Genomic DNA, 72,089 nt, shown 5'->3' with positions numbered 1-72,089 from the left:
CTTGTTTGCCACCTTCCGTTGCTTTTAGAGCACAGCACGTAGCTTAATCTCCACCCATCACATGGTGGGGAGCCCTCCATCTCGAATCTGAAGCTGGTGCAGCAACAAAGCAGGGACTACCCAGGGACTAGGATTTGGCATCAGCAGCAAAAGTTGCATCGAATCTCCACAGGTGGCCATCGCAGCTGTTCAAGGGGCAGCATCTAACGTCCAGCATTGGTGGTGGAGGGCACGGTGGGACAAACCTTGGCATCTGCGCCCTGTGACTGCCACAGTGGTATCCACCAGGCTGGTTCTGCAGCATCATCTGGGCCTTGTTCTTGGCTTCCTGCCCCCAGCCATGCTTTCTGAGCCCTTCAGAAATACTATAATTTGCCCAGTACCTTTTGCAGTTTAAATTATCCAGTGTTCATTTCTGTGCCTTGCTTGCACCTAAACACCTGACTGATGCAGTGATTTTCTGGGACCAGCACAGAGCGGAGCGGTGATTTTGATGGATGCATTTGAACTCCCACGGGTTTACCTAGTTATTCCGTAGAAATAATGATGTTTCTAGTAGCTGACATCCAACATATATCAACAGGAAGAGAACCGAAGTTTACTTAGAACATGGCTTGTTCACTTTTGCATAAAGTTACTTTGCTCAGCCCTCACTTTCCTGAACATCTGGTCTCTAGATTTTTATATTTGTAAATTATCTGCTGTGATCTTTCCACTCTCGCTTGAAACTTGACTAGAGTTCAGCTGACACGCATTTAGTGAGGGCTTCACCTGAGCCACACAATTGGGGCAGTGGGGATATAAGTACAGAAGTAAAAGACACAGTCCCTACTCTGAGGACCCTTAAGATTTGGTTGTGAAGATAAGACATATACACGTGTCAAGATAAAAACCCAGTTCCCCGAATACCTGTTCTGTGAGCAACACAACAAAACCAACTCATTATATTACATAACCAGAGAGATGGAACGTGTAGATTCTCAACATTCTAACATATCCTTATATTAGAAGCCAGCTCAAAGCTTAACAGCTACACTTAAGATAGACATGTTTTGACAATTTGCTTTGTCAATTAAGTTATAGTTCATCGTCAGCCCATTGTCTTTCACACATAAACGATTATAGAGTAAAATTTTTGTCTTGCCCCTTGTTCATACTTGCAGGTCAATAAACTTGTCATTGATGAAATCCACAAAGGGGCAAGGCAGACAGGCCAGCGGGAGAACCACTTGGGGTTTCCATTTTGAGGTCAAGTGCATCGGAGGTCTCGCTCTAGTACAGACCCTAGAATAGTCATTATCTGACTGAATAGCCTGGTTCCCCTGAAATCTCACCTTAATGGCTTCCCGGAAAAACTAAAAACAGGAAAAAGATGAGAGCCACAGGCTGAATTCCAAGTGCATTAATCAAGCTCTTAAAGAGAAGCTTGTGCAAGTTTGGCCCTGGATGGTGCCATTGACACACTTTTTTTGTTGTTGTTCTTAACACCAAATTTAAAATAAAAGTTTACAAAAAACACGAGTGGAAATAGGTTATATGAGGCTTGCATTTAGAGGTGCCATCTGTTCAGTTTTTCACCCTCACAGAGTGTTAAGATCGCCTGTGCACAGATACCTTTTGTCAGCATTTTCCATCGCTTGGAGTTACCAACCAGTTCATTTTTTATTCTTTGGCCTAAATCAGCTGAAATTCTGTGAGTGCAGATGTCTTGAGTTTCATGTGTATTTTTAATCACCTCCTTGTCTGAGGGCATTTCCTTTCAAAAGTCTATTAGGAGAAGGGACAGAATTTGGAACTGACCTACTTATGGTTTTCCAAGAAATTCTGGGGAGAAGAGGAAAAGTGCAGAGGATTAAATTCCCCTGTAGAATGGTTGGTATCTATCTTTACGAAGAACTTCAGCAAGACTTAAATGAGTTTTAAAGGCCCCCATAAAATAACTAAGGAAAGTCATTGGGGGAAGGAAGAACACAATATTTCTATTTCAACTGCTAGCGATCTTTATAAACCATAATTAAGCTCTGATGGGGTATAAAATATCCCGACTTTTATAAATGACTCTGTCAACTAGGCAATATGCAGTGTTTAAATCCCCACAAGATTCATATTCATTTTCAATTGCACTTTAGTGAAAGGAAGAATATAAATACTCAATTTGAATCGTGTTTCACTGGAAGAAGAAAATAATCTATGACTTCTGTACCAAGGCACATAGCTCTGGTTTCTTGTAGTCTGGCTCTTCCTCTTGGATTTGCAAAGAAAAACCACATGGTGTTGCTAAGATGGCGTCACCATCATTATTGCTTTTAAACCAGCTGCTGTTTCCTCTGCTTTTTCCCACCGTCAAGCAGGTGTGTAGGTTTTAAAATTAATAAAATTATTTTTCCTTTGGCCAATGCATTAGTTATTTAAAAGTTTTTGAAATACATTATTACAAATATCATTATATCTTAAAAATATTAACACTCTACCTGCTTATTTTCAAAGCTGAAAAGAAAGAATATGGAGCAAACTCCAGTAAAACAAAAACAAAACAAACCCAAATCACATAGACACCTGGACGGACAGCATGAAGGGCTAAAATGATCACAATAAGTGGACAAAAAAAGTTTATCCATTAACAAAAAATGGGCAAAATCAACACAATTTTAAAAATGATATCCCTTTTGAAAATAGCATGCATGCTTGAGGAGACATGACAACAATCTTATCCATGAACATGACCAGGAAAAACTTATGGTGCCAACATGCCTGAATCTCTTTCACAAGAAAAAGGAAGCCTGTACAGTGAAAGGAAACTGAATGCAAGGGGTGGGACGAGTGAGCCTCCATTGGAGGCTATGTTGTCTACGGCTGTGCTTAATTTCCAGCCGAAAAGAGATGCAGACAGAACCAACACAGATGTAAGTTGAATGCTGCGGGGGGCTCCATGGGCCTCATGCTCTGACCTGAAGGTTCAGGCCCAGGAATGGGGAGATTGGTCAAGCCAGGTGAGCTGGGAGACACTTTGTTAAGATATTTTACTTCCCTTGGTTCCTGAATCCATCCTCACTCCAGGATTATCTTTTTTATGATGACTTGGCTTCCCGTGGGAATTCTCCTTAGCATCACCTCCACACCTTTCATCATCAAGACTTCCATTTGTTTTTTTTCCATTCCCTGTGCTGAGTATCTACGTGCATAATCCCCCCACAGTCCTTAGAGAGAGCTACTATAATCATCTCGATTTTATAGATGAGAAAACTGGCACAGAAAAGTGAAGTAATTTGCCCCAACTCACATTGACTAAGTAGCAGAGCTGGGTCCTGAACCCAGACACAAGTCTTTGTTCTTTTTTTTTTTTAGGTTCTGGTTTTTCAGTGCCTTTTTGTTTGTTTGTTTTTTAATTTATTTTTATTTTTATTTTATTTATTTATTTTTTATACAGCAGGTAATCTTATTAGTCATCCATTTTATACACATCACTGTATACGTGTCAATCCCAATCTCCCAATTCATCACACCACCACCACCACCACCACCCCTCCACCGCTTTCCCCCCTTGGTGTCCATACATTTGTGCTCTACATCTGTGTCTCTATTTCTGCCTTGCAAACCAGTTCATCTGTACCATTTTTCTAGATTCCACATATATGCGTTAATATACGATATATGTTTTTCTCTTTCTGACTTACTTCACTCTGTATAGCAGTCTCTAGATCCATCCACGTCTCTACAAATGACCCAATTTCGTTCCTTTTAATGGCTGAGTAACATTCCATTGTATATATGTACCACATCTTCTTTATCCATTCGTCTGTCAGTGGGCATTTAGGTTGCTTCCATGTCCTGGCTATTGTAAGTAGTGCTGCACTGAACATTGGGGTGCATGTGTCTTTTTGAATTATGGTTTTCTCTGGGTATATTCCCCCAAACACTTTGCTCTTAACCACTATTCAATTTGTACTGGTTGTCTTGGCTGCTTGTAAGAATATTTCACAAGGAGAGCAACTGTCGTCATGATTATTAGCAATCACCTTTGTCTCTTGTGAATCTAGTTGACTTGGGTCAGTCTCCAAGAGACAAATGAACTCTAGTTTATTGTTCTACAATAAACTATTTGTTGTATTTGGTTGCTTGCAAGTATATTTAACAAAATAGGCATTCAAAAAATGTTAGCCATTAACATCATGATTATTAGCACTACTGGTTTCTTATGAGTTTGGTAGCTTAACACAGTCCTTCAGAGAATAATCATCTCCGGTTTATTGTTCTAGAAAGCATCCAGTTTCTAGAGCAACAAGGCTGAGGACCAGGTTTGGTTTGAGTTTCTATCACAGAGCTATCTTGGGAAGTCTCTGCCTGAGCACACCTATTACACTTCTTTTTTATTTTATTTTATTTTATTTATTTATTTTTTTTGTGGTGCACAGGCCTCTCACTGCTGTGGCCTCTCTCGTTGTGGAGCACAGGCTCTGGACAAGCAGGCTCAGTGGCCATGGCTCACGGGCCTAGCCACTCCACGGCATGTGGGATCTTCCCGGACCGGGGCACAAAGCACAAACCCGTGTCCCCTGCATCGGCAGATGGACTCTCAACCACTGCGCCACCAGGGAAGCCCCTACACTTCTTCATCTCAGTGTTTTTGAATGACAACAATCTGTAATCAAGATAGCTAAAATAAAGTCAAGCAAGATCAGAAATTACATAAAAAAGTGAAATAATTATACCAAAATGAAATACGTATTTTAGTTGGACAGTAAATCTAGTCCTGACCTTCCTGATAGCCAAGGTGAAAAGGAAAATCCAGCAAGAAACATACCTTTCATTGTCTGGTAAAAAGTAGTTTACCACTTCTTCAGGAGGGGCAAACTTCTTGGTACTAAATCTTAGTCAGAGTTTACTATATATATCCTCATCAAATAACATTTAATAGGGTAATGAATCTCATCAAAAAGTAGGTTATGCAAGATGCAGACGTTATTTTTATTGATGCTTCTAATCCAACCTATGATAGAAAGGTAGACACAGTGTTTAATTGGAGTAATTTTTAGCAGAGGTTGTGTCTACATTATGGTCTGGTTCTTCGACGTGACATCAGATTGGAGCAAAAGGGACTGAAAAGAAAAACCTTAGGCATCTCCATCAAGCATCTGTAGTCTCAATCATGCCTTGATGGGCAATACAGAGCAGTCAATTAAAAAATGAGCTGTCTGGTGAGAGGTGATTGAAAAGAGCTCTATGCTGATTGGGAAGAAATTTATGTCTTGTGGCTGCCAAGTTGGGATTAGACAGCAAGATTGATTTTTGTTATGTTTACTAAGAAGCCCAACATGCATTTTTGTCCTAGCAGAGGACAACTTCAATTATACTTGTAATAAATATCTGTGGGGCAAAGACATAGTAAGAGACTATCTCAATACTGCATATGGCTATCAACATATTAGTACAAATTCATCTACAGTTTGTCTCTATGACTTTAAATAATTTTTCCTACTTACCAATGTAAAGAAATATATATTTAATAATAAATCGGTCTGTATTTCTATCTATACCTCTATATATCCACCTATATATATGTATATGTGTGTGTATATATGTGGATGTGAACATATACATGTGTATATGTGTGTATACACGTGAGTGTGAACATATGTGTGTATACATATTTGTGTGTGTATGTGTTTTGATTCCATAGATTTTTGAGTTTCTCTGCTAAAGAAGTTTGAAAACTATTGTTTCAAAAAATTTTTTCTGCCTACCTTTTTATTGTCTAAGTTTGAAAATTCTAGCTTAACCATATGTTGTTTCCCAACTTATTATGCTAAATTTAAAATATTTATTTATTTATGATGCTAACATGGACATCCTCATCCATAATTCTCTGTGTACATCTCAATTGTTTCTTCCAGATAAAAGCAAAGCAGTGGAATGGCTCATTCAAAGGGTGGAGGCGGTTTTAAAACTTTTGGTATAGATTTTCCAGAAAAACTATGTACCAATACCTCCCTCCCGTAACAGGCTTGCATGTCGTTATGATTTATGAACAGTAACAGTCATGTTGGTTCCCATTTTCTGGGCAGCTGCCCCACAGTTTAAAGAAATGTCTCATGTAGTCCTCCCAACCACCTTGCAAGGTTGGTCATCTGTTCCCCCTACAAACGAGGACCTGGAACTCAAAGAGACACAGTTGTCCAGAACTACAAAACAAGGAACAAGGTGTGCTGGAATTGGAGGTCCTTTCTCTGGTTCTCTCTTGCCTTATGCCAGGATGCTTCCCACACTCAGACTATAGCCCGCTTCTTACTCAGGAGGGGAAGTAACCACTCTCACTCTGTTTCCTTTATACCTGTTTGGGTCCCATTTCCAGAGTGCTACCTGAGCCTATCAGGGGCTCCGTGCCCCACTCCCTTATATTTAAAATGGTATTTTGAACCCATTACAAGGCCTTCTTGACTTTGACTGACAGGTGATGTCATTTTAAGGTGAAAAGTATTGTATTGGGCCTTTCTTTAGTTTATGAATATAAGACCAGGGCTCCACAATCCTGGTTCAGCCACAAGCCGGCACAGGTCCTCTGGGTTATCTTTGCATCCTGTTGTTAGAGGACCCAGCCACTGAGAGATCAGGAGATGATGGGTGAAGCAGCGGCAATTCTATCAATTAAAATAAAATACTAACTCTCTTTTGGTCTCATATCCAGCAATAATTCACTTAGTGGAATTAGTTTGTTTTTGCTTAGAGGAATACCCCTGACTCATAGATGTCTCCGCGAGCCAGATTTCATGGTCCGTGTCAGAAATCTCTCTAAATCCTCATAAGTTGTGTTTCATTCTGTACGATGCATGTTTGAATGCTCCTGGGGCTTATCCATAAAACTCCCTCAGATGGCTGACGTTTCTCTATCTTCCCACCCCCGAGTTTGGAGAATACAGATCACTTTAAATGCTGGGCTCAATCCAACACTTTAGATCTAGAGTACAGAACTCAGACTAACAAGAGCTATCTTGGTGGGGACACCATGCCCGCTAGCCCGCCACCTTCTTCCTGGTTGGCTTCATGGTCACCCATCTTCTAAGCTGACCATCTCTTGACCCTTTGAAGAACTGCAGCCGCTGATGCTCCTCTCAGCCTCCGCAACTCAGCAGGAAATAACTCCCCTTCCTTTGAACCCATCACTGATCAGCTCAGATTTCCCCCCTTCCCTGACTTCTCTTCATTGCCTTTTTACCCTCTTGTCAGAAAGCAGTTTGCCTGGCCACCAATGATTCGGCCCGGTCCCAACTCATGCCTTCAGTGCGAACACTGTAGGCTTCTGAACAGTAATGCTTGAGGACCAGCCAGCCCCTTCAGAAAGAGAATCTCCCATGCATGAGAATCTCACATTAATGTGACCACTTCAGTGTCCCCTGTCCTCATAGCACTTGCATTTTATAAGTCATACATTCTAGGAAGTTCCTGAAAGAAACCACAAGCCAGGCAAATAGCAACCTTAAAATTAATTTTAAAATCTTCTTTTCCCCTATACCATACACAAAAATAAATCCAAATGGGTGAGAGATTTACAGGTAAAACATGAAACCATATATGTACTGGAATAAAACACAGGTGAATTTCATTATAAAACTTGGACATGGAGAAACGTTTTCCAACTATGACTCCAAATCCAGATGCAACAAATAAAACATTGAGTTAAAAAAAATTCGTGTGTGAAAAAAAGATCATAAGTCAAAACACAAATGTTAAACTGGAATAAAATACATGTAACATATATCATAGACAAAAGGTTAATAACCCTTATATATAAAGAACTCTTAAAACTTATGGGAGAAAAAGAAAAAAAACTAACAGTAAAATGAGCGAAAGAGATAAACAGAAAATTCAGAAAAATATATAGATGTATATACATACACACAATGTATTCGAATGTATGTATACAAATGACCCTTGTACAGTGAAATGTTTAACTTCACTTATGATAAGAGAAATGCAAATTAAACTGCACAGAGATATAATTTCTCCTGAATCTGACAGGCAAAATGTCAAAAATTTGATAGCATCCTCTTGATGAGGCTTTGAGGAAATGGACTCTCATAACTTGCTAAGAGGCAACTTCTAATGATGTATGCATTTACCTGTAGGTCCAGAAATCCAACTTCTAGGAAATTATTCTGAAGATATACCTGTAGGAATACAAAAATTATGCAGAAAATTATGCGTTGAAGTTGTGATTTACAATAGCAAATTGTTGGAAGTTGTCTAAATGCCAATACTTAGGAGAATGGTTGAATAAGCAATGATAGAGCCACACAGGGGAGCAGTATGCAGATGTTTTAAAAAAAGATTTCTGTAAACTGATAGATATAATTTTCCAAATATATTAAGTGAGAATAAAGCAAGGTGAAAAAGAATGTATATAATGTGCTACTTATACATAAGGCAAAAGGAAAAATAAGATTTCTGCCATAAGCCAGAAGTGAATCAAATTGGCTATTTATAAGAGGTAGGTGGGAATATAGTTGAAGAGATAGAGAGGAAGTAAGATTTTGATAAGTTTATAGTTCTGACTTCTGAATCATGTTTATATTCCAATACAGAGTTAAATTAGAAAAGATGGAGACGATCCTAAGTTTGAATACAAATGGAAATAAACTGATCTAACTGTATATGAAATTGATAACATAACCACACAGAATAAATAAAAAGAATTAATCTAAATAAGTGTTGAGCATCTTCCTCTGACTGGAGACCCTCAGCGGGATATAGGCTAAGGACATAAAGGAATTTCAAGGAATTCAACTTGACTCAGTAGGTTTGTTGTTTGATAGTGGTATTGTTAGAGTGATTCTGAAATATTGTATCGTAAGATTGAGAAAATAAATATACTGATATTGTTGGGAATCAGGGTCCTCCCTGTGGATAAAGGGAGACAAAGAATATGGAATGGAGAGAAAGACTCATATGATTTTGGATTAGACTTGGAAACATCAAATGAGTGTGTGTGTGTGTGTGTGTGTGTGTGTTGTGTGTCCTGTTCATACACCTCTTATGAGGTATGGGGGAAGAAAGCAACATTAGGTTCAGCTAGCCTTCTGGGGAACGGGATCCCAATTAGGAATTGAAGAAAATCGGATGAGAAAACAGATTATTCCCTCTCCTGAGTAAAGAGCAAGTTACAGTTTGTGAAAATTAGACATGGAGAGACACAGAGACACAGGAAATGAGACCCTGTGTTTAGCACATCATGCCAGGTAGCTCAGCCAAGTGGAAAGAGCATAGGCTCTAGAGACCCAGAGAAAGGTCCTCCAATTACAGCTTCAGGTCCTCGTTTTTATGGGGAAAAGATGACCAAGCTGGCAAGGTGGTTGGAAGGACTATAAGAGAGATATCTACAAACTGTGGGGCATAGTGCAGGTGCCCAGGAAACGGGAACCAGCTTTACTGTTACTATTCCTAAATCACAACGTCATGCAAGCCCACTGCCAAAAGGAGACATTGGTACATAGTTTTCTGGAAAATCTATACCAAAAATTCTAAAACTCTTTTCATCTTTTGAATCGGCCATTCCACTTCTCTGAATTTATCTGGAGGAAACAATCGAGATATCCAAAGAGAGTTACTAATGAGGAGGTCCATTTTAACATAATAAAGTAATACCTTTAAAATTGACCACAATTAAAGTATGGTTAAATTTCTTAAACCTAGGCAATGAAATCTAGGCAGACATATAAATAAAATATATGAAATAAGCTGTATAACAATAGTTTTCAAACTTATTTTAGCAGGGGAACCTAAAGACTCATATAAACTCCAAGTATATATGCATGGATGAATAGATAGAATTTTTTGTTAAAAAAATATATAATTATTTTGGTAATTAGAGGAATTAAAATAATTGCAGACAAACTGTAGATACTATCTCTATCATTCCCTTTACATTTATTAGTTAGCATTTTTTGGTAAAGAAAATCTTTCCCTTCTCCTTCTCTTCCCAGCACCCAAAGGTTTTTGTTTCTCTTTTTGTTTTGAGTATCACTATGGAGCCATGGATTCTTTGTGCTGTGATCCATAACTGCCATTAGTCTTTCTGCTGCTCAAATTGTTGTACATTTGGCAATGGGAACTCCTTTAGCTGGCGCCTGCATTTTTTTTGACACGTCCCCATCAGTCATCTTTGAGCCCTTCCTCCCTTTCTGGTTCAAGATGTTCCAGGCTCACTCTGTGTGTTTTCCTCCCCCAGCACATTTTTCTAAAGAGCCCTGGTTCCTGTAATGGAGATCTTGGTATTTAGAAGCCAAGATCTGGGTACTAGCAGTGCTCATTGTTCCTGGAGTATCACTGCTTCTAGATTCTTTCAATGGACACACCCTCAAATGTTTTATTATCTACTTTCTTATTTAAAAAGAATTTTTTATTTCTGCATAGCATCAAAGATACCAAAATGTAAGGATTTACAGCTTTACTTTTTATTCTCCCATTCAGCCTCTTTCTTGTGCTGATCAGAGTAAGGGGTAAAGAAATAAACTGAAAAATAAAGGTAGGGAGACAAAATTAATTTGTTTAAGGGCATAACGCTGCTTCTCTCTGGAACATGGGACTAGGAGATGTGAGAGAAGCAAGCTGGAGTTTCAAAGAGACAGAAGAGATATTAGGGAAGCAGCTACAAAGCTACGTGAGGGTGCTTCAGAAGGTAGATGCCTACAAAAGGTTTTAAGAAGTTTTATTGTTTCTTATGTGATGAAGTTCTCATTTTCTACCTCATCAACAGACTTCAGTGAAGACATTACTTTTCTAGACCTTTGGATTAGACTCGTGTTTCTCTTAATAGTGACACCAAGCAGAAATGGTTCTTAGTGCAAGAAGGTCCAGGATTATTTGGATTATAATTATTAAGGGAAAATTTCACATAAGGAGCTAAATATCACCAATTCCAATTTTCACAGAGGTGGAATGAAAAAAAGAAATATGCTCTGGAATTATTTTGTAATTCATTCCACCACCTTGTAGTAATGTAATGTTGACCAAAGTACTTAACTCTTCTCAGTCTCATTCCATCCAGAAAAATTGTGGAAGACCTGGAAATGGGCAGAGTTGACTGGTATCCCTTCAATGGAATGTTGGGCATTATTTAAACCAGTGTCTCACCCTGGGGTGATTTTGTCCCCCAAATGATATTTGGCAATTTCTGCAGACATTTTTGGTTGTCACAACTTGGGGGTTGCTACTGGAATCTAGTGGATAGAGAGCAGAGATGCTGTGAAACATCCTATCACGCACAAGACAGCCCTTCACTGTGAAAAATTGTTTGGCCCAAAATGAGATTAAGAAAACCTGGTCTAGACAGATCTTCCAGGGGCTTATCTGATTCTTAGGGGTCTACATCTTTGTTTTTTTGCTACTCTATAAATTGCAGGAATCTTAGAGTGATGCAAATGATTCTTGCCCATGCAGAAGTAAATGAACTCTATCCCTGTGGAGATGCAAGTGGTTATTACCGTGTAGCTATTGACCAGTTTTGCATTTATGAGCAAAATCATTTCAGCATTCTTGATCAATTTTATTCAAAGGCTTTTTGTTGTACCTATTACATCTTGCTGGTGCTCTCATTAACGAATGAATTAAATAAAACCACTGACAAGTATATTTGCACAACAGTCATGATTTTATCCACTTGAAAAAAATTATGCTTTACTTCTCCTATCAGTAAAAGAAAAAAAAAATAGCCTCTCAAGTTTACAATTGGAGTAAACAGGTCCATATGTGTGACACTGCCATTGTGGCAATTAGTTGGGCTCAGGCACTGTCATTTTCTTTACTTCCTTTCTCAGGAAAATTGTGAAACAGGCTATTCATCTTTAAAACCCCAAGACTATGTATGCATATGGCTGATTCACTTCATTGTACAGCAGAAACTAACACAAAATTGTAAAGCAATTATACTCCAATTAAAAAAAACCCCCAAGACTCTCTTTTCTTCACCTTTGCCCTTTCCCCAGAAATGTTCTCTTTCCCCTTATAAAGATTCCTATAAATGCCAGATCTCTACCCTGCCCTCTAATAAAACCTATTCTCATTAAGAGATCTAATAACAATCATTTACAAGTTAGAATAAATTTAATTCAATATGTCACCCTCTTCCAGACACCCTTGATAAAAGAAGTGAGATATTAACATACAATTTGGGGGGAGTACTTTTACAGGAAGAAGGAGTTTTCTGGTAACCCAGATATTATACTACAAAAAATCACCAATCCTATCTTTGAGCCAACACAGGGCCTTAGTTTTCTCTGGTAACCATTGAGATCAGCAGGGAACAGTGACAAGTAAATGTATCTGAATATAAAGGATACATGAAACCTAAATTAAAAGGGCTTAGCAGAGCAAAGCATGCACATTATATTTTTAAAGATCACATCCAATGACAGGATAAAGATGAATGGGATGGGAAGGGATTTAGCTTTTAGGAATTTTGTGAACTTTTGAAAACATTTGAAAATGCAATATTTTCTAAAGGATTTCTTAATCATTCCTGTCTTGTCCATCATGAAAAAAAAATGTGATGTTTGCATTTTTCTGGATTTCTGAGTCTCTGCCATTTGGACTTATTTAGCAAACTCTCTCCTGAGATGTAATACAATGTGAATAAAACCCAGCTCTATCCATAGCAAATACAAATCGTATTCATTTATCCTTTGGAGTACAAACTTCAACCGTAACTAAATACAATATGCTGGCTCTTTTTGTGCTTTTTATGAACTTTTGAAGCAGGTTTGTGATGAATAGATTTTATAGGATTATGAAGTTTTAGTTTGCTTTTAAATATTTCAGAAAGAAATCATAAATATGACCTCATATGTTAATAAATCAATTATGGAATGCTGTTTTATACATATGTTTAAAATATGACCCTATCCAAAACTCCTTAAACAAATACTAAGAAATAACTTTAAACTCTTATTCAGGAGGCTCTGGTTTTCAAAACACTGTGTATGGAATTCTGCTGCTGCATATAAAAGAAAAGAAAAAACAGTTTCTTCAACCCAAATTTATATTGTTTCTAATATATTAAATATTAAAGCCATGTTGAGGGTGTGACATTTGCTCTCCATTGGGCTGTTTCTCTCCTTATTTTCTCATTTCAAGTTGAAGCTAAGAAGTTAAGGGCAAGAGCAAGAACAAGCCTGCCAAGTGGATTGAGACATTGACACAGACCTCTTAGGAGTCCATGTACTCAGCTTATATTATTTTTTTACATTTGTGTTACCATTTGATGCAAAAGGTCAAGAACCATGGTTAGAAGTTCAATAATCATGATATGCCTCTATGATTAGGACTTATTTCTATAAGGTCGCTTTCTGCTTCGTAGCCGTTGAACCTTTAGAACTGTTGTTTATCCATTTGTCTATGGTATGGTCAAAATGGCTCCAGGACATCTCTATATGCAGAAAACAAACAAAGATTGCCTTATTCTCTAGAAATGTATTTTAGGTACATATAATTTAATATTTCTTTATTTATCATTGATCCTTGGGCCTCACCATTCAATACTTAATGGCCTAATCAACCAGGAAAGTGGTTCAGCAAAGTCATCTCTAAAAGTGGAAATGTTACCATGTTCAGTTAGGAGCAGAAAACATTACCTTCCCCCAAGTGCTACTTTGGAATCATTGCTGATGAACATGAATTATGCTAGCAAGTACAGAAAAAAAAGATTAAAAGTCCAAGATGTGAATAATCATTTTCAGCTTAAAATTCTGTGTTAAGGTTTTTATAATTCTAAGACTGGTTTTGGATTTTTAATACCTCAACTTCAGAGTACTGAATGCTTAAACCAGAGGTTTCATATGTGTCTGCCTTCAGAAACAGCCAGGTTGTATAAGTGATGAGAGCAGCTTGCAGTAGAAGGATAAGAAGCAATCGAGAGTAGATGGCCTGTGGCAGATGGGAGAATGCATCTTCCACCACTTGAGACACACAAGTGTGATTTTGTTTTTTGATGCTACTTTGCCAGGTAAATAAAATACCCCTGTTGCCATATTGAGACCATCATTTCCCAATTTGCTGCCACAGACCCAGGATTGCTGCTAAATATTCAGCTGGAGAATACCCAGCCTTCTTCAAACCCTTTTCTAGTGTTTATTCTGTTGTTTTTGCTGTTTGTTTGCATTAATAGAGTTGGAATTCTCCTTACACTAAGCTGAAACTTCTGCTTCTTCATGTTAGTTCACCATAACCAGAGAAAATTTAAACCTTAGCCTACAAGAATCAAAAGAAACTGAAATGTCCATTCATCTAATTCTGACTGTTGTATAAATTTCCTCTCCACTGTTTCCAGTGCTCATTCTTGGATGAAATCCTTAGTATATTTTTCAGAAGAGTCTTTATATTATTTATCATTATACATTAGATTTCTCTTCTCTAAAATAAAGCTTCCAGACCCTTTTGCTTTGCCTGGTATGACCTGCATTCTGTCCCTTGGTTTGCTTTTTGAGAATGAGCATCCCAGACATTGTCTGTTGCCTCTTTGGGGTCAGATGAGGCAGGATGTTGTTAGCGCTAGATGAGTATAAAATTCAACACTCCAAGGGACATCTAGGTACGTTTCTTCTCATTCTCATTTCTTTTGGGTCAACAATTTTACAAATTTATCACAATTTCAGTCTAGAATACTGTTTACAATGTACCCCATAAAATTTATATGACCCATACAGAGAAAACTATTAACCAGTTTTTTGAAGAGATTTGTTCGAAAAAACTTAAATGAAGTTATAGACAGTTAATTAGAATGGGAAGATTGAATGTCATAAGTTGGAAGATGTCAATTCTTTCCAGATTAAATGAGCTTGAATATGATGCCAACAAAAATCTTAAAAGCACTCTAAAGTTCATGTGGTACAATAGATGTGAATAACAAACAATAAAAAAGATTTATGAGGAGGAACGAGCCCTGGTGGTGTGCTGTCAAAACTGGCTTTCAGAGGGAAAAACAAAAACAAAAACAAAAAACCATGGTGTCCAGTGTTTGCCAATTTCTATGGTGTGAATACATCCATTATGGGTCAATTTCAAGCTACCAACATGACATGGCTGAACATGGCATTGGAAAGACATGCACAGAATTGGCTAGTATGAGCTGGTAAAAGCTAGCTTCTGCATATCACTGACGGAAACAAGTAAAACAGTATTGTAAAACAATGTTTAAAATATGGTAAAACAACAATTTTAAAACGTACTATTATTTTTTTAAAAAGGAGAGAAAGAAAAAGAAAGGGAGACAGGAAAAGAAAAATCAGAGTGACATAATGAATATCCCAGCAATGGATTATATTCTTTATAAAAATATAATGATAGGAGTTTACCTCAAATTAATGGAAGCATTGTAACAAATGATGCTGGAACAATCAGTTGGCTATTTGGATGGGGGAGGAAGACACATGGGAAATAATTTAGAACTTCCTCTCACATTGTACATTAAAATCCATATAAGTTTGTGAATGAATGAAAATCAGAAGAAGAAACAAAGGTTATGTGTGACTCAGGCTTCTAGTGGAGGGTAGACTTTTATGATAAAAGAGACAGAAAAAATGTAAGTAAATCGATCAATATATTTAACTACATAAAAGTAAAAGCATTCGTGTAAAAAAATAACCTCCACAAATTAAAAATCAAACAAAAGAACTTCTGCTTCTGGATAAGATAGAGGAATGTAGACTAGATTTACTCTCACTTGAAATAAATAAAGAGACAAAATGTATATAAAAACAATTTTCAAGGCCCTGTGCATTAAGCAAAAGCAGACAGTGATCCTTGAGAGACATGAGGCAAATGAAATGGGCCCTATGAGTGCCCCAGATTGCTGCCTTGAGAGAGTTTCTAGGCAGCAGTGCAGAGAGAATAAGCTCAGGCAGAGTCCCATAGACTCTGTGAGCTGGGGAATGCACTATAGCAGTATTAAGAGGAAAATTCATAGTACAAATACTATATCAGACAGGAATAAAGGTCTCAAATCAATGACCTCACTTCCTATCTTAAGAAACTAGAAGAAAGCAAATTAATCTTAGAGTAAGGAGAAGAAAGGAAATAATAAAGATCAGAGCAGAAGTCAATGCAATGAGAGTCAGAAAAAAACAATAGATAAAATTAATAAAACAAAAATTAGCTGTTTGATAGGATTAATAAGTGTGGCTGGTCAGGAAACAAAGAGAGAAAACACAAATTATCAATATCAGGCTGAGAGATGTCATCTCTAAGGAATCTAGAGATATTAAGAAGATACTAAGGAAATAGTATGAACAACTTTATGTCAATAAATTTCAGAGGTCAGATGAAATGAACTAATTCCTTGAAGAACACAAATTATCGAAGTTCACTCTAACTGAAATAGATAATCTATTCAGAGAAACTGAATCTATTCAATTTCTAATAGATATCTATTAGAGAAATTGAATTTGTAGTTAAACACCTTCCCACATGGATACCAAGGTGGGAAGGGTGGGTGGGATGAATTGGGAGATTGGGATTGAAATATACACACTACTATATATAAAATAGATAACTAATGAGAACCTGCTGTATAGCACAAAGAACTCTACTCAGTGCTCTGTGGTGACCTAAATGGGAAGGAAATCCAAAAAAGAGGGCATGTATGTATACATATAGCTGATTCACTTTGCTGTACAGCAGAAACTAACACAACATTGTAAAGCAACTATACTCCAATAAAATTTAAAAAAAAAAACCTTCCCACAAAGAAAATTCCAGTCTTGAATGGCTTCAATGGTGAATTCTGTATCAAAGAATAAATAATACCAGAGCTACATAAACTCTTCCAGAAAATTGTGCAGGAGGTAATACGTTGCAACTATGAGGCCAGCATTACCCTTATATCAAAGCCAGATAAAGGCACTCTAAGAAAGGAAAACTACAGACCAATATCTCTCATGAACATAGATGAAAACATTTTAAACAAAATTTTAGCAAATTGATCCAAGAATATATACATTAAAAAATACATCATGACCATCATGCAAGATTGGTTTAACATTGGAAATCAACCAATACAATTCACCATATTAACAAAGTAAAAAACCAAAAGTCATCATCTCAATACATGCAAGAAAAGCACTTGACAAAATCCAACATCCATTCCTGATAAAATGTCTCAGCTAACTAGAAATAGAAGGGAATTTTCTCAATTTGAGTAAAGGACATCTAACAAAAACCTACAGCTAATATTATACTTTGTGGTGAAAGACAGAATCAGTCAGGGTTCTCAGAGAAACAGAACCAGGAGGCCAGTAAGAATGACTGAGTAAATTCATTGCTAGCAGAATGGAGTTTGTAAAGATGATTAAGACATAGCTTCTGCCCTCCAGCAGAGTAGGGAAGACACTCTTTGGAGAATGTAGCATAGCCCCTCCTGCCTATCTCCTGTGTGACCCCATGTAAGGGACTGTCACCTCTATGCCCATGGAAATGTCAAATAACACAACCTCTAGCCCATGCTGGGGAACCCCCAGCCCAGATACGCCCTCAAAGCCCCCATCCAGTTTTGCTCTTACTTCACTCCAGAGCCTTTCTCCTTAGGGAACCTTTCACGGTTTACTGTGTAAGTAATAAATTTTATTTCATACTCATAGGCGCCTATGCATCATTTGTCCTGGTACTTATATAAGTAACTGGGCAAGAGGGCTGGTTTATATCCCCAAGTCCCAGCACAGAACTTGGCACAAGGTTGGCTTCATAAAGATTGAATGAATAAGTGAATGTCTCTCTGTCTGGAATTTTGCCTTCACTTCCAGGCGCCATGCCTCACCTTCTCACTGTCACAGAAGAGAGGCCACGTCAGGCCTAAGCCCTTCAGTTGAGCCATCTGCCGTGGCTAAACCAGATCCTTTCAGGGACCAAGCGTGCTTTAATATTTCAGTTCAAGTTTATTCTCTTCTTGTTCTAAATCACACCCAGTACATCAATTCTCCCTAGTTTAGTTCTGACTCCTTCTAGTGAGAAGAAACAGGATGATTTTAAAATAAAGAGTTCAACTCCTTCACTGGGAATAACCCTTACAAAATATGTCTTTATTTGATTATTTGTTGACCAAAATCACAGCCTTGTATATATGATCTGAAGGAAGCCACAAAAAAAAGGGTTTTGACTAAAACCACTATTTGCTTTGGGCTGCACACGGCAGAATTTGATTTGCGATGATCGGAATGTCAGCCCGATAATGCAACTGCAATTTCTCTAGCTATTTACCTTTAAATCTCAGTATTACACTTGCTACAGATGATGTATGAAAGTAAAATATTTGCACAGTGTGTGATTCAGTCAGGAGCAGACAGCGCTGCACCCAAGTGGGAGGAGGTTGCTCTGCTGACCTCGCCAGGACCAACATTTTTGTAGGAGGCAAGCAAACCTCAGCGTTGTGTGTGCTCTGTGGACGTGCCCTTGGTTAGGTCACTGCCCTAGTGACAGTTATTGACAAACGCTGCTGAGTTGTGACATAATCACAGTCTCAGTTTCAGTTTGTTGAGGGGACGGGAGGCAACTGACAGGCTGATTATTTTATTCATCACTGTTCTTCTGTGTGTTTCACATTGTCACAGGCACCAATTTGAGCAAGTAGTTTTCCTAAATTACTGAAATTCTTAGGTTCTTTTTCATATGTCCCAAATCTCCCTCTCTTTGCAAACTTGGCTACTGCCTTTTGGGAGTTCCAGCCTTCCTTTCCTTCCCTCTTTCCTGGGCTTGGGGGTACATGTTTCCAAAATGAGGCATTTGAAATACCGTGTGTGTCTGGGGGAGGACCCTGCCTATCAGATTATGATAGTTTAAAACAGCTTGTAAAAGAAAACCCACTTGAATTTACCCCAAGAAAAGCTCATTTTGTTGCTAATTTAATTTTAGCGAAAGGCCTTATGTTGAACGTGCCCCAGGAATTTCTATAAGATCTATTTATTCAACCCAGGGGGATTATCTGACTCTTATAAGCTAATCCTCTTGAAAAGTATGTCTCAGTTCCATGAGGAAGCATGTGATATTCTTTACATTATGAGTGTTTGAGTTTGATCTGGAATAAATGAGGCTGGTAGCACTCTCAGCCACCTACGCCTGCATCACTGGAGACATGTGAGCTGTCCCAGGGAGGTTTGTAGTTACTGAGATTTCTTTTGATTGTTAGAAAATCAAACAATGGATTTAATGCGATTGCCAAGTTGACATATAGAAATTGGTTGCAACAAATTCAATCAATAAATATGTATTGAGTTGCTACTGTGCGTCGGGCGCTGTCATAGATGCTGAGGTGAAGCTAAGGGAGCCCAGCAACAGAGAACTCTGTCCTCCGGAGCTCACATTCAGGTTGGGGAGACAGACATGGAATAGAAGAACAGAGCAATATGTAACTTAAATGATTAGTGATGTGAAAAGACTTCAAGCAGGGAAGAGAAATAGAGAGTTGGAGGGAGGTTATTTTAAGTCTTGTGGCCACAGGTGTCCTCTCTGCAGAAATGACATTTGATCAGAGAATAGAATGAGTAGCAGGAAGTCATACAGGTGAAGTAGGATTTTCTGGGCAAAGAGAGCAGCAAGTGCAAAGGCCCTGAGGCAGAAACAAAAAGGAAGCCAGAACGGTAGGGAAGGAGTGGTGGGAAATGAGGTGGGAGAAGGAGCCTGGAGCCAGCTCATGCAGGGCCTCTTTGGTACTTGGAAGGACTGGGGCTTTGATTCTAAGTGGTGTGAAGAGCCAGTTGGTGACTCCACAAAGGGGGAAACTGGCTCCCATTTGTATTCTAGGTCTTGTCATCTTTGTTCTGTTCTCAGTTTTGTATCATTTGCTCCCTGAGTCAGATGCATTCCCACTATGTTCATGTCTTGGCAAGCATCTGTCAATGTTTATTCACACTCCTGGGTCATAAAACAGAAGAAAATAAATACTATTCTCTTCATACTCATGATGAAGATTGAAAAGCTGGTACCAAAGACACGCGTGCTCAGTCCTCAGGTGTGTTTGGAGATTTGGTCAATTGTTTTTTTTTCCTCTGTTTCTTTTCTGATTCTTCAAAAGTACTGTCTTGGGGGAAGAAGGACATTTCTGAATAATTTTTATTTGAACCATTATATGGGCAAGCTCCTTTTTAAAAATACTTTTTAAAATTAATAAACTATTATTTAGAGTTTTAGATTGATAGCAAAATTCAGCAGAAAGGATAGACAGTTCCCATATAACCCACTGTCCCCACAAAAACACAACTTCCCCCGCTGTGGACATCCTCACACCACAGTACTGCATTTGTTACAATCCATGAACTTACACTGATGTATCATTATCACCCAAAGTCAACAGTTTACACTGGGGTTCACACTTGGTGTTGCACATTCTGCAGGTCTCAACAAATGTATGACAAGTATTCACCTTTGTAGTACCATACAGATCAGTTTCAGTGCCCGAAAAATCCTCTGTGCTTGGCCTGTTCATCCCTCCCTCCCACCAAAGCCCTGGCAACCACCGATCTTTTTACTGTCTCCATAGTTTTGTCTTTTCTGGAATGTCATACAGTTGAAATCATACAGACTATAGCTTTTTCAAATTGGCTTCTTTCACTTGGTAATATGCATTTAAGGTTCCTCCATATCTTTTCATGGCTTGATAGCTTATTTCTTTTTAGCCCTAAATAATATTCCATTATCTGGATGGACCACAGTTTTTTTTACCCATTCACCTACTGAGGGACATCTTGGGTGCTTCCAAGTTTTGGCAATTATGAATAAAGCTGCTATAAACATCCATGTGTGGGTTTTCGTGTGGACATAAGTTTTCAATTCATTTGGGTAAATACCAAGGAGCTTGACTGCTGGATTTTATGGTAAGAGTATGTTTAGTTTTATAAGAAACCGCCAAACTGTCTTCCAAAGTAGCCATACCATTTTGCATTCCCATCAGCAAACAATGACAGTTCCTGTTGCTCAACGTCTTTGACAGCATTTGGTATTGTCAGGGTTTTGGATTTTGACCACGGTAATAGAGGATAATAGTATCTCATTGTTGTTTTAATTTGCATTTCCCTAATGACATATGATGTTGAACATCTTTTCATAAGTTTATTTGCAATCTGTATATCTTCTTTTGTTGAGGTGTCTGCAAATCTCTTTTTACATAAGACATCTATTGTTAAAATTGTGGATAAAACAAGTTATTATTATTATTATCATTATTGCATCCCCTTTTCACGGTGACTTGTTCTATATATTGAGATGATAGCTCCATTTTGATTGTTTTCCAAATGACACTAATGACAAGATGTTCCGTAATCAAAAGTTTAAATGGGGTGAGGGGGTAAAGATATATTATTATAAGTAACCCTTCATAGAATCATATAGTGAAAATAATTACTCATTTATTTAATAAACATGAGTGGTTTCTGTGTACAATACTCAGTCATTTATATGTATGTATATATTTTTTGTAATGCTTATGATAACACTTCATGGTATGTTTTATTATTCCCACTGTGCAAATGAGAAAATATCAGGCCTTATATAAATATTTTTTCATTGTATGTGACAGAAAACTTTAATTTAAATGTGTTTAATTAAAAAATGGGAATATATTGCTTTATGTAACTTTATAAACAAGAGCTAGAGAATATGTCAAGAAGGGCTTGATTCAGGGCCTTAATGATATAGTCACAATCCAATTTATTCTCTCCATTTCTCAGACCTACTTCCCCAGTGCTGGCCCCATTCTAGGGCTCTGCATGATGCCAAGAAGGTTGCAGCAACTCCAACTTGTATATGTGGAGGTTACTGTCCTCCACAAGTCTCTTCCTCATTGCTCAAGCTGAAGACTTGGGGTAAAGTCAGATAAGACAAACCAGCTTGGCTTGAGTCTCATGCTGTTTTATTTGGGTACATTTTGTCCCCCTGGGTGCTGCTTTTTGATCTCTGTCTTCGTGAAAAAGCAGTCTAGAGAGCAAAGACAGACATTAACCCATAATCATTCAGATATAATGACCTTGTTACATATTACTGTAAACATTATGAAGCAAAAGAGTAGGATGCTCTAAGGCCTGGGTTGTCAAATTATGACCTGTGGATCCAATCTGGCCCATTGCCTGTTTTTATAAATAAAGTTTTATTGAAACACAGCCACGCTCATTTATTCAGGTATTGTCTACAGCTGCTTTCCACTACACTTGCAGAGTTGAGTAATTGCTACAGAGACCAAATGGCCAGCAAAGCCAAAAATCCTTACTCTCTGACACTTTATAGACAAAGTTTTCTACATCAGCTCTAGCACATCTCACAGAAGGAATCTAAATCTCAGGGATCAGGGAGGTCTTTCTGAGAAACTGACATTTAGGGTGAGACTGAGCTGGCCAGGCAAGTTTGTGAGGTTGAAGCAAAGTTGGGGGAATCCATGTAGTTCCAGAAAGAAAAGCCATCATGAATGAAGATCTTGAATCAGCAGGATCTTGGCCCTCTCGAGGAAAGGGGTGACAGTCTTCATGGTTAAGGCATGGTGAGGGTGGGAGTGCTTGAAAAGTGCTGCAGTCGAGGGCAGTGGGTGTCGGGGCAGAAGTCAGATCATGCCTTGGAGGCCAAGCTAAAGTATCACAGAGGAATTCACAGAAGGGCCTTAAGCAGGGATAAGATACAGTCAGATTGGTGTCTTGAGAACATCATCCTAGCTGCTGTGTGGAGATTGGGTAGGGAAGGGACAAGAAGAAATAGGGAGAGCAGTTGGGAGGCTATGGCCATGGTCTGGGAAAAAGATGATGGTACTTGGACTATGAGAATGACAGTGAAAAGGGAGCGATGGATACAGGATATAATTAGACTTGGTGTTTGCTTAGATGAATGTTGAGGAGGGAAGTGGGTGCAAAAGGGTGAAAACAAGTCATTTGCTGAGTGGAGACACTGGAAGATGAGCAGATTTGGGAGTGACAAAGACAAGAAGTGAAGAAAATGACATCCCAATCTGAGTTCCTAAGCAAGTCATCAATGAGATGAACCCTCACCAACAGGTCAGTTTAGTGCCCCAAACAAACAATATAAGGTAGATAATCTTGAAGACAATCTGCTCTTGAAGGTTTTGTAGAGACTCTGAGATATTCTTCCCAAAAATCATCTAGGACCGGAGGCAGAGTTTATCTAAACACCTTTATGCTGCATCAGTGTCTCTAATATGTCATGGGAAGTTGGGTGATTGTACATTCCATTTCTTTTCTACTACACCCAAGGCGTTCTCATGACACTCACACATGAAGAGACAAGGCTAACTCCAAGCTGAAATGTCCTTGAAAGGATATGGGGTTTGCAATTTTTAAAAAGCCAGGTATCTACTCTAATAGTAATTGACATATTTGAGAGTTTTTAGGTTTCCTTCTAAATAGAACATTCTGTGACAATGGAGGTACTAGGCAAGGTAAGAAGAGATGCCCTAAACAATTTTTTCAAAGGTCATGGTGATTTTCTGGTCTGTCCCCAAATAACTCAAGCATTCTGCTTCACTTTAACAAAGATTTATTCCAACATCAACTAATTTCATGAGCTGGTAGAAATAAAAGTATCAGTAATCTTGCAACCCTTAAGTCAGATAACACAATTCCATTCATTGGGGCATGAATGAATGGCTTGTTCAATTTGCCTCAATATATCATCTTGGAGACTTCCGGGTAAGATGGCGGAAGAGTAAGACGCTGAGATCACCTTCCTCCCCACGGATACACCAGAAATACAGCTACACGTGGAACAACTCTTACAGAACACCTACTGAATGCTGGCAGAAGACCCCAGACCTCCCAAAAGGCAAGAAACTCCCCACATACCTGGGTAGGGCAAAGCGGAGAGATTCCCGCACAGAAGTTCGGTGCCGAGCGGCACTCACCAGCCCGAGAGGCTTGTCTGCTCGCCCGCCAGGGCAGGCGGCGCTGGAAGCTGAGGCTCGGGCTTCGGTCAGAGCGCCCGGAGAGGACTGCGGCTGGCGGCGAGAACTGAGCCTGAAGGGGGCTAATGTGCCACAGCTAGCCGGCAGGGAGTCCGGGAAAACTCTGGAGCTGCCGAAGAGGCAAGAGACTTTTTCTTCCCTCTTGGTTTCCTGGTGCGCGAGGAGAGGGGATTAAGAGCGCTGCTTAAAGGGGCTCCACAGACGGGCGCGGGTCGCGACTGAAAGCACGGAGCCCAGTGACGGGCGTGGGACGCTGGGGCTGCTGCTGCCGCCGCCAGGAGGCCTGTGTGCGAGCGCAGGTCACTGTCCACACCGCCCTTCCGGGACCCTGTGCAGCCCGCCACTGCCGGGGTCCCGGGATCCAGGGGCGGCATCCCTGGGAGAACGCACGGTGCGCCTCGGGCTGGTGCAACGTCACGCCGAACTCTACCGCTGCAGGCTCGCCCCTCACTCCGTGCCCCTCCCTCCCGCCCGCCCGGCCTGAGTGAGCCAGAGTCCCCGAAGAGGCTGCTCCTTTAACCCTGTCCTGTCTGAGCGAAGAACAGACGCCCTCCGGCGACCAACACGCAGAGGCGGGGCCAAATCCAAAGCTGAGACCCAGGAGCTGTGAGAACAAAGAAGAGAAAGGGAAACCTCTCCCAGCAGCCTCAGAAGCAGCAGATTAAAGCTCCACAATCAACTTGATGTACCCTGCATCTGTGGAATACATGAATAGACAACAAATCATCCCAAATTGAGGAGCCAGGAGTCAGTGCTGTGCCTCTGAGGTGGGAGAGCCAACTTCAGGACACTGGTCCACAAGAGACCTCCCAGCTCCACATAATATCAAACGGCGAAAATCTTCCAGAGATCTCCATCTCAACACCAGCACCCAGCTTCACTCAACGACCAGCAAGCTACAGTGCTGGACACCCTATGCCAAACAACTAGCAAGACAGGAACACAACGCCACCCATTAGCAGAGAGGCGGCCTAAAATCATAAAAAGTCCGCAGACACCCCAAAACACACCACCAGACGTGGACCTGCCCACCAGAAAGACAAGATCCAGCCTCATCCACCAGAACACAGGCACTAGTCCCCTCCACCAGGAAGCCTACACAACCCACTAAACCAACCTTAGCCACTGGGGACAGACACCAAAAACAACGGGAACTACGAACCTGCAGCCTGCAAAAAGGAGACCCCAAACACAGTAACATAAGCAAAATGAGAAGACAGAAAAACACACAGCAGGAGAAGGAGCAAGATAAAAACCCACCAGACCTAACAAATGAAGAGGTAATAGGCAGTCTACCTGAAAAAGAATTCAGAATAATGATGGTAAAGATGATCCAAGATTCTATTTCCAAGATCCAAAATCTTGGAAATAGAATAGACAAAATGCAAGAAACAGTTAACAAGGACCTAGAAGAACTAAAGATGAATCAAGCATCGATTAAAAACACAATAAATGAAATGAAAAATACTCTAGATGGGATCAATAGCAGAATAACTGAGGCAGAAGAACGGATAAGTGAGGTGGAAGATAAAATAGTGGAAATAACTGCTGCAGAGCAAAATAAAGAAAAAAGAATGAAAAGAACAGAGGACAGTCTCAGAGACCTCTGGGACAACATTAAATGCACCAACATTCGAATTATAGGGGTTCCAGAAGAAGAAGAGAAAAAGAAAGGGACTGAGAAAATATTTGAAGAGATTATAGTTGAAAACTTCCCTAATATGGGAAAGGAAATAGTTAATCAAGTCCAGGAGGCACAGAGAGTCCCATACAGAATAAATCCAAGGAGAAATACGCCAAGACACATATTAATCAAACTGTCAAAAATTAAACACAAAGAAATCATATTAAAAGCAGCAAGGCAAAAACAACAAATAACACACAAGGGAATCCCCATCAGGTTAACAGCTGATCTCTCAGCAGAAACTCTACAAGCCAGAAGGGAGTGGCAGGACATAATTAAAATGATGAAAGAGAAAAACGTGCAACCAAGATTACTCTACCCAGCAAGGATCTCATTCAGATTTGATGGAGAAATTAAAACGTTTACAGACAAGCAAAAGCTGAGAGAGTTCAGCACCACAAAACCAGCTTTACAACAAATGCTAAAGGAACTTCTCTAGGCAAGAAACACAACAGAAAGAAAAGACCTACAATAACGAACCCAAAACAATTAAGAAAATGGGAATAGGAACATACATATCGATAATTACTTTAAATGTAAATGGACTAAATGCTCCCACCAAAAGACACAGATTGGCTGAATGGATACAAAAACAAGACCCATATATATGCTGTCTACAAGAGACCCACTTCAGACCTAGAGACACATACAGACTGAAAGTAAGGGGATGGAAAAAGATATTCCATGCAAATGGAAACCAAAAGAAAGCTGGAGTAGCAATTCTCATATCAGACAAAATAGACTTTAAAATAAAGACTACTAGAAGAGACAAAGAAGGACACTACATAATGATCAAGGGATCGATCCAAGAAGAAGATATAACAATTGTAAATATTTATGCACCAAACATAGGAGCACCTCAATACATAAGGCGAATACTAACAGCCATAAAAGGAGAAATCGACAGTAACACAATCATAGTAGGGGACTTTAACACCCCACTTTCACCAATGGACAGATCTTCCAAAATGAAAATAAATAAGGAAACACAAGCTTTAAATGATACATTAAACAAGATGGACTTAATTGATATTTATAGGACATTCCATCCAAAAACAACAGAATACACATTTTTCCCAAGTGCTCATGGAACATTCTCCAGGATAGATCATATCTTGGGTCACAAATCAAGCCTTGGTAAATTTAAGAAAATTGAAATTGTATCAAGTGTCTTTTCTGACCACAATGCTATGAGACTAGATATCAATTACAGGAAAAGAGCTGTAAAAAATACAAACACATGGAGGCTAAACAATACACTACTTAATAACGAAGTGATCACTGAAGAAATCAAAGAGGAAATTAAAAAATACCTAGAAACAAATGACAATGGAGACACGATGACCCAAAACCTATGGGATGCAGCAAAAGCAGTTCTAAGAGGGAAGTTTATAGCAATACAATCCCACCTTAAGAAACAGGAAACATCTCGAATAAACAACCTAACCTTGCACCTAAAGCAATTAGAGAAAGAAGAACAAAAACACCCCAAAGTTAGCAGAAGGAAAGAAATCATAAAAATCAGATCAGAAATAAATGAAAAAGAAATGAAGGAAACGATAGCAAAGATCAATAAAACTAAAAGCTGGTTCTTTGAGAAGATAAACAAAATTGATAAACCATTAGCCAGACTCATCAAGAAAAGAAGGGAGAAGACTCAAATCAATAGAATTAGAAATGAAAAAGGAGAAGTAACAACTGACACTGCAGAAATACAAAAGATCATGAGAGATTACTACAAGCAACTCTATGCCCATAAAATGGACAACCTGGAAGAGATGGACAAATTCTTAGAAATGCACAACCTGCCAAGACTGACTCAGGCAGAAATAGAAAATATGAATAGACCAATCACAAGCACTGAAATTGAAACTGTGATTAAAAATCTTCCATCAAACAAAAGCCCAGGACCAGATGGCTTCACAGGCGAATTCTATCAAACATTTAGAGAAGAGCTAACACCCATCCTTCTCAAACTCTTCCACACAATATCAGAGGAAGGAACACTCCCAAACTCATTCTACGAGGCCACCATCACCTTGATACCAAAACCAGGCAAGGATGTCACAAAGATAGAAAACTACAGGCCAATATCACTGATGAACATAGATGCAAAAATCCTCAACAAAATACTAGCAAACAGAATCCAACAGCACATTAAAAGGATCATACACCATGATCAAGTGGGGTTTATTCCAGGAATGCAAGGATTCTTCAATATACGCAAATCAATCAATGTGATACACCATATTAACAAGTTGAAGGAGAAAAACCATATGATCATCTCAATAGATGCAGAGAAAGCTTTCGACAAAATTCAACACCCATTTATGATAAAAACCCTGCAGAAAGTAGGCATAGAGGGAACTTTCCTCAACATAATAAAGGCCATATATGACAAACCCACATCCAACATCGTCCTCAATGGTGAAAAACTGAAACCATTTCCACTAAGATCAGGAACAAGACAAGGCTGCCCACTCTCACCACTCTTATTCAACATAGTTTTGGAAGTTTTAGCCACAGCAATCAGAGAAGAAAAGGAAATAAAAGGAATCCAAATTGGAAAAGAAGAAGTAAAGCTGTCACTGTTTGCAGATGACATGATACTATACATAGAGAATCCTAAAGATGCTACCGAAAAACTACTAGAGCTAATCAATGAATTTGGTAAAGTAGCAGGATACAAAATCAATGTACAGAAATCTCTGGCATTCCTGTACACTAATGATGAAAAATCTGAAAATGAAATCAAGAAAACACTCCCATTTACCATTGCAACAAAAAGAATAAAATATCTAGGAATAAACCTACCTAAGGAGACAAAAGACCTGTATGCAGAAAATTATAAGACACTGATGAAAGAAATTAAAGATGATACAAATAGATGGAGAGATATACCATGCTCCTGGATTGGAAGAATCAATATTGTGAAAATGACTCTACTACCCAAAGCAATCTACAGATTCAATGCAATCCCTATCAAACTACCACTGGCATTTTTCACAGAACTAGAACAAAAAATTTCAAAATTTGTTTGGAAACACAAAAGGCCCCGAATAGCCAAAGCAATCTTGAAAACGAAAAACGGAGCTGGAGGAATCAGGCTCCCTGACTTCAGACTATACTACAAAGCTACAGTAATCCAGACAGTGTGGTACTGGCATAAAAACAGAAAGATAGATCAGTGGATCAGGATAGAAAGCCCAGAGATAAACCCACGCACATATGGCCAACTTATCTTTGATAAAGGAGGCAGGAATGTACAGTGGAGAAAGGACAGCCTCTTCAATAAGTGGTGCTGGGAAAACTGGACAGGGACATGTAAAAGTTTGAGATTAGATCATTCCCTAACACCATACACAAAAATAAGCTCAAAATGGATTAAAGACTTAAATGTAAGGCCAGAAACTATCAAACTCTTAGAGGAAAACATAGGTAGAACACTCTATGACATAAATCACAGCAAGATCCTTTTCGACCCACCTCCTAGAGAAATGGAAATAAAAACAAAGATAAACAAATGGAACCTAATGAAACTTCAAAGCTTTTGCACAGCAAAGGAAACCATAAACAAGACCAAAAGACAACCCTCAGAATGGGAGAAAATATTTGCAAATGAAGCAACTGACAAAGGATTAATCTCCAAAATTTATAAACAGCTCGTGCAGCTCAATAGCAAAAAAACAAACAACCCAATCCAAAAATGGGCAGAAGACTTAAATAGGCATTTCTCCAAAGAAGATATACAGACTGCCAACAAACACATGAAAGAATGCTCAACATCATTAATCATTAGAGAAATGCAAATCAAAACTACAATGAGATATCATCTCACACCAGTCAGAATGGCCATCATCAAGAAATCTAGAAACAATAAATGCTGGAGAGGGTGTGGAGAAAAGGGAACACTCTTGCACTGCTGGTGGGAATGTGAATTGGTACAGCCACTATGGAGAACGGTATGGAGATTCTTTAAAAAACTAAAAATAGAACTACCATATGACCCAGCAATCCCACTACTAGGCATATACCCTGAGAAAACCATAATTCAAAAAGAGACATGTACCAAAATGTTCATTGCAGCTCTATTCACAATAGCCCGAAGCTGGAAACAACCTAAGTGTCCATCATCGGATGAATGGATAAAGAAGATGTGGCACATATATACAATGGAATATTACTCAGCCATAAAAAGAAACGAAACTGAGCTATTTGTAATGAGGTGGATAGACCTAGAGTCTGTCATACAGAGTGAAGTAAGTCAGAAAGAGAAAGACAAATACCGTATGCTAACACATATATACGGAATTAAAAAAAAAAATGTCATGAAGAACCTAGGGGTAAAACGGGAATAAAGACACAGACCTACTTGAGAATGGACTTGTGGATATGGGGAGGGGGAAGGGTAAGCTGTGACAAAGCGAAAGAGAGGCATGGACATATATACACTACCAAACGTAAGGTAGATAGATAGTGGGAAGCAGCCGCAGAGCACAGGGAGATCAGCTCGGTGCTTTGTGACCGCCTGGAGGGGTGGGATGGGGAGGGTGGGAGGGAGGGAGATGCATGAGGGAAGGGATGTGGAACAGATGTATATGTATGACTGATTCACTTTGTTATAAAGCAGAAACTAATTAAAAAATATATATATATCATCTTGATCTGAACATTGTTTTTCTCCCATCTACTCTCTTTTTTTTTTTTTTTTTTTGCGGTACGCAGGCCTCTCGTTGGGGCCTCTTCTGTTGCAGAGCACAGGCTCCGGACGCGCAGGCTTAGCGGCCATGGCTCACGGGCCCAGCCGCTCCGCGGCATGTGGGATCCTCCCGGACCGGGGCACGAACCTGTGTCCCCTGCATCGGCAGGCAGACTCTCAACCACTGCGCCACCAGGGAAGCCCCTATCTACTCTTCTGATTTCTTTTCTCTTTCTTCAGCTCCACAAAGTGCATCACTGTGTTTACACTGCTTTACCCTGCTGAGAGTCACAGAGACACAGGAAGAGGAAGCTGTGGGACTCTGAGTCTTCTGTGTGTCATCCTGAAATTAGAAGACAACTACTGGATTGGCATCCCTAACAAAAACTCAGATTTATCCCAGACTCCTTACACTTAAGGATGCAATTGAGTCACGTAAGGTTTCTATGCCATCCATTTATTTTTATCCCCTATGATCATTGTGATGATTAATTTTATATCAACTTGACTGGGCTAAAGGATGCCCAGATAGGCGGTAAAACTATTTACTGGGTGTGTCTGTGAAGGTGTTTCTGGAAGAAATTAGCATTTGAATTGACCAACTCTGTAAAGAAGATCACCCTCCCCAGCGTGAGTGGGTATCTTCCCATTTGTTGGAGCCCTATTAGAACAAAAAGGCAGAGGAAGGACGAATTTGCTCTCTGCTTGAACTGAGACATTCACCTTCTGCCCTCAGACACTGGCAGCACTCCTGGTTCTCGGGCCATTGGAACAGGACACGTACCATTGGCTCCTGTGGTTCTCTGGATCTGGGGTTTAGGTTGGATCTACACCACTGGCTTCCCTGGGCCTCCAGCCTGCAGGTGGTAGATCAGGATACAGGACACTTGTCAGAGGGGAGGTAGACACGCTGGAGACAAACGTCCCACTCCACACATTTTGCCATCAGTGGGTCCTGCCAGAATGTAGTCTATGCATGGATTTGTCACTGCAAAGATTCTGACACTCCTGGGCAGAATGGAAATTACAATAAGGAAGGAAAGAATTTGCAAAGAAATTGCGAGCGACAAAAGTCAGTCTGTTCACAGCAAAAAAAAAAAAGGTACCCTGGTCCCAGTCTGGAGGGCACTTAGGGACGAGTGGAAAAGGGTTGCATGAGAGGACCCAAGGTGGGTGGGTCGGGATCAGAGACAAAGGGCAGAGTGAACAGGACAGAAACTGAGGTGGGCAGGTGTGAGGAGGAGCCCATGCTTGATTACCAAAGACTTCCGTAAAGCGAGTCCCAGGAGGCGGCTGGATGGGAAGGGGTCCCATGCACCTGGCCCCCTAGTGTCCCAGTTTCCAGTCTGGGGGCCAAAGGAGGAGCGCACACAACAGGGTTGCTGCTGAGGCAGAACTAAAGGAAACAAAATCAAACCACACCTCTCGGCCTTTCTTGGGGCTCCTCAAACATCCCTGTGCTTAAGAAGACAGATTCGGGGTGTGGATCCCCAAAATTTTGATTCAGTAAGTTTGGGGGTGGTTGTAGGCAGGAATCTGCATTTTAACGCGGGCTCCTGATAATGTTGGTGCAGGGGGACCACAACCCCACACTTACGAATCACTTAGCGTGTTAGGATGGAGAGGAACACTGAGAAAGCGTCGGGCGTCTTCAAGGGAGGGCTGGGGAACAAAGCGCGCTTATCCCATGCGTCGTGCACAAAACTGGGTCGTTTCCCTGGCCCAGAATGTACCCCTTGGATGGGTTTGTCACTGCTGAGGTTCTGACCCTCCCGGCTGGAGTGGAAAATCTCCATGCATGACGGCTCTGCCCAGGGTGAAGAAACGTGGTTTGGACTTACTGCTTCCTTTCGTCTGTGGGAACAGTCCTCTGCTGAGCTTCCATCCCAGCACCGGACTGCTCCGAGGGCATCCCATTCAGAATTGAAGTCCCTGGCGCTGCACTTGTGAAACCCAGGACATTAGCACCGGGCATGTTTCGATTTTATTCTTTGCTTTTCTTGGCAAAGCCCCTTCCAACAGCTTCAGACGCGAGTAGTCAAGATGAAAGCATTTCGGAAGCACTTACACAATAATCCTGTCACTCGTGGACTTTGAAAACCGATCCGCTTTTCCTCAGGATATGACAAGCCAGAGTGTGACCCATTAACGGTTGTTAAACCCTTAGCTAGAGCCTGGAGGGTCCTCCAACTTGAGCCAAACCCCTTTAAAACCACCCCTCAAAACCCTTGTCTCGGAAGTGGCCACTACTGCCCCCACCCCCATACCCGCCTGACCATCTCTTATTCACCATGTGCTTTTCAGAAGACAGTGTCAACCAGCGTCCTGTAATGGATCTCACTTGTGAGTCAGTGAACACAACTTCAATCAGTTTCTGCAGATGAAAATGTTAATAACTTTGACTTTCTCCCTGCATGGAAACACGCATATACACACACTCACCTCCCGCCAGCCCAGTGAACATTAGATAATGAAAACAAACAGAAAACTCCTAGCAATACATTTTTTGTTACTTTCGACATCTTCGCTGAAACTGTCATTGCAAGCTGGTACTTGCCTACATACATCTAATAATTTTCCTTTTGAATTGCACCAGGAACCATCAGCAAATGATCAAAAGCCACATTTTAGGCATATTATGCTTTATTATTTCAAGAAAGGTAAAAACACAACTGAAACGCAAAAAAAGATTTATGCAGTGTATGGAGAAGGTGCTATGACTGATCGAATGTGTCAAAAGTGGTTTGCGAAGTTTCGTGCTGGAGATTTCTTGCTGGACGATACCCCACAGTCCAGCAGACCAGTTGAAGTTGAGAGCCATCAAATCGAGACATTAACTGAGAACAATCAACGTTGTACCACGCAGGAGATAGCAGACATACTCAAAATATCCAAATCAAGTGTTGAAAATCATTTGCACCAGCTTGGTTATGTTAATCACTTTGGTGTTTGGGTTCCACAAAAGTCAAGCAATAAAAACCTCTTGACCGTATTTCCACATGTGATTCTCTACCTAAATGTAACAAAAACGTTCTGTTTTTGAAGCAAATTGTGATGGGAGATGAAAAGTGGATACTGTACAATAATGTGGAATGGAAGAGGTCATGAGGCAAGCGAAATGAACCCCCACCAACCACACCAAAGGCCAGTCTTCTTCCAAAGAAGGTGATGTTGCGTATATGGTGGGATTGGAAGGAAGTCATCGATTATGAGCTCCTTCTGGAAAACAAAACGATTAATTCCAACAAGTACCGCTCCCAGTTAGACCAACTGAAAGTAGCACTTGATGAAAAGCATCCAGAATTAGTCAACAGAAAATGCATAATCTTCCATCAGGATAACGCAAGACCAGGCAAAAACTGTTGCAGCTGGGCTGGGAAATTCTGATTCATCCGCCGTATCCACCAGACACTGCACCTTCAGATTTCCATTTATTTCGGTCTTTACAAGATTCTCTTAATGGAAAAAATTTCAATTCCCCGGAAGCATGTAAAAGGCACCTGGAACAGTTCTTTGGTCAAAAAGATGAAAAGTTTTGGGAAGATGGAATTATAAAGTTGCTTGTAAAATGGCAGAAGGTAGTGGAACAAAAGTGTGAATACATTGTTTGATAAAGTTCTTGGTGAAAATGAATAATGTGTCTTTTATTTTTACTTAAAAACTGAAGGCACTTGTTGGCCAATCCAATACTTTGAGATGATGATTTCAAATTCTTTGCCAGAATATTCATCAATCTTCATTTCTTTGTGCTCCACCAATGTAGTTTGATTTCCTTCCTTTGAAGGTGCCATGTTTCCTTGCGTCTTTGTGTTCCTAGAAGCCTCCTGTTGCTGTCACCAGCTCCAGTTTTTAGTGACTGGCTTCAGGAAAGAATGACCTTCACCAGTCAGCCCAGCTAGAGATTCTGGGGTATCTAAGATATTTTCTATGGATCTACCAGCTCTGTTCCTCTTGTTCCCTCTAAGGGGGAAGTCTTAGGACTGTGTGCCTTCTCTTGATCCCCAAAAGCCAGACTGGGTGCTCCAGTTCATGTTCCCTAGGGCAGTACCCTGAAGTTTCAAGGCTGTATGCCCAGTCCAGCTGAGTCCAGTCGGCTGCTGACATCCATCCCTACTACCGAGATCTGTGTGCTGTCAGCGGGGCCTCACATAGATCATTTGCAAGGGCATGTAGGGTGCCATGCACAGGGGCATGCAGAGTACGTTGGCTGATTGGGGGTTCTGCAAGCAGGTTGTCCTGAAGGGTTCATGGTCAGGCCTCTTGGTAGAGTCTGCAAGCCAGTGAGAAGGACTGTGGCCAGAATTTTGAGATCCACATGCTGGTTGTTGTGAATTCCCATCCCCTCCCTCTCTGCTCCTAGCTGTTCCTCACTGCCCCCAGATGATGCAGCCCTGTTGATCCCCTGCAGTGTTCTGCATGGGGCAGGATGGAAGTGGGCCTCCTGGGGTTCATGTTACAAGCTTGGGGAAGCCAAGTGCTCACTTTGCTCTCATTTTCCCCCATGGGAGAAATCACAGGCTTAGGGTCCTCTTTTGGCACCAAGCTGTGTCACCTTTGGGAAGGGATGACATGGGTAAAATAAAACTGGTCTTCCTACCCCCTTCAGTGTGTCCACTCTCAGATTTTTTACTGGACTTGTTTCACTGCAAAAGGGGAAAACTGTAGCAATGAACATCTTCCATACAGGAGAACATTTCCTAATAAATCCATGTAACTGGAACTCTGAAACTTCCCAAATGTTATACATTAATAATAGTAATGGCCATGAGCAAATATTTATGCATACAACCATCTGCCAGTGTAAGCTGAAGCCAACCTATTTTAAAAGTAGCAGTGAGCTTTAGTATATGTTTATTTATCTGAGGGAAAGTATCTTAACCCAGCATACTGCCTGTATGTTTTAACTTATCATGGAATTGCTTTTGCTAGCCAACTATTTTTCAGCTAAAGTTTTATTGTTCCCTTTTAATAATAGCCCAAGCAACTATTCTTTTTTTTTTTTAATGTAAAGTCCTGGAACTTAACAAGCTGATCAACTGATAAAGACATCTTTTGCTTCTTTCTGTACCTCTTCCTTCTTCTAGGTCTTTCTGCTCTCCAATTCTTAATGAATGTGTTATCTAGAACACCAGTCCAATAAAGGTCTTCATAAACCAAGAAAAAGATAAACTTGTTTCTTCCCTACACTGTTAGTCTCTGAGCACAGTGAGACTATTAAGAGCCTTCCTACTGGGAAAAGGTCATGTGGTCAGGCCCGCACACTGGCTGTGAACTTCTTTTTTCTGAAAAATGTGTCCATGGTGCTGAGAGTCATTTATCTGAGAAGACATCTGCCCGTCTCCTATCTCATCACCAGTAAAGCTCTGAACCTAAGATGATGCATGGTCAGGGGCTGCCACACTGTGGACCATGTACAATCCACATAAGCAGAGATTAAAATGAGCTAAGCAACTAGACTCATCTCTGAATGTATCTCTTTCTCTCCTCAACACTGGCCATCAGTAGTAAGTAATAGATTTTTGTGTCTTAGCTTTGACATCCCAAACCCTTATTCACAGTTTAATTCCTGGACCATCAAAGAAAAGGGGAAAAAACTTTGCAGACCCTCTGTGTTATGGGCTGAATGTTTGTGACCTCTCAAAATCCATATGTTGAAATATAAACCCCAATGAGATGGTATTTGGAGCTGGGGCCCTCAGTGATTAGGTCATGAGGGTGGAGCCCTTATGACTGGAATTAGTGCCTTTATAAAACACCAATGTGAGGACCCAGCAAAAAGACAGTCATCTATGAACCAGGACATGGGCCCCCACCAGATTCTGAATCTACCAGTATTTTGATCTTGAACTTCCCAGCCTCCAGAACTGTGAGAAATTTTTAAGAAATGTTTAAGCCACCCAGTCTATGCTATTTTTATTATAGCAGCCTGAGCTAAGCCATGCAACAAGCAGCTTTCTGGAGGCAGCAAGTTTATTCTCAGAGTACTGAATAAAAGCTCAGTGCTGGAAGCAGGTGGGGAGCCGCATTTACCATTTACTGGTTGAAACCAGGCAAGTAAAATGAAGTCTCTGGGCCTCAGTCTACTCATTTCTAAATGGGAATACCATCACTGGCCCTCAGGGCAGGAGTAAATTAAATTTGATAAAGTATGTAAAACCCTTGATACCACGTCTGATACAAGATAAGTGCTCAATTGCCCCACATCAGGTTTCCCAACCTAGGGATCCAGCAACGAGAGGAGGAATTCCCAGAGACCAGACTCTGAAGGCTAGTGGGATTTGATTGCAGGACTTCGACAGGACTGGGGGAAACAGAGACTCCATTCTTGGAGGGCACACACAAAGTAGTGTGCGCATCAAGAGCCAGGGGAAAGGAGCAGTGACCCCATAGGAGACTGAACCACACCTACCTGCTAGTGTTGGAGGGTCTCCTGCAGAGGCAGAGGGTGGCTGTGGCTCACCACGGGGACAAGGACACTGGCAGCAGAAGTTCTGGGAAGTACTCCTTGGCATGAGCCCTCCTGGAGTCCACCATTAGCCCCACCAAAGAGCCTGTAGGCTCCAGTGCTGGGTCACCTCAGGCCAAACAACCAACAGGGAGGGAACTCAGCCCCACCCATCAGCAGACAAGCAGATTAAAGTTTTACTGAGCTCTGCCCACCAGAGCAACACCCAGCTCAACCCACCACCAGTCCCTCCCATCAGGAAGCTGGCACAAGCCTCTTAGATAGCCTCATCCACCAGAAGGCAGACAGCAGAAGCAAGAAGAAGGACAATCCTGCAGCCTGTGGAATGAAAACCACATTCACAGAAAGACAGACAAGATGAAAAAGCAGAGGACTATGTACCAGATGAAGGAACAAGATAAAACCCCAGAAAAACAACTAAATGAAGTGGAGATAGGCAACCTTCCAGAAAAAGAATTCAGAATAATGACAGTGAAGAGGATCCAGGACCTTGGGGAAAAAAAGGATGGATGCAAAATCGAGAAGATGCAAGAAATGTTTAACAAAGACTTAGAAGAATTAAAGAACAAACAAACAGAGATGAACAATACAATAACTGAAATGAAAAATACACCAGAAGGAATCATTAGCAGAATAACTGAGACAGAAGAAGGGATAAGTGACCTGGAAGACAGAATGGTGGAATTCACTGCTGCAGCACAGAATAAAGAAAAAAGATTGAAAAGAAATGAAGACAGCCTAAGAGACCTCTGGGACAACATTAAATCCACCAACATTCGCATTATAGGGGTCCCAGAAGGAGAAGAGAGAGAGAAAGGACCAGAGAAAATATTTGAAGAGATTATAGTTGAAAACTTCCCTAACATGGGAAAGGAAATAGCCACCCAAGTCCAGGAAGCACAGAGAGTCCCATACAGGATAAACCCAAGGAGAAACACACCAAGACACAGAGTAATCACACTGGCAAAAATTAAAGACAAAGAAACATTGTTGAAAGCAGCAAGGGAAAAATGACAAATAACATACAAGGGAACTCCCATAAGGTTAACACCTGATTTCTCAGCAGAACTCTACAAACCAGAAAGGAGTGGCATGATATACTTAAAGTGATGAAAGGGAAGAACCTACAACCAAGATTATTCTACCCAGCAGGGATCTCATTCAGATTCGATGAAGAAATCAAAAGCTTTACAGACAAGCAAAAGCCAAGAGAATTCAGCACCACCAAACCAGCTCTACAGCACATGCTAAAGGAATTTCTCTAAGTGGGAAACACAAGAGAAGAAAAGGACCTACAAAACCAAACCCAAAACAATTAAGAAAATAGTAATAGGAACATACATATCGATAATTACCTTAAATGCAAATGGATTAAATGCTTCAACCAAAAACACAGGCTCGTTGAATGGATACAAAAACAAGACCCATATATATGCTGTCCACAAGAGACCCACTTCAGACCCCCAGGGACACATACAGACCAAAAGTGAGGGGATGGAAAAAAGATATTCCATGCAAATGGAAATTGAAAGAAAGCTGGAGTAGCAATACTCATATCAGACAAAATAGACTTTAAAATAAAGAATGTTACAAGAGACAAGGAAGGACACTACATAATGATCAAGGGATCAATCCAAGAAGAAGATACAACAATTGTAAATATTTATGCACCCAACATAGGAGCACCTCAATACATAATGCAAATGCTAACAGCCATAAAAGAGGAAATCAATAGTAACACAATAATAGAAAGGGACGTTAACACCCCACTTCACCAATGGACAGATCATCCAGACAGAAAATTAATAAGGAAATGAAAACTTTAAATGACACAATAGACCAGATGGATTTAACTGATATTGAATTTAATTGATATTCATAGGATATTCCATCCGAAAACAGCAGATTACACTTTCTCCTCAAATGCACACAAAACATTCTCCAGGATAGATCACATCTTGGGTCACAAATCAAGCCTAGGTAAACTTAAGAAAACTGAAATTATATCATGCATCTTTTCTGACCACAACACTATGAGATTAGAAATCAATTATGGGGAAAAAAACATAAAAAACACAAACACATGGAGGCTAAACAATATGTTACTTAATAACCAAGAGATCACTGAAGAAATCAAAGAGGAAATCAAAAATACCTAGAGAAAAATGACAATGAGAACACAATGATCCAAAACCTATGGGATGCAGCAAAAGTAGTTCTAAGAGAGAATTTTATAGCAATACACTCCTACCTCAAGAAACAACAAAAATCTCAAATACACAATCTAACCTTATACTTAAAGGAACTAGAGAAAGAAGAACAAACAAAACCCAAAGTTACTAGAAGGAAAGAAATCATAAAGATCAGAGAAGAAATAAATGAAATAGAAACAAAGAAAACAATAGCAAATATCAACAAAACTAAAAGCTTGTTCTTTGAGAAGATGAACAAAATTGATAAACCTTTAGCCAGACTCATCAAGAAAAAGAGGGAGAGGACTCAAATCAATAAAATTAGAAATGAAAAAGGAGAAGTTATCACAGACACCGCAGAAATACAAAGCATCCTAAGAGACTACTACAAGCAGCTCTATGCCAATAAAATGGACAACCTGGAAGAAATGGATGAATTCTTAGAAAGGTATAACCTTCCAAGACTGAACCAGGAAGAAATAGAAAATATGAACAGACCAATCACAAGTAATGAAATTGAAACTGTGATTAAAAATCTTCCAACAAACAGAAGTCCAGGACCAGATGGCTTCACAGGTGAATTCTATCAAACATTTAGAGAAGAGTTAACACCCATCCTTCTCAAGCTCTTCCAAAAAATTGCAGAGGAAAGAACACTACAAAACTCATTCTATGAGGTCACCATCACCCTGATACCAAAATCAGATAAAGATACTACAAAAAAAGGAAATTACAGACCAATATCACTGAAGAATATAGATGCAAAAATCCTTAACAAAATACTAACAAACAGAATCCAACAACACATTAAAAGGATCATACACCATGATCAAGTGGGATTTATCCCAGGGATGCCAGGATTCTTCAATAAATGCAAATCAATCAATGTGATACACCATATTAACAAACTGAAGAATAAAAACCATATGATCATCTCGAGAGATGCAGAAAAAGCTTTTGACAAAATTCAACACCCATTTATGATAAAAACTCTCCAGAAAGTGGGCATAGAGGGAACCTACCTCAACATAATAAAGGCCATATATGACAAACCCACAGGAAACATCATTCTCAATGGTGAAAAGCTGAAAGCATTTCCTCTAAGATCAGGAACAAGACAAGGATGTCTACGCTTGCCACTATTATTCAACATAGTTTTGGAGGTCCTAGTCACAGCAATCAGAGAAGAAAAAGAAATAAAAGGAATACAAACTGGAAAAGAATAAGTAAAATTGTCACTCTTTGCAAATGACATGATACTATACATAGTGAATCCTAAAGATGTCACCAGAAAACTACTAGATCTAATCAATGAATTTGGTAACATTGTAGGATACAAAATTAATTCACAGAAATGTCTTGCATTCCTATACACTAACAATGAAAGATCAGAAAGAGAAATTAAGGAAAAAATCCCATTCTCCATTGCAACAAAGAGAATAAAATATCTAGGAATAAACCTACCTAAGGAGGTAAAAGTCCTGTACTCAGAAAACTATAAGACACTGATAAAAGAATTCAAAGATGACACAAACAAATGGAGAGATATATCTTGTTCTTGGATTGGAAGAATCAATATTGTGAAAATAACTATACTACCCAAAGCAATCTACATATTCAATGCAATCCCTATCAAATTACCAATGACATTTTTCACAGAACTAGAACAAAAAGTCTTAAAATTTGTTTGGAGACCCAAAAGACCACGAATAGCCAAAGCAATCTTGAGGGAAAAAACAGAGCTGGAGGAATCAGACTCTCTGACTTCAGACTATACTACAAAGCTACAGTAATCAAGACAATATGGGCTTCCCTGGTGGCGCAGTGGTTGAGAGTCCGCCTGCCAATGCAGGGGACACGGGTTCGTGCCCCAATCCGGGAGGATCCCACGTGCCGCTGGGCAGCTGGGCCCGTGAGCCATGGCCGCTGAGCCTGCGCGTCCTGAGCCTGTGCTCCGCAATGGGAGAGGCCACTACAGTGAGAGGCCTGCATACCGCAAAAAAAAAAAAAGACAATATGGTACTGGCACAAAAACAGAAATATAGATCAGTGCAACAGGATAGAAGCCCAGAGATAAACCCACGCACCTATGGTCAACTAATCTATGACAAAGGAGGCAAGGATATACAGTGGAGAAAAGACAGTCTCTTCAATAAGTGGTGTTGGGAAAACTGGACAGCTACATGTAAAAGAATGAAATTAGAACACTCCCTAACACCATACACAAAAATAAACTCAAAATGGATTAAAGGGCTTCCCTGGTGGCGCAGTGGTTGAGAATCTGCCTGCTAATGCAGGGGACACAGGTTCAAGCCCTGGTTTGGGAGGATCCCACATGCCACGGGGCAACTAGGCCCGTGAGCCACAACTACTGAGCCTGCGTGTCTGGAGCCTGTGCTCTGCAACAAGAGAGGCCGCAACAGTGAGAGGCCCGCGCACCGTGATGAAGAGTGGCCCCTGCTTGCCACAACTAGAGAAAGCCCTCGCACAGAAACTCAGACCCAACACAGCAAAAATAAATAAATTAATTAATAAACTAAAAAAAAAAAAAAAAAAAAGTCCCCCTCTATTCCTAGTTTGAAAAAAAAAAAAAAATGGATTAAAGACCTAAATGTAAGACTGGACACTATAGAACTCTTAGAGGAAAACATAGGAAGAACACTCTTTGACATAAATCACAGCAAGATCTTTTTTGAGCTACCTCCCAGAGTAATGGCAATAAAAACAAAAATAAATAAATGGGACCTAATGAAACTTAAAAGCTTTTGCACAGCAAAGGGAATTATAAACAAGAGGAAAAGACAACCCACAGAATGGGAGAAAATATTTGTAAACAAATCAATGGACAAAGGATTAATCTCCAAAATATATAAACAGCTCATGCAGCTCAATATTAAAAAAACAAACAACCCAATCAAAAAATGAGTGGAAGACCTAAATAGACATTTCTCCAAAGAAGATATACAGATGACCAAGAGGCACATGAAAAGCTGCTCAACATCACTAATTATTAGAGAAATGCAAATCAAAACTGCAATGAGGTATCACCTCACACTAGTTAGAATGGGCATCATCAGAAAATCTACAAACAACAAAGGTTGGAGAGGGTGTGGAGAAAAGGAACCCTCCTGCACTGTTGGTAGGAATGTAAATTGATACACCCACTATGGAGAACAGTATGGAGGTGCCTTAAAAAAACTAAAATAGAATTACCATATGACCCAGCAATCCCACTACTGGACATATACCCAGAGAAAACTATAATTCAAAAAGACACATGCACCCCAATGTTCAGTGCAGCACTATTTACAATAGCCAGGTCATGGAAGCAACCTAAATGCCCATTAACAGATGAATGGATAAAGAAGTGTGGTACATATATACAATGGAATATTACTCAGCCATAAAAAGGAATGAAATTGGGTCATTTGTAGAGATGTGGATGAATCTAGAGACTGTCATACAGAGTGAAGTAAGTCAGAAAGAGAAAAACAAATATCGTATATTAACACATATATGTGGAACCTAGAAAAATGGTACAGATGAACCAGTTTGCAGGGTAGAAATGGAGACACAGATCTAGAGCACAAATGTATGGACACCTAGGGCAGAAGCAGTGGGGGTGGGGTAGTGGTGGGATGAATTGGGAGATTGGGACTGACATATATATACACAAATATGTATAAAATAGATAACTAAGAAGAACCTGCTGTATAAAAAATAAATTAAATAAAATTCAAAAAAAAAGATAAGTGCTCAGTCACTGAAAGCCATCACTAGCCAAGAACATATTGTGCAAAGTAGGTGCTTGATATGTGTTTTTGATTGCAATTGAATTCAGCTAATGTGAACACAAAAGAAGCTTCTCGGGAAAACTGTATTTTATTTTTTTCATTTAGTGAACTCATTTAACATAATCTCTAATTTTTTCACATAAGTCTTACGTTAGCTAAACTCCCCTCAAGGTGGTTCTTTATCATGCTGTCATATTAGAGAATGGTTATTGGTTTTAGTTTTTTTCCAGCATGTTCAAGTTTTGGAGGGAAATCATACCCTTCTTCCCAGGCACTGACGCATTCAACCGAGGGAATCAATGAGACAACAGATGTTAGAGACAGATGCCCAACTATCCACTCGATAGTCAGGCTTAATGAACTAACACAGGAAGAACAATTACAGACTTCATTAATTATACTCTAGGTTCAATTCCATTATTAATTCTAATCCTTTATTTGAGCTAATGACTTCAGGTTTTCTTATAATTTGCGCCTATCAGTGAATCATAACATCGTTAAATTTCCATGACTGTGTAAAATTCACACTGTATATATATAACTTTCTACTTCCAAAAAAGACCTAAAGTATTTCTAAAGATACATGAAATTCTTCAAGATAACATGATTTCTTTAAAAAATAAGTATGACTATAACACGAAGCAAGGAATAAAGTTAATACAAAAATGTATACTATAAAGTCTTACACATTTGTCACAAGTTCCATTTTATAAACAGGAATAGCTCAGACAGCTCAGCCAAGATTTTCATCCGTTAACACTTAAAATCAAGGCACAGACTTTCGTTTAGGTAAACCTCCACCATAGTAAATCCACTCTAATTCAGTAGTTTGCTAATTGTTTGTCTTTGTTATTCTTGCAGAATAATAATATATTACAGGCTGTCCTGCATTCCTTAATAGTTTATTACAGAAACCAAAACAAAAATTCCTTCAGTTAATAAAACATAATGGAAATGCATTTTTGGTCACTTGATGTACTCTGGCCATCTTTTGAGAGGAGGGTAATGAGATTCTGGGCTTCTAACCTTTAAGGTGCTCAGTCTTGCTCTTGAACTAATGCATATGTGCTCATTTGCATACTCTCTTTCCCTCCCTCTTGAGCAAGGCACACTGACACCAGGAGCCTCCTTACCAGGCACCGAAACTGTTTCAAGATGTTTCAAGCCGAGAAATGGCCACCTGCATGCATTCTGGTCAAGATTTTAAGTTATCCTACCACTCAAGTCTTCCTGAGGAAAGTTCAAAAGGTGTTCATCTGAATCATTCATGCTTTTGTTATCCTTGACCTAAAGCAATCTGGTGGATTTTTCTTTTGGGGGCGTGGGGTAGAGAGGACAAACATTTTATTAGAAAACGTAAAAAAAAAAAAATTATATGCTCCAATATGTCAATAATTGTATGGATTTGTTTTTTATTGTATTATAAAACTATTTTTTATTACTTTAAAGTTAAGTTCTAATAGGAGGCATAATAAAATAAATAAGATTTATAAAATATCTACTGTCATTTTGATCAAAAAAGAGAACCAGGTATAAAAATATGACTTTAATCAACTACACTTCAATAAAAAATTTTAATAAATAAATAAAAATTAAAAACCCACAAGATATTAAAAAAAGATCAATTAATATTTCTTTTCTCCTTTTAAAAAATATGACTTTACATAAGTGCATAAGTTTATCTTATGCATATATACAATTTCATTTGCTCACACAAGCTAAAGTAGTAAATAATACAGCTTGATTTACTGACTTGGTTTAAAACGCCTAAGCTAGAAAACAATTACAGTAGCAGAATTTTACTTACATTTATTAGTATGGAAACCTTTTTTGTGATTTCAAGACCAGAAAATGCATGACACATGAGAAGATGCACCTTCTTCTGTTCAGTGAGAAATGTGCGAATCAACATCAACACAGAACTGCTGAAGAAAGAAAACCTATATAGTGTGGGTTATTTCACCTTCGCAAGCTGGGAGCCATTAAGTAATGGCTCCCTCCACTCCCCCCACCCCCTTCGGTGAAACACATCTTGAACATTGGGCCCACCTTTTCCAGAAGAATGTGCCCCACTGCCCCTTGGAAACTCCATTTCGTTTACTTGGTTCAGTTAGTTAATGACGGTCCATTTGGCTCAAACATCCAATTCCCTTTCATCAATCATGTCTTTCTGGACTGTCAGTTTCACAGCAGTGATTACCAAGCCTTTCCAGGCAACATCCACAGACGTTCTCGAAGAAAAACCCAGATCCACTTCTCCATTTAGGATGACCTAGGGACCCATTTCCTCCACTTCCTTCCAAATGAAAATGAGTTATGTGAAAAGGGGAAACCCCACCAGAAAATGCATGTTGGCAGCTCAAGTGTTAATCTAGAAATCTTATTATTTGGTGCTGGAAAAGGGCATTGTAACAAGATGGGTTTTTTTATACAATGCAAACATGGGGAATGCAAAACACTGGCAACCATGAAAATAAGATTTAATTTGGAATCACAACACACAGGGTTTTTTCTACTTTAAATTCTTCTTATTCAATCATATTTGTTATAAATATTCAATAGAAACAGTTTTCCAGGATTGAAATAGTCTTTAAGGAAGCAAGCCATGTGTGGTTTTTCAGTCAAGCATTTTCATGCTTCGCTAACTGTCAGGCTGTTCGTGTTCCTTTCCCAAAAAATATTCTTTATGACTCTGCTTAGGTCTCTGAAAAGCAACTTATTCTCTGGAGACTTGAGGAATCATCTACACATCACAATTCTATAGACATCAATGCATGAAGCATGTGGATGTGCTTTAACACAGAGGCAGACCTTCCATTTGGACGTGGCCACCTGTCCACGTGTCACTGCAATCAATTCAGCCCATTGTGAGCGCCTGCCTGGAAGCTGGAAAGGCCAATTTCAGCTCTAACTCTGCCACTTGTTGTGTAACTTACTGTTTAACTTTGGGTGAGTTACTTTCCCACAAAGGACCTAAGGTGTCTGATCTTCAAAATACGGAAGTTGGGCTCCAAGAGGGATCATCAGAATACGACAGGTGGACTAAAATCTGTCTGCTGTCTGCTTTTGTAAATAAAGTTTTATTGAAACACAGCCATGCCTGTGAGTTTAGTATTATCTGCAGCCACGGGGGCAGAGTTGAGTAGTTGTGACAGAGCCCGTCTGGCCCCCAAAGCCTAAAATTGTTATTATCTACCCATTAACAGAACAAGTTGGCCGGCCCTGGACTAGTTGATTTTTGGGGTCCTTTCCAATTCTAGAATTCCTTATATATTCGATAAAACACCTAATATTTATATATTAATCCTTTCAATCCCCAAATCTTTATGGAGCTTCTCCCGTGAATTATGCCTTGTGCTGCTTCAAAAGATACATATTATACATTAAGCAAACTTTATAATAGTTTCTTTTTCTTATAGGATTTAAATTATGTTAACAGCTCTTGGAAATATCCAAGGCAATATTTTGGAGCAAATGTCTTTTGATTTGATTATCATTGTTAAATACAACATATCTTTTTTCTACTATAAATATTTAAGAAGTTTAAAAAAAAAGTACAGCACAGGAGACATCGCATTAAGACATCATTTTAACAGATTGTTTAGCTTTGGTAATATAATTTGACATCTAAACATAAGCTGAGAAGGATCTCCCTCAAAACCTTTGATAATATGATTCATTGTCAAATGTTTGTTTTCGCTATCTGGCACTCATTAATTAATTCTTTTTAATATAGCTTGGATTTACTGATTTTGAAAAAGAGAATTATTCTTATTGATGTTGCTAAAATATCCAGGTGGCTTGAATTTCACCAACTAGATAGTTTAATCTAGCACATTTGTGTAGCCCTAATCAAATCTTTACTAACAGATGTGAGAAGCCCAGTACCGGAGCTAATGTTTGTGTCTCTATGATAATTAAATTAGCTCAATAAGGAAAGTAAATGAAAAATAATGACCAAAATTTTCCCCTAAGCTTGTGTTATAGTCTTGAAAACATTTTTTTCCTACCAAGTTTTTCAGTAATGAAACACAAATTGAGAACTTTTAATTTAAATACATATACTTTTCAAGAACTAGTCATGCAGTAAATTGTTTATAATCAAGTAATCATGTAACACTTTTTTTCACCAGAAAGTAAAGCCTACAACTAAGCCAAAATCCAAATTTGAGGTTTCCTGACAAATTCATTATAAAGAATGGAATAATCCTTTCTTTTGGCCAATAACATAGAAAACTTTCTTTTTTAAGTATTATCTCTTCATAGTATTTTCTAATGAATAGGAAATACCTTTCTCAGGTTGAATGATTATTTCCACGTATAATTAGTTCCTGCTTACGACAGTGCTGTACCAATGTCATGGCTCAATGAACTGGCTTTATCATTCATTAATCATAGCTTTCATTGAGCTCCAGGTGACAATGCCCACCACAGGCCAAATAACTTCTCATTTAAAGGCAATTTGTAGAAATAGGAAAGTTTAGAAGTCTCACGTTCACCAAAGGATTGAAGAGTGTTTAAAAAGCCAAGACCAGGCATTTTATGGATGGTGAGTTCATGGAAGAAGGGTTGCTGATGGGTGAGGGCAGATGGCTTTCTGGGGAGGCCGTGTTGCAGCTGCAGGTCAGAGCACGCTGGATGGTATTCCGTGTGGACATGAGACAATGCTGCCTCTGTTTCTGTCCCGCTGTACTCTGACCTTGCTGCAGGCGAAGTGGTGTTACAGCTGCACTTGCGGGATGGTCAGTGGTGGTGGAAATGGGGCCAGTGTGGTCCCCTCTCACCCAGCCCGCATGCCTGCAGGTGTGGCAACCTCTATTTGTATATTTTACTGTATTTGTTTATTTGCCTGGCTAATCAGCTCGGGGTCACATTCCCAAGCTGGAGGTGTTCCTTCTTTGTCTCTTCCTAAGAGAAAGAAAGAGAGAAAGAAGGAAAGAAAGAAGGAAATAGAAAGAAAGAAAAGAAAGAAAGAAAGAAAGAAAGAAAAAGAGAAAGAAAGGAAGGAAGAAAGAAAGAAAGGAAAATAAGAAAGGTGCTTTCTAATTTTCTTTAGCTTCTGTGATATGCTGTCTTATTTTAAGACCTCTTAGGCAAGGAATAGAAATAACGACGACAATCAGAAAGTTTGTAGGTGTATCATTTAAGGCACTGTAGGCAAAGTATCCATTGCAGTATACAAATAAAATAGCCCCTGTCCCAGTTCTGTGCTCTTAGTTTAATATATTCTCTTAATTTGGAAAGCTCCAAGACAAGGGTGCAATTAGTTTTTCTTTCATGAGGAGGGCTAGGATCCCTTTAGCTTGCTTACAAAAGCCGTGGAAAATCAATGTGTTAATTGCTTTCCATTGAATTGGAAATAATTTTTTTCCTGTTTCATGCAAAACAAAGTGCATTTGCCTATTAGTTCATTCAAATGATGAAATTAACCATGTCTATAAGCGATGGGGCCCCTAACAGGCCAATCCCAGTCCTAATGCTTTATTTACCTCATGTAATTCACGGAGGAAGAGCTTGCGTGTCCCATTGACCAGAGGAAATCGAAACTCCAAGAATAAGCAGCCCAAGTGAACACAGCCTCAGTGGGGAAGCTGCCTTCAAGATACAAGCTATTTCTCCAAAGCACTTACTTGCAGATGTGTGGTTAACTTTCCACCCCTGCAAAGGGGAACCCATCCCTGCAAATCACAAACACTCAGGTAAGTTCACAATTGTTTTTTCAATTAATTCATTTATTCAACAATTATTTACTGATTTCTTTTTATATGCCAGGCGTATTTTTAGCTCTGGAGGAACAGAAGTGAATAAAATGTCCAAGATCACTATCCTCATGGTGTGGTGCTTATAGCCATAAAGTAAGCCCAAAAATATAAAGTGTATAAGATGATGATAAATTCTTTTTTTTCTTTCAGCTGGGAATATTAATTTTTTTATGTCTTTATTGGAGTAGAATTGCTTTACAATGTTGTGTTAGTTTCTGCTGTACAATAAAGTGAATCAGCTATATGTATACATATATCCCCATATACCCTCCCTCTTGAGTCTCCCTTCCACCCTCCCTATCCCACCCCTCTAGGTGGTCACAAAGCACCAAGCTTATCTCCCTGTGCTATGCAGCTCCTTCCCACTAGCCATCCATTTTACATCTGGTAGTGTATATATGTCAATGCTACTCTCTCACTTCGTCCCAGGTTCCCCTTCCCCTGCGTGTCCTCAAGTCCATTCTCTACATCTATGTCTTCATTCCTATCCTGCCACTAGGTTCATGAGAACTTTTTTTTTTAGATTCCATATATATGTGTTAGCATAAGGTATTTTTTTTTCTTTCTGACATACTTCACTCTGTATGACAGACTCTAGGTCCATCCACCTCACTACAAATAACTCAATTTCATTTCTTTTTATGGCTGAGTAATATTCCATTGTATATATGTGCCACATCTTCTTTATCCGTTCATCTGTCGATGGACACTTAGGTTGCTTCCATGTCCTGGATATTATTGTAAATAGTGCTGCAATGAACATTGTGGTACATGACTCTTTTTGAATTATGGTTTTCTCAGAGTATATGCCCAATAGTGGGATTGCTGGGTCATATGGTAGTTCTATTTTTAGTTTTTTAAGGAACCTCCATACTGTTCTCCATAGTTCACAATTTTCACATGAAACATGCTTTTGAGACAAGAGTGTGTGACTTGCATTGACTCACTAGAAGGTGCTCTAATGGGCCTTGTCTACAAATATAAATATGAGTATTCCTTCAATAGGAACAACTTATTATAATTAATATATCTAGAATAGATAAATTAATTCTTTTTATGGGAACAGGAGCCTCTGGTTTATAGAATTGCCAATAAATCAGGTAGAGCAAGATGACATGAAATATTGAAAATATTGAAACAAAATTAGTGAGATGGAGAAATTTGAATAAGTATAGGTCTGTAGACTATGTATAGGTCTGTAGACTCTATATAGGTTTGTAGATTAGACAATAGTCCTGTGTCAATGCTAAGTTCCTGATTTTGATTATTTTACTGTGGCCATGTAAGAGAATGTCCCTATACTGGGAAAATAAACACTGAAGTATTCAGGAATAAAGCAACATCAGGTCTACAATTTATTCTCTGATGGTTCAGAAAAAATATATATATCTCTATCTCTCTATTGAGAGTGATAAAGTAACTGTGGTGAAATGTGAACATAGGCAATCTTGATGAAGGATATACGGGAACTCTTTGTCCTATTATTGTGACTTTTTCATATGTAAAATTATTTCAATATTTAAAATGTAATTTTAAAAACTTTAAAATAAATGACCCTCTAGACTAGGCATCCAGTTCTGGAGGGCACAGTGCCAAGGGTGTGAGTGAAAGGCTAGAATGTTCTGAGACTGACCACCGCAGGAAACATTTCTCTCCACGTTTGGAACTTAGTTTCTGAAAGCCAAAATGACCATAGTATCCTGAGAGCTAAAATAGATTCATTTTCCAGCAATTTATTTGAATGGCCACTGGAAAATATCTGTTTTACCAAACAATGAGTACCAACATAAAAAAGCAAACTATTTTCAGATTAAATATTCAAGTGTAAAAATATGTATCAACAATTAAATTATTGCCTTCCTTATAGACCAATGTTTCTGTATGCTGAATTTTCAATGATCAATATCAAAATATTCCAATAAATGTAGAAGGTGTGCAAACACCGTGGTTAAGATTAAGAAGCACCTTTGGGAAAGTATATTTAAACCCAAGGGGAGGTAACACAAACATGGAAAGTAACTTCAGAACTAAACTAGGAATATTAAAGCATCATAAAATTTAAGAGCAGGTGAGAATATGAGTCTGGAAGAAGTAATATTCACCTATATTTCAATTCTTAATGTATGGAGTGTGTAATGCTTTTTAAGGTTGCCCTCTGTGTTCTAGATAAGATTTTCACTAACACTAATAAATTAGAAAGACAAATGAATGGAGAAGATTTAAATGTCCAAATGCTACAGGTAGCATTGGCATCCTCCACAGTCCCCCCTGGCTTAGCTGGAACATTAAGCACTTGACATTTAGGAACTAGGAAAAGCCCTGGACGTAGTCATTGGACCCAAAGCACCTCCCAGCCCTGGATCTGTGACATACGCAGAGTCACCAAACTGCTACCATTCTCTGGTCCTCAGTTTCCCCATCCATAAAGCAAGGAGGTTGGCATACATGACATTTATGATAACTTGTGGCTAGCACACTATGACCTGCAACATCGTGTTAGACAAAAGACGTGAGTTCCCAGGGAGGCATTCAGATTATGCCGGAAGAGAATTTTGTTGCATTTCATATTGCTTGAAATCATTGACCTACAAACTAGAACTCAGAAATCTTCGGGTTACATGAATAGTGTTGTTTTAATGAGAATTTTCTTTGGAATAAGAGAAATGACAAGCAAGCAAATGTACTTTCTTCTTAGGTTGAATGTTGGAATTAACTAAAAGTAACTCGTTTTTTAAAATTTTACCTGCATTAAAAAAACATTTCTTGGGCTTCCCTGGTGGCGCAGTGGTTGAGAGTCCGCCTGCCGATGCAGGGGACACGGGTTCGTGCCCCGGTCTGGGAAGATCCCACATGCCGCGGAGCGGCTAGGCCCGTGAGCCATGGCCGCTGAGCCTGCGCGTCCGGAGCCTGTGCTCCGCAACGGGAGAGGCCACAACAGTGAGAGGCCCGCGTACCGCAAAAAAAAAAAAAACATTTCTTGTGCTGGAACCATTATTAGGGAGTATGGGGGCTCCGTCTCTTTTCCCTACCTCCCAAGAAGAACTTAACTAAATCTTGAAAAGTCACCCAAATACCAGTCTTTCTCCTGCCACCTTCAATATTTTTCCACCTGTGCTGTTATTTATTTAACATTTTTCTTCTAATTGATTCATTTTTTTTAAACCTCAAAGGCTTATAACACCCTCATGCATACCAGTGTGTGTGTATCATCCTTCTGGATAATAATGCCCTAAAGGTTAGTAATGATAATTAATAAGTATAGTTTGCCAAATGTTGCCCCCATATATTAGCTCATTTAATCCGTAGGACAGGTGAGAAAATGGAGGCTTAAAGAGGTTAAACGATTAGCTGTAATTACACAATTAGTGATTAATTAAAATTCAAGTTCAAATCTTCTTATTCCACATCCCATGTTCTCCTTGCTACACCAACAACGGTACAAATGCTAAGGCTCATATTACATTTCCCTTCCTAAAAGCATTTTCCATTTCATCTGTGTTCTCTTTTCCTAGGGTGGGGAAGTAGGGAATGTGCTCATTTAAAAGAAAAAATCCAGGTTATAGATTATTTGTTTATCGTTTACATACTTTACACTGTACTTTCTACTCTATGCTAAGTAGTATATATCATACAATATATATTACATATCTAATTTTTCTAAAGACAGAAAGTTCTGACATCTTGGTTTGATTTTTGTTTCTAAACTCATGAGCCGAAAGACCTGATCTTGAGCTTCTATAAACTGGGCTTGTTTCCTTGTGAATGCAAGCAAAATTGAATTCCTCTCCTCTTACTTAAAGAAATCAGATAAGTTGCTGATTGGAGTGAGATATTCTGATTTGCATTTATTTATTTTTGGCGTTAATCGACTCGGTTGGTGAGTGTGTCTTGGTTGAAAAGGAGTTAAAAATACAGTGAAAGAGATTTCCTTTCCTCCTTTCTTCCTGTGGATCATGACCTTTGGTTTTTTCAACTTCCTCAATTTAGATTCAGTAAATTGTCATAGAGTGCCACAACACCTGCTTCGGTACTTGAGAAATTGACTTTTCCTGCAAATTACCCTGATCAGTGACCTTGTCTTGGCTACCAAAGGGTTTGGAGAAGGAGGGAGGCTGTCCATGTGGCCATGCCCCAGCCCCCGATTGGTATTTAGCTCTTTGAAGTTCACAGTTATCTATTTAACGTACAGACGTATTCTGAAAAAAAATGCCACATTATACTCATCAACTAGAAAACCCGAGTGTCACCTCTTAGGGAAATAACACTCGATCATACAAGGGATAGACCGCAGTATAATTTAAGAGCTCCCAATTATAATTTTCTTAAAGCGGGGACACTTGGTAGATCTGGCTGTTTGTTGTGAGTGACGATCTCAGTCAGGTCTCCATATGAATAATCACGCAAGAGTGAAATGACAGAGGATAGAAAATGTGCGGCCAGCTCTCGGAAATTGTGTCTTTCAAAGTGCTTCTTTAGGAAGAAAATTTAAGATCGGTGTCTCCTGCCACACAAACGTTGGATGAGATCAAAGGTCACCCCTGGAAGCTCAGGAGGTAAAATTATATTTTTATCCTTTGGCTTTGATTTTTGGCGGCTTACTGCATTTAAAAAAAAAAATTAATTGCTCTGTCCAGCCAACAGGTGTTAGCCCTCAAGTGTGGGCCCAACGGCCGGCGGCTGGGCAGGCAGCTTAAAGGCCCATAACTCACTGCAATCTTGAGCTTCCTCAAATTGGTCCAGGAGAAAGTTCTAAAAGTACTTCAAGGCCAGATGACATGGGAACCTGTGTCCCTGTCAAATATCAAAGAAAAACAGACTGTAAAATGTAAACTTATAAAGCGTGCACTTAATTCTGACAAGCTTTTAGTATCAAGTTGCAGATTTTAAGCAATAAGGCGGCTTAGGCTGAAATCAGCCATAGGAAGCGGAACCTGAAAGCTCATTTCGAATTATATGGGGAGCCCCTGACTCATTTTTTCCACATCTGTTCAGTTTAATTTAGACAAGGAGTTTGATGCATCATTTCAGGAATCAAATTCACTTTTTACCTGTGATTTTTATAACTCCCAAGAGCCAAAAAAAAAAAAGTTTTTTCTTGTTTTTCATGAAGTTTCCTACAGGTCAACTTGTATTCGGCAATTGAGTAAATATTGAAATATATTGAAAATATTGTTTCAAACATTGTCATGCTGTAAATGAAAACTCAGGCTTTCTTTGGTGGGGCCATAGGTTTTTTCTTAAATAACTGAAAGTATAGGGCTTAATCAACCTCATCCTAAGTCAGCTTAGAATGTCTCTAGAAAGCCTCGTTTCACCAGGGCCATCTGTGCCATTTACACGGAAGGACAGAGGTTAATGAAAGCCATGATACAAAGAGCATACAACAATCCTGTTGGTGATGAACAGAGATGGCATGGAAGAGTTGTCACAGCTTTAGTCTTCTCTGGGTGGGCGGTGCATTTTGGGTATGTCAGCTGTTTGGGCTATGACAAAGTACTAATGAGGTTGGAACTGTGAGGCTGTCATGGAGTTACCTTTTGTCTGTTTCACCAATCACTGTTGTCCCATTTTTGATTGGTCATGGAGAACCAGGTGAGGGGAAAAGGAGGCCGGGGGCCATGGGGGAGAATGGGGGGTATCATAACCTTTCTACTAAGTAAATACTTTAGACCCACACATCCCACTGGTTATGGAGAAGGAAGGCTACCCTTGTGTATAAAATGGTAAACAACTGAAAAAAAATTTGATGGGACATCCATGCCATGTGTTTGCACTGGTGGCCCATCAAGTTCACATCCAAGTCCTGGGAGTCAACTACGGGAAGCGCCTAGTCCGGCTCATTCAAGTCCATATTGCTGGGGAGCAAACTATTTCGAAGGTTCCCCAGGCTTTAAAACAAATACTCTGACTGGAGGGTTAGCTGTCTTCCCCGCTTCCTCTCTCTTCCCACCCGCACCGCTCCAAGAAGCGTTGGCTCGGTAACCAGGCTGCTGATATAGCAATATGCTTTCTCACATTGAAAGGAGGCGAAACTTCAGCATGTGAATTGTATTCTCCACAACATATGGTGGAGAAAACAGACAGTGGGAAGGGAAGTGATTTGTGACTGTTCAGCCCAATGTGCGTTCTATTGTGTTGCCAAAAATGATAGACTTAAATGAATTGCTCTTTTTGGAATTTATACTCGTGCCTTCTTCTCATTTTTAAAAAATGAAAACGAAAATCCTCATGTCCATGTAGAAATTCCCATTTATTTATGTGGTTCCCCGGCCTGCTCCCTCCTCCCCCTGACTTCCTTACCCCAGCAGAGCCGAAGGCATTTTGGATATGGAAACTGCATGTCCCTCTGCGGTCAAGATGAACAAGAAAAGGAGATGAAGTAAAAGGGGAGGGGAAGCAATTAGTGTGGAATCCTAAACTCCAGATTCTTCTCAGAAATTTTTATGGCTTTTCTTAGGCAGCTGAGGAGAGACTGGCTTTGCTTAGAGAAACTATTAAGCCTGCTGCAAATTAATTTTAAAAACTACGTCTTCTGTTTTAATTTTGTCAATGGCAGCTCCTATTGTTGAGAAAAAAATGAGTACCTTAATGCTGTCTAAACATAAATCTCATCTTCAATCTATTAACATTCAGCTGTGGTAAGAATAATTAGGTGAAGTGTTTTTTAAGCATTATTTACAAATATGCTCACAAAAGAATGATTCAAACAGGCATTTTCTTTAATGGATTTAAAGGCAGGCGAATGAAATTAATCCAGAGAGTCTTGCCGTTCTTAATTTTATGGTCTGTGGCTGGGGGGAGAGCAGCTTGCTGCAGCCCCGATACAGTGCAGTACCATGCGAGCACGTCACAGTGCCCCACGGAGAGGGAAGAAGCACGTTAGGCCAAGATAAGATTTAGAATGCCTACAGATCACGGAGACAGGCTGGAAATGATCCAGGGGTCACAGTGGACCAGACACAAAGTCACATATATAACCCTGTTTATAGATAAAGAAGTGAGGGGGCGGAGAGATGGAAGACACAGGGTTGTAAAACTAGGAGTTTGGAATAAAACATCTGAGGTAGGGTAAAACCCTAACGGTGGGCAGTTCTGGTTCTACCAAAGAGGAGAGATGAGGCACGGTTTGAGGTACATCAAAGCAGAGCCACAAAATTTACAACAGGGTTGAAAACCAACAGCTATGAGGAGGAACAGCAGTGGGAATACAGAGATACATGGCATGCGGTGATTGAGGCTCCTGCAGAGACCAAGGAGTGCCCTCTATCGTGGTTCTCTGTGGGCATCAGAACTTAGGCAAGGTGGCGCCATAACCACTTGTGCCAGTTGGGTCAGGATCTTCACCCTGATGTCCAGGGTGGGCCCAGCCAACCTCTCCAATCAGCCCTACACACCTCCTCTCTTATTCTCTGCTCCAGCCAAACCAGACTTGCCCCTGTTCCCCCAGACCCTACACTTTCCTGACTGCTAGATAGGCCATGTTCCCACCCATCTCCAAACATCCAAGTCCTTCTAATGGCCATCCCTTCCACGGAGGCTTTCCTAAACTCCTCAGCCAGACTTTATCACTCCTTTGAAATCCTCTCCCAATTCAGACCTTTGCAGCTTCCTTTACTTTTTGCCTTCTAGACTTTGCAAAGCCAACATTTTCATGGCTGGCTTTCACTGAGAGTTTACCTTGTGCCAAGTGCTTTACATGCATTATTTAATTATTCCCCCAGAAGCCATTAATCCCAGTTTACAGATGAAAAAATTGAGGCACAGGAAGATTAACTAATTTGCCCCAAATCACATTGGTGAAACCAGCCAGGAATCAAACCCGGGTGGTCAGACCCTAGAGCTCAAGCTCTTGATGATAGCAACTTGACCACATGAGGAACTACAACCACGAGCCTGCAGCCCACCTGCTAACACAGTGTGGAAGAGTCTATGGCAGACTCTGGATGCCAACCTTTTTTTTTTTTTTTTTTCTTTTTTCTGCGGTACGCGGGCCTCTCACTTTTGTGGCCTCTCCCGTTGCAGAGTACAGGCTCCGAACGCACAGGCCCAGCGGCCATGGCTCACGGGCTCAGCTGCTCTGTGGCATGTGGGATCTTCCTGGACCGGGGCACAAACCCGTGCCCCCTGCATTAGCAGGTGGACTTTCAACCACTGCGCCACCAGGGAAGCCCTGGATGTCAACCTTACTCTTCATTTTATTTGGCAAGCCCTTTCCCCTGTCCCACTGCTGAGGGTCCCTCTTGCTTACTGTAGTAGGCTGAAGTGTCCCCCCAAAACTCGTGTCCACCTGAAAACTGAGAATGTGACCTTATTTAGAAATAAGGTCACTGCAAATATCATTACTTAGATGAAGATGAGGTCATACTAGAATAGGGTAGGCCCTGAATCCAATGACTGGTGTCGTTATAAAAGGAGGAGAAGACACAGAAAGAAACATAGGAAAAATATCACGTGGCAATGGAAGCCAAGATTACAGTGATACAGCTACAATGCAAAGAATACTAAGGACTGCCAGCAGTCACCAGAAGCTGGAAAAGGCAAGGAAGCGTCCTTCCCCAGAGCCTTCAGAGGGAGTGCGCTCTGCCAACACCTTGATCTCTGACTTCCAGCCTCTATAACTCTGAGGGAATACATTTCTGTGGTTTGAGGCATTTTGTTAAGGCAGCCCTGGCAAACTAATACATATAACTTTGTTATCTCATCAGATCATGGTTAAGTGCCTTAATTTTTTTTTCAAAGAAGTTGGATAAAAATGTGTAAAAAATTAGGGCTTCCCTGGTGGCGCAGTGGTTGAGAGTCCGCCTGCCGATGCAGGGGACACGGGTGCGTGCCCCAGTCCGGGATGATCCCACATGCCGCGGAGCGGCTGGGCCCATGAGCCATGGCTGCTGAGCCTGTGCGTCCGGAGGCCTGTGCTCCGCAACAGGAGAGGCCACAACAGTGAGAGGCCCGCGTACAGCAAAAAAAAAAAGTATAAAAAATTAAATTAAATTTCTGCAAAAGCATTAAAAGAAAATGGCTAAAGAGATCTTACACTCCACTTAGAAAGGTCTAAAATATGAATCATGTGAGCATATGTGAAAATCACTCCAGGCAAGCCTTGGGTGGGACACTGCAAATGGATGGATGGTGATTCTCCAGATTAGTCAAAACTAGGTGCCATAAGAGGCCAGTGTGACTGCTGATGGGGAGAGGTGTGACATGCACTTTAAGAGTAAACAGATGGTCATTATTTCAAATAGCCCCAACCTGAAAGTTACAGGCATCGATGCCCCCAAATTCAGGCTGATTTGTCAATCAGTTGCTTCTCAGAAGGGCAGCTCTACCCCGTGCTCTCATGTGTGTATCAGCCCAGGTCGGCAGTTATTTCATGTTTGATTCTCAACCTGGGATGCTAATAACTCTCCTCCCCTTTCTGCATCATGAGTTTTCTCTGGGCAGCTGGGCTTTCTTCACTTACCTCTTCAGCACTTAACATAATTCTTCCTACAGCATGGTATCTCAGTAAATTTTGTTGAGTCAAATTTCTGGGAGCAAGAAAGGAAGACATTCCTCTCTGTCCTGGGAAAAACTTTATGGATGTGAGATGGAAAATATTTAGAATAATTATCATATTCTTCTAACACCCTATAGGCCTGTATAAGTCTGACCAAAGCTTTCAGTATGAATAATAGCACTTAACCTAGGGTCTTAAAAACTATTTCCCAACTACTTATATCAAAGCAATCCACAGTTGATTGGAGGATAAATCAGCTAACATAGAAATATTTGTATCATGGGGCTTCCCTGGTGGCACAGTGGTTGAGAGTCCGCCTGCCGATGCAGGGGACACGGGTTCATGCCCCAGTCTGGGAAGATCCCACATGCCGCAGAGCGGCTGGGCCTGTGAGCCATGGCCGCTGAGCCTGTACGTCCGGAGCCTGTGCTCCGCAACGGAAGAGGCCACAGCAGTGAGAGGCCCGCGTACAGCAAAAAAAACAAAACAAAACAAAAAAAAGAAATATTTGTATCATGAATTACTCTTTTCCAAGAAAGTTCTATGCACTATCTCCCCTGATCCTAATCAGAGCTCTGGAAAGTGCATGCAGCAGGTATCAGTCCACTTTAAAGAAGAAGCAACTGAGAACAAGAAAGTGAAATAAACTTGTGGTAGAGTTTGGGAATAGACTCTTCATGGGACTTCACTCTGGGAGGGACCTTAGAGAAACTTTCCACTTGGACCCCAGACCAGGGAAATGATGCTCAAACCTATTTTCTAATGGGCCCAGCAAGGACCACGGCAGCCAGGGGTTTGAGCAGGTACCCCAGTGAACACCAGAAGGTGGAGTTATGGAGTGGATCCAGCATGGTCCTGCCTGGCCACCAACTGGACAAGTGGCAGGCCTGAAACCCCTCTGGTCTTGACAGCTTCACCTCTAAAGTGAAAGGTTTGTAACATCTGGTCTTGAAGGGCATTCCTGCTTCTCAATGCTGAAACAAACCTAACCAACCTCCTTCTAGTCTTATATAAACTTGGCAGTTGGGCTTCTTGTTTAGGCATTTGAATTATTTAATGTTTCCCCTTGAAGGATAAGCAGCTGATGTATCAAACACAATGGAATATTACTCAACAATAAAAAAAGAATGGGGCTTCCCTGGTGGCGCAGTGGTTGAGAGTCCGCCTGCCGATGCAGAGGACACGGGTTCATGCCCTGGTCTGGGAAGATCCCACATGCCACGGAGCGGCTGGGCCCGTGAGCCATGGCCGCTGAGCCTGCGCATCCGGAGCCTGTGCTCCGCAACGGGAGAGGCCACAACAGTGAGAGGCCCGTGTACCGAAAAAAAAAAAAAAAGAATGAAATAATGCCATTTGCAGCAACATGGATGAACCTAGAGATTATCATACTAAGGGAAGTAAGACACACAAGGAAAGACAAATATCATATGATATCACCTATATGTGGAATCTACAAAAAATGATACAAATGAATTTATTTTCAAAAAGAAATAGATCCACAGACATAGAAAACAAACTTAGGGTTACCAAAGGGGAAAGGAGGAGGGAGAGGGATAAATTAGGAGTTTGGGATTAACATATACACACTACTATATATAAAGTAGATAACCAACAAGGAACACAGGGAACTATACTCAATATTTTGTAAAAACTTATCAGGGAAAAGAATCTGGAAAAGAATGGATATATAAGTATTATATATACAATTGAATCACTTTGCTGTACACCTGAAACTGACACAACATTGTAAATCAACTATACTTCAATTAAAAAAAGTGAAGCAATTTTATAATTTTGAGAAAACTTAGCATTCAAAATTGTGAGATATTTCTTTTTTTGTGAGTAAAAAAAAATGCTAATTTCAGTTCCGCAACCCAAATTGGATGTAGGAGCATAATTCGATGTAGGGCCTCTGAAGATGCTCAGAGGATGTTGAATAATATCTTCGTGGTTATATTAGGGAATCCCCAGGGTTGACAAAGCTTGAACTTGGCTGAATTTAGATTTTTGGACATTTACTTGACCATATTAATTGTAAACAGATCAAGAGGATGCAAATTAATTATTCCCTTGTGGAGTCTTGTTGTTTAACCAAAAAGGGAACATTTCTTTCCAAATAAATGACCTGTCACCACTGGATGCAGGTCTCTTCTCTGCAACCCATCTTCTACTCCACTGCTGGATTCATCTTCCTGATGCGTTTCCTTCTGTGTGTCTCTCATTTCCCCACTGGCCTTTCAGAGCACTCCTTCCTTGCCAAAGAAAGTCCCAGTCTCACCTGTCCTGTCTCTTGGGCCCCTTTTTCCACTATGTCCCTCCATAAACTATGTCCTTGGCAGAGGTCCTGGAGGCATGTCCATTCATTGCCCTTGAAGAACAGGTGGAGACTCACCCTCGCACCTTTCCTCCCTTCTCCTCTTTGGCTGACCCTCTTCGCCCTGCTACATCCCAGGTCTACTTCCTAGGGCCAGCCCAGTCCAAAAATAACAGAAGCAGGGTCTCGTCTGTGCCATTCCCTTGCAGCTTCTCATCTTCCTGTCTCTATGTCTGGCCTCCTCAGCAGGGCTGGAAGCTCCCTGAGGACAGAGGCTGAGTCTTCCTGCTGCCAGCAATTGCCTCAGACAGAAGTAATGGGCAACAGATAAAATAAACAAAAGACCCAGACGCTGGCTTAATCGGGAAAATGGTTTCTCCGTGTCGTAATGACTTGGATGTGTCGGTGAGCCATTATTGAGTACCTAAATAAACTCAGCATTCCACTCAATTCCTTACTCTCAAACATTTCCTTTCCTATGATTTTATAACAGATCCCTCATGTTTAAGGTATTGTTTTATTTCCCTCTCCTCTTCAACAGATTCTACATTTGAATCTCTTAAATCTGTACATAGAAACCAAACTAAACAGAGAAGTTCTCCAGGCTGTATCTCCGAGAGAAAGTCCTAGGACCACTTCCTCTGTGACGTCTGCTTCCTGCAGAAGGTATGGAGGCAGACGATGGAAACTCACACTTGAGGAATTTTTCTGTCATGGGAAAATCTTTGGTGCCCAAGAAAACATTGGCTTTGCCTGTAATTCAGGGTCAGAATGGACACCATCTCATTTCAGCATCACATGTTCCTCAGAATAGTTCCCATGCTTCAGTGTGCCGCCCATACAGCAGCAGGTAGGGGAAACGCAGCAGGGTTTGGCCTCCATTGCACGGAAGGAATCTGAAATTCAAAGAAGATGCCATTTCTCCAGCTTGGGTCCAGATGAGGATTCAGAATATAACTCAAGACTTTCAAAAGATGATTCATGAGTTGGAGAAGTTATGGTGCGGAATTTTTGAAGGGGGTGGAGAAGTAGTAAATTCCCATCCTCTCATTGATTCCAAACAAGTCTTCTCATGGTTGGAACCTGGAAGCATTAGAGTAGGTAAAATATTCTCTTTTTAGATGATAGGGAAGGAAGCCTTCAGGAAAGATTAGTTTTATGATTTTCTATAAAAGAGAATTATTTATTTCAGAGTAGGGAAACAAATATGCCAATTGTTTAGTATAAATCTTTAATGGGTCCTATGTTTTGTTCTGATTTTTATGGTCCCATGTCCCCTTCTGTAAAACTGCAGTGATTATATATGCCTTACCTCCTTCACAGGATTCCCAGCAGGATCAAATAAGATAAAATAGAAGAAAGTATTTAAGAAAGCATAAAGAACTCTAAATATAAGGGAACATTCTTTTTATTCTGTGAAGGTGTTTTTTTTTTTTTTTTTTTTTTTTTTTTTTTTTTTTCTTTTTGCGGTATGTGGGCCTCTCACTGCTGTGGCCTCTCCCATTGCGGAGCACAGGCTCTGGACGTGCAGGCCCAGCGGCCATGGCTCACGGGCCCAGCCGCTCCGCGGCATGTGGGATCCTCCCAGACCGGGGCACGAACCCGTATCCCCTGCATCGGCAGGCAGACTCTCAACCACTGCGCCACCAGGGAGGCCCTCTGTGAAGGTTTTTGATAGTCTTAATGACTGCAGGTTTCTTTAAAAGACCATGCTGAGTATTTATCTCTAAGTTTCACATCTAAGTTTGTTTAATATTTGCTGTATTTGTTTTCCTACAGTGCAAACCATAACTTCAAATTTTTATTTTTAAACAAAATGCTTTATATTCTTTAAAAATAAAGATAACAGAACTTCAGCTTCAGAAGATAAAGTCAGTGTACTTTTCTCTATCCCTCCCTCAAAATACAACTAAAAATCCTGGACATAATATATAAAACAAGCATAAGAAGACTCTGAAAGGCAGAGAGGAGAAGGCAGACAGGCTAGGGATCCCAGGACTTGAAAAACAGCACAGTGATGATTTTTCTTGTTGCCTCAGACATCCCAGACTGGGTGCTGGCAAAGCAGGCAACCTGCAAATACCAACAGATGCAGACCGAAAAGCTTCAGCAAAAAGCCTGCTCTCTCTAGCCAAGGGACAAGGAAAGGGCAGCCTCGCAAGAAAGTAGTAAACTTTTAGAAAACAACTACTCAGCTGTAACTAAATATCACAGAAAACACTGTGGCCCCAGCCCCACCCATGACAGTAGAGGCCAAGTGGGATTCTAGACATCATCCCTCACCAGGCTGTAAGGAGGTGTCCAAACCCCACCCCACCCTTGCTGGGGTGTTGTCAGAGATGGCCATGTAGCTGGGACTTTCATTCCCTATAGGGAGTAAGGAGTTCCCCACCCCAAACCCCCATGTCGCTGCAGGATCAGTGAAGGTCATGTGGTAACCCTAAACTTCAAACCCCACCTGACAGTAATGAGATGTCCCCGCTACCCCAATCCACTGGTGGTGTCGGAAGTGGTGGGCTTGAAGAGTCAGGATAACCTTCTAACATTCAGAGGCCACTCCACTCTGGGGTGTCACTGGAGGCCTCGTGGGGAGCCAGAACTCCCACACCCTCCCAGCACTAACAAGAAGCATCCCCCTACCTTTCAAATAGGCGTCAACAGAGGCCAAGAAGAAACCTGGCAGTAACGAGGTGGTACCTCTCTCCCCTTCCCCTTCTCCTGCTGGAGCAGTCTCAAAGGAAGCCAACTGAAACAGGAGATTAAAATAAGATCTAGGGCTTCCCTGGTGGCACAGTGGTTGAGAGTCTGCCTGCCGATGCAGGGGACATGGGTTCGTGCCCTGGTCTGGGAAGATCCGACATGCCGCGGAGTGGCTGGGCCCGTGAGCCATGGCCGTTGAGCCTGCGCGGCCAGAGCCTGTGCTCTGCAACGGGAGAGGCCACAACGGTGAGAGGCCTGCGTACCGCAAAAAAAAAAAAAAAAAAAAAAAACAAGATCTAGTGTCCTATAACATTATACTAAAAATATTCAGATTTCAATCAAAATCATTCATCATACCAAGAACCAGGATGATATCAAACTGAATGAAAAAAGACAATTAATAGATGCCAACACTGAGATGACAGAGGTATTAGAATTTCTAAGACATGAAAACAGCCGTCATAAAAATGTTTTGATAAGAAATTATGAACAAGTTGAAACAAATTCAAAAAACAGAGAATCACAGAAAAGCCATAGAAGATATAATGAAGAACCAAATGGTTCTTCTGAAGAGTATAATAACTTTAAAAATTCATTATATGGGCTCAATAATGGAATGAAGGGAACAGAGGGAAGAATCATTAAATTTGAAGACAGAATAATAATAGCTCCCTAATCTGCACAGTAGAGAAAAATTAGGCTGAAAATAAGGGATCAGAGCCTCAGGGGCCTGTGGGACTTTAATAAAAGGTCTCATATTTATGCCATTGGACTCCCAGAAGGATAGGGAAAAAAAAGACTGAGGCTGAAAAAGCACTGGAAGAAATAATGACTTAAAACATCCCAAATTTGGCAAAACACATACATTTTTAGATTTAAGAAATTGAGTGAATTCCAAACAGAATAAGTCCAAAGAAATCCACTTCAAGACACATTATAGTCAAACTTGAAAAAAATATATATTGAAATCACTGAAAAACACACTGAGGAAATTCTAATGACAGTGAATTTCTTATCAGAAACCACAGAGGCCAGAGGAGGTGGCATAACATTGTTTAAGTGCTAAAAGAAAAGAACTGACAACCCAGAATCCTATATCCAAGAAAAATATCCTACAGGAATGAAGAGGAAATCAACACATTTGTCAAATGAAGAAAAACAAAGAGAATTTGTTGCCAGCAGACTTACCCTAAGAGAATGGCTAATAGAAGTTCTCTAAATAGAAATGAAATGATAGAAGAAGCAATCTTGGGACACCAGGAGGAAGGAAAGAATATAGCAAGCAAAAATATGGGTCAATACAATAGACTTTCTTTCTTCCCTTGAGTCTTAAATTATGGTTGATGGTTGAAGCAAAAATTATAACACTGTCTGACATGTTTCTAAATGTATTAAATGAAATATTTAACACAAGCTTATTATATGAAGAAGAATAAATTGACATAAAGGGAGATAACTTTTTTTTTTTTTTTTTTTGCGGTATGCGGGCCTCTCACTGTTGCGGCCTCTCCCGTTGCGGAGCACAGGCTCCGGACGCGCAGGCTCAGCGGCCATGGCTCACGGGCCCAGCCGCTCCACGGCATGTGGGATCTTCCTGGACCGGGGCACAAACCCGTGTCCTCTGCATCGGCAGGCGGATTCTTAACCACTGTGCCACCAGGGAAGCCCGGGAGATAACTTTTTTACATTTCACTCAAACTGGTAAGATGGTGACACTAGTAAACTGATAAATCATGTATATATAATGTGATACCTGGAGCAACCACTTAAAAAGCTCTAGGAAAAGATACACTCGAATTTTGATTTTAGATAAATCAAAATCGAATTCTAAAAAATGTTTAAGTGAATCACAGGAAGTTGGGAAAAAGAAAACAAAAATTAAAAACAGAGTGAACAAGCAGAAAGAAAATGGCAGACTTAAGACCTAACATATCAACAATAATTTTAAATGTAAATGGTCTGAATACACCAACAGAAACACACAGATTAGAAGAGTATATTAAAAAAACATACCCAAGTATGTGCTGTCTAACAAGAAACGCATTTCACATGTAACAAGAAAAGTAATTTGGGAATAAAAGGATGGAAATCAAAAATACAATCAATAATCTAAGCTTCCACCTTAAGGACCTAGAAGAAGAGCAAAATAAACCTAAAGGAAGCAAATTATAAAGACAAAAGCAGCAGTTAATGAAATTAAAACCAATATAAAAATAGAGAAAATCAATGAAACAAAGAGCTGGTTCTTTGAAAAGAAATAAAATTAACAAACTCTAGCAAGACTGAAAAACAGAGACACACACAAATGATCAATATCAGGAATGAAACGTGGAGTATTGCCAAAGACACTGAAAACATCAAAGGGACAATAAGGAAATACTTCAATCTACATACATACGTTTAACAATTTAGATGAAATGGACCAATTACTCTCAAAATATCAAACTACCACAACTCATCCAATACAAAATAGATATTTGAATAGTCCTGTAACTATTAAGAAAATTGAGTTTAGGGCTTCCCTGGTGGTGCAGTGGTTGAGAGTCCGCCTGCCGATGCAGGGGACACAGGTTCGTGCCCCGGTCCGAGAAGATCTCACATGCCGCAGAGCGGCTGGGCCCGTGAGCCATGGCTGCTGAGCCTGCGTGTCCAGAGCCTGTGCTCCGCAACAGGAGAGGCCACAACAGTGAGAGGCCCGCGTACGGCCAAAAAAAAAAAAAAAAAAAAAAGAAAAGAAAATTGAGTTTATAATTTTAAAACTCCCCCAAAAGAAATCTCCAGACTCAGATGTTTTATTGGAGAATTTTAACGAAAGTTTCAGGATTAACATTAATTCTACACAATCTCTTTCAAACAATAGAAGAGGAGGGAATATTTTCCAATTTATTTTATGAAGTTAGTATGACCTTGATACCAAAACCAGGCAAAGACAGTACAAAAAGGAAAACTATGGACCATTATTCCTCATGAGTAGAGGTACAAAAGTCCTTAAACATTGGCAAGTAGAATTAAGCAATATAAGAATTATATATTATGACCAAATGGAGCTTATATTAGGAATGCAAGGCTGGTTCAGTATTTGAAAATCAATCAGTGTAATCCATCATAATGATAAGCTAACGATAAAAATCATATGATCACATCAACATATGCAGAAAAAGCATTTGACAAAATTCAACACCCATCCATGATAAGAAAAAGCAAACAAAAAAACCTCTCAGAAAAATAGCAATAAAGAGCACTTTTTTTTTAATACCTTTATTGGAGTATAATTGCTTCACAATGGTGTGCCAGCTTCTGCTTTATAACAAAGTGAATCAGTTATACATATATATCTGTTCCCATATCTCCCCCATCTTGCATCTCCCTCCCTCCCACCCTCCCTAACCCACCCCTCCAGGCAGCCACAAAGCACCGAGCTGATCTCCCTGTGCTCTGCGGCTGCTTCCCACTAGTTATCTATTTTACGTTTGGTAGTGTATATATGTCCATGCTACTCTCACTTTGTCACAGCTTACCCTTCCCCCTCCCCATATCCTCAAGTCCATTCTCTAGTAGGTCTGTGTCTTTATTCCCGTCTTGCCCCTAGGTTCTTCATGACCTTTTTTTTTTTTTCTTAGATTCTATATATATGTGTTAGCATATGGTATTTCTTTTTCTCTTTCTGACTTACTTCACTCTGTATGACAGACTCTAGGTCCATCCACCTCATTACAAATAACTCAATTTCATTTCTTTTTATGGCTGAGTAATATTCCATTGTATATATGTGCCACATCTTCTTTATCCATTCATCTGCTGTTGGACACTTAGGTTGCTTTCATGTCCTGGCTATCGTAAATAGAGCTGCAATGAACATTTTGGTACATGAATTAAAGAGCACTTTTTCAATTTGAGAAAGAGCATCTACCAAAAACCTACAACTAACATTACATCTAATGGCAAAAGACTAAGTGTTTTCCCCTGACATCAGGAACAAAGCACTCTCACTGTTCTCATTCAGCATAGTGCCGGTCTTTCTAACCAGTGTCATGAGACAAGAAAAGAAAACAAAAGACATACAGATTGGAAAGAAATAAATAAAACTGCACCTACTTACAGATGACATGATTTTCTCCATAGAAAATTCCAAGAAATCGACCCAAAAAATCTCATAGAACTAATAAGCAAGTTTAGCGAGGTTACAGGATACAAGATAAATATGCAAAAATCAAGTATATTTCTAAATAATAGCCATGAATATAACATGAATATTTTAAATATAATACCACTTATTTATTACCATTTGAAAAAATAACATACTTAAATATAAATCTAACAAAATATGTACAGGACTTGTATGCTGAATTTATATAACACTGATAAAGGAAATCAAAGATCTAAAAAAATAGACATATTTATTCATGGATTGGAAGACCCACCATAGAAAAGATACCAATTCTACCCAAATATATAAGCAGGTTAAATATAATTCATATCAAAATCTCTGTAAGATCTTTGTAGATATAGGCAAGATTATTCTAAAATTTTTATGGAAAGGCAAAGGGACTACAATGGCTAAAACAAGTTTTTAAAAATAAAAAATAAGTGAGAAGAATCAGTCTACCTGATTTCAAGATTTATTATATAGCTACAGTAATCAAGCCTGCATGGCACTGGCAGAGGAATAGGCTCATAGATCAATGGAACAGAATAGACAACCCAGGAATAGACCCACACAAATATGCCCAAATGATTTTTTTCCAAAGGTGAAAAAGCAGTTCAATGGATAAAAGATAGCCGTTTTAACAAATGGTGCTGGAGCAATTGGATATCCTATGGGGGGAAAATTAATCTTGACCTAAGTCTTGAACTTTATCCAAAAGTTAACTCAAAACAGATACTAAGGGGCTTCCCTGGTGGTGCAGTGGTTGAGAGTCCGCCTGCTGATGCAGGGGACACGGGTTCGTGCCCCGGTCCGGGAAGATCCCACATGCCGTGGAGCGGCTGGGCCCATGAGCCATGGCCACTGAGCCTGCGCGTCCGGAGCCTGTGCTCCGCAACGGGAGAGGTCACAACAGTGAGAGGCCCGCGTACTGCAAAAAAAAAAAACAAAACAAAAAAACAAACAAAAAAAACCAGATACTAACTTAAATGTAAAAGATAAAACTAAAAGTTTTAGGAAAAAAATAAAGAAAATCTTTAGAATCTAGGGATAGGCAAAGAATTAGATATAACACCAAAATCACACACCACAGAAGGAAAATTTGATAAACTCACTTCATAAAATTTTTAAACTTTTGTTGCAAAAAAGACAAGAGGATGAAGAGACAAGCTTCAGAGTAGGAGAAAATATTTGCGAACCATATACCCAACAAAGGACTGGAATCTAGAATATACAAAGTACTCTCAAAACTCAGTGGTGGGAAATCAAACAATCCAATTAGAAAAGGGGCAAAAGACATGAACAGACGTTTCATTGAAGAGAATATACAGATGGCAAATAAGTACATGAAAAGATGTTCAACATCATTAACCATTAGGGAAATGCAAACTGAAACCATGCCCTATCACTACACACCTATCAAAATGGCTAAAACTAAAATAGCAAAAATGCAAATGCTGGAGATGGCGTAGAGAAACTGGATCACTCCTATATCACTGACGAGAATGTAAAATGGCATAGCCCCCCTGAAAAACTGTCTGGCTGTTCCTTTTGTTTTTCTTTCTTTTGTTTTTGTTTTTTTTGGACAAAATGTTTACTACAGCACCTTAATGACCTCAATAACAAAACCTGGTTACTCTTTAAATGTCTGCTTTAAGAAAATTAAATTCTTTATGGCACATCCATATAATGAAATACTAAGCAGCCATTAATAGTCCGTATGTGCCAACAGTATTGTGTGAAAATAGGAGAATACAGAACTGTGTGTAGAGTTTGATCCATTTATGTCATATATATACACACATATATATGTATATGTGTGTATATATATGTCTATATATATATGTATATATATACACATTTTCTAACATCTTTATTGAAGTATAATTGCTTTACAATGGTATGTTAGTTTCTGCTGTATAGCAAAGTGAATCAGCTATACATATACATATATCCCCATGTCTCCTCCCTCTTGTGTCTCCCTCCCACCCTCCCTATCCCACCCCTCTAGGTGGTCACAAAGCACCGAGCTGATCTCCCTGTGCTATGCGGCTGCTTCCCACTAGCTATCTATTTTACATTTGGTAGTATAAAGTCCATGCCACTCTCTCACTTCGTCCCAGCTTACCTTTCCCCCTCCGCATGTCCTCAAGCCCATTCTCTATGTCTGCATCTTTATTCCAGTCCTGCCCCTAGGTTCTTCAGAACCTTTTTTTTTTTTTTTAGATTCTATATACATGTGTGAGCATACGGTATTTGTTTTTTTCTTTCTGACTTACTTCACTCTGTATGACAGACTCTAGGTCTCACTACAGATAACTCAGTTTCGTTTCTTTTTATGGCTGAGTAATATTCCATTGTATATATGTGCCACATCTTCTTTATCCATTCATCTGTTGATGGACACTTAGGTTGCTTCCATGTCTTGGCTATTGTAAATAGAGCTGTCTGGCAGTTTCTTAAAAAGTTAAACGTGCAACTATCATACCACCCAGCAACTGGACCCTGGAAATTTATCCTAGAGAAATGAAAATTTGTGTTCACACAAAACCTGTAAGTGTATGTTTATAGCAGCTTTATTTGGAATAGCCACAAACTGGAAACAACCCAGATGTTCCTCAATAGGTGAATGATTCAACTACAGTCCATCCATACCATGGAATATTACTCAGAAATAAAAAGGAATGAATTCTTGATATACACAACCATCTGAATGAACCTCTAGAGAATTACAGAGAGTGAAGAAAGCCAGTCCCAAAAGGTTACATACATACATCTTCCCATTTATGTTACATTCTTGAGTGACAAAATTATAGAAATGGAGAACAGATTAGTGCTTGCCATGGCTTAAAGGGGGATTGGGTTGGGAAGGAAGTGGATGTGGCTATAAAAGGACACCTTGAGGGATCCTTGTGGTGATAGAAGTGTTCTGCATCTTGACCTTATCAATGTCAATATCCCGTTTGTGATATTATACCATAGTTTGCAAGATGTCATCATTGGGATAAACTAGGCAAAGGGTACAAGAAAATTGCATCAGGGCTTCCCTGGTGGCGCAGTGGTTGGGAGTCTGCCTGCCGATGCAGGGGACGCGGGTTCGTGCCCCGGTCTGGGAAGATCCCACATGCCGCGGAGCGGCTGGGCCCGTGAGCCATGGCCGGTGAGCCTGTGCGTCCGGAGCCTGTGCTCCGCAACGGGAGAGGCCACAGCAGTGGAAGGCCCAAGTAACGACAAAAAAAAAAAAAAAAAAAAGAAAGAAAATTGCATCATATTTGGCAACTTGTTTGAATCTACAGTCATCTCAAAATTAAAAGCTTTAATTTTTAAAAATCCAGAAAAGGGCTTACGAAGTTGTAAAAGAGAACAATGATATTTAGAGGAATACAATGCTAAAAGACCAATGAAACCAGTAAAAACCCAACACCTTATAAAAATAAAGGTAAGCAAGAGAGAGGAAATCATAAAAACAGAGGAGATTGAAACATTAATAACAGCATCCCATTTCAAGGCTTCTTCAGCTGTCCACTACTTTCCTGGGAGTCATTATGTTTTAACCATCAGGGTTTGTAAATTACAGAATATTGTTACCCTTTCTGTTCTATCTACCCTCCACCTCGATGTCCTGCTGTGATCACTATAGACATTTCTGAGTTACCTAACGTATAGTTACTGTTGTAAGAACATGAAAACTCATACAAGAGTGATAACATTAAATTTATAAGCAGTGTTTATCCTAAAAAGAAATAAAACAGTGTAAAATATATATAGTATTCCAAAACATTGAGAGTAATTCTGATGTATCTGATTATGATGAATTGAAATGGTGACATTTTTTGACACTCCTCCCCATCCAGAAGCGGGGTCTGTCTCCCCTTCCCTTGAATCTAGATGGACTCTGACTGCTTTGACCAATAAAGAAGGGATATTCTGTCAGTTTCCAGGCCACCTCTTGCCATGGTCATTCTGAAGGAAGCCAGCTGCCATCTAAGACAAATTCCTTAAAGACCACCCTGCTGTGAGGAAGCCCAAGTTAGCTGCGTAGAAAGGCTGCTTGGAGAAAGAGAGATGCGTAACTAGCCCCAGCTCATCCAACTACTCCAACCCAGTGTCAGACATGTAAATGAAAAATGCATTTTGGAGCCTCCAGGCCAAAAGTTGTGATATGGAGAAGAGTCAAGGAACCCAGCCAAGAGCCAGAACTAGGGTCCCCGGCGTGTAATGCCCAGTGAGCCATGCCAGTCATCTTCAGCCATTTGAGTCGATCTAAGCAGAGATGAGCCATTTCTACTGTGCCTTACCTGAATATCTGACCCACAAAATCATGAGCATACTAAAACAGCTGTTGTTTAAATAACCAATTTTGAAATGGTTTTTTAAGCAGCAATAGATAACTGGACCACTGATATATCCATGTAGTGAGCATTAACTGGCATTTTCTCTTGGTGATTAATATGCTAAACTTTGGAGTCAAGCTGACAGGGGTTGGAGACTAGTCTTATACTAGTTGTATAATCTTGAGCAAGTTTAACTCCCCAAGGCTTAGTTCTTTCATCTGTAAAACAAGTGATAATTACAGCAATGGTATGGGATTTTGTAACTATTAAGTCAGGTAGTGCATATGATTGCTTGAGACAAAACTATTGTTATAATATATATTATATAAAATATACATAGATAATGTAACATATACAATAGGTGCTCAATAAGTACTTATTAAAAATAAACACTTTTATTGTTTATTAACAGAAATTGTTCCCAGTTCATCTCAGCCAGTGAATTTAGACTCAGCTCCTCATATTATCAGTAATAGGTTTGGGGCCCCTCTTTATCTTCCTTGAAGAAGGAAATTTTCTAAATACAATGTGGTACCCTGGATTGGATTCTGGAACAGAAAAAGGATATGAGTGGGAAA

This window comes from Mesoplodon bidens (assembly GCF_964165515.1).
Source record: "Mesoplodon bidens genome assembly, chromosome: 1".
NCBI classification, from domain to species: domain Eukaryota; kingdom Metazoa; phylum Chordata; class Mammalia; order Artiodactyla; family Ziphiidae; genus Mesoplodon; species Mesoplodon bidens.
The sequence above is the reverse complement of the archived record's forward strand: the minus strand, read 5'-3'. Positions refer to the sequence as shown.